This window comes from Adiantum capillus-veneris, chromosome 26 (assembly GCF_014529385.1).
Source record: "Adiantum capillus-veneris isolate H3 chromosome 26, ASM1452938v2, whole genome shotgun sequence".
Classification (NCBI taxonomy): Eukaryota; Viridiplantae; Streptophyta; class Polypodiopsida; order Polypodiales; family Pteridaceae; genus Adiantum; species Adiantum capillus-veneris.
Genome location: NC_140956.1, coordinates 4706116 through 4778204, shown reverse-complemented (window position 1 = coordinate 4778204; position 72089 = coordinate 4706116). Strand labels below are relative to the sequence as shown.

General features: G+C 42.7%; 1 protein-coding gene across 1 annotated transcript; it reads left to right on the top strand.

Moving 5' to 3' along the window:
- The first annotated feature begins 38846 nt into the window (after positions 1-38846).
- Positions 38847-67278, top strand: LOC147422919 (uncharacterized). Its single transcript, XM_086500973.1, has 10 exons — positions 38847-39138; positions 39245-41155; positions 41255-41372; positions 41451-41539; positions 41616-41854; positions 41946-42032; positions 42111-42210; positions 42290-42726; positions 42820-42913; positions 66640-67278. The coding sequence occupies exons 1-10, from the start codon at positions 39097-39099 to the stop codon at positions 67036-67038; spliced, it is 3516 nt and encodes a 1171-aa protein (XP_086357099.1). The 5' UTR covers positions 38847-39096; the 3' UTR covers positions 67039-67278.
- The last annotated feature ends 4811 nt before the right edge of the window (positions 67279-72089 follow it).

Sequence of the window (72089 nt, the reverse complement as noted above, 5' to 3'; positions counted from 1 at the left end):
AGTTTTGGGATAACTATCGATGCAGTTCTTCTTATCTTGATCTAGTACTGTTGTTTTTACCTTGTAATTGGGTGTTGATGATGAAGATAATCTGATGGCAGTCTCTTTTCCTCTTCCTTATGGTGTTCTTTGCTTATCTACTTTGCAGTATTGTGTATGAATACTCAGTTTACTATTCTTGATTGCTGTAAACTGCATGTTTCCTGCATTGAATACCTGTTAGGGTTGTGTGCCCCCAACATTTGGCAATCCTGCTTTCGGTTTGAATTTCGCCTGAACCATATGGGCCTAAGGAATGCAGAAGGGAACTGAACTGCTGGTTGCCATCGACCACTTGCGGGCATTTTCGAATTGGGAAACCCCGTGGGAAGCGTCTGACGAGACATAGGAGAAGAAACAATGCATGAGTGGATCAGGGCAAGGGTCCAATGTACCACAACATTCATATGGAACAAGGCTTAGATTAAGAAGGGAGTTCTATGCCAGAGGAAGACAAGGAGGAGAGTCAGGTAATGATGACCAAGAAGAACCAGTAGGGGAATTTGGTGCAGGGACAGAAATTGTTGGGGAGGGGACTGAACTGCATGATCCTGAAAACAGGCTGCAGGAAACCCCACCTGCAAACCAAGAAGGTCAACAAGCAACTCCTCCCACAGCAGACTCACTTTTGGGACAATTGGTCAATGCATTACTCACTCAAACAATCTTAAGGTCAAGAAGACAGTTGCAATTTGTACCGGCAGGGACAGGTACTTTACCTTTTAATCCACTCTCGGTAAGAGTACCTAGAACACTTCCAGTACCTCCAATGGCTGCACCAAATCCCAGAGTGGACGCGGCTAAGTTCAGCGGGAAAAAAACCCAAGATGCTGACAGCCACGTTGGTCAGTTTCAAACAAGGTGGTCTGCAAGTGGATATGAGGCACTACATCCGGATGCAGTTAAAAAAGAGCACTTTGCAGCAACACTGCAAGGCAAGGCCATGGATTGGTTCATTCAGTATGGCATGGGAGCTTTTTCTGATTATAATGAGTTGAAGTTGACATTTCTTTTAAGATTCAGGGAGGACAAGACACCTGAAGACATTTTGAAGAAATTGAGAAGACTGAAGCAAGAAGATTTGATGGTGGAAGATTATGCACAGAAGTTTAGGAATTTGAATAACAGGTTGGAAGCAGCCCAGCAACCTTCAATGGAGCAGTTGGGAGATTATTTTTGTAAGGGACTAAAAAAGCAGTTCAGGAGTGCAGTTGAAGGGAGACCCCCACTAGCAAATGCACAAGATTTCACTGAATTGGTGGAAGCAGCTGCCAGAGCTGAAAGAAGATATGGAGGAAAAGCAGAACTAAAAAATAAGAAAAAGAAAAATCCTGAAGATTCAGAGTCAGAAGCAGAAGAGTCAGGGTCAGATCCTGAAGATTCAGATCAGGATACTGACGAGGAAACTGATTCTGAAGACGACGATTGGGCAGAAAAGAAGAAAACAAAGAAGAAGAAGAAAGAAAAGAAAAAGCAAAAGAGGGAAAAGGATAAGCAAAAGACTGAAAAGAAGCAGGGAAAGGATGTAGTAACTGCAGATGCAGTTAACAAAATTGTTCAGGAGAAACTACAAACAATGGGAATGAATCAGTTTGCAATGTCAGAAAAACCTTACTGTCAAGTTTGTCAACGATTTGGTCATGAATATGATAATTGTTATTATAATCCAGATTTTAGGGGAAGAAGACCTGAGTATATTGCTCAGAAGATGAGGGAGGCAGCTGCTAATGTGGTAGCTCCACAAGCTGCTAACAGGAGATATCAGGGACCTGCACCTCCAAGAAGGTTTCAGAATCAGAATAATTGGGGATTTCAGAATAGAGGTCAAAATAACATGCAGCAGTTACAATGTAATTACTGTGGAGCAGCAGGACATAAACAAGGTCCTGATTGTGAATTGTGGTGTAAACACAGAAATGATAGAGGTATTCCTATCATTAGATACAATAATAACAATAACAATAACAATAACAATAACAATAACAATAACAACAGGCCTCAGAGGGAAAATCAACAACCTCCAACCCAGCAGCAACAGAGACCTCCAGGTGAGGCTAACTTGGTGGTATTGGAAGAATGGATTGATGACGAATGGGTTGAGGAAGTATGGATTCAGGACAGAGTGCCATTTTTTCAGGATGAGCAGAAACCTGTCGACAAAGTTCAGGAATGTCAGTATATTCAGGGAATGAGTAAGCATTGCAATTGTGATTGTGCAGTCTGTATCCAAATTGAGGATATCCTTGAAAGCAGGGAGTGCACTGATGTCATGGTAGTAACAAGATCAAAAGCAAAGCCAGTAATAGAAGTTGTTCAGGAAAAGGCAGACAAGGGCGCTGTTAACTGGAAGGAGCAGAAAGAAGTTTGAACTGAAGCACTTAAGAAAGTACAAGAATCTCAAGATGGGAATGTATTCACAGATGACTTGGAGTTTGCTGCAAACCCTTTGGGTAATCATGGGAAAGATAAATTGGCAAAAGAAAAGCCTGTCCTGAAAGAGCAAGGTAGCAGTGATGAATTCTATGAAGCTTTGTTATCAGCTCCAATAACATTTACTGTAAAGCAGATGTTGAGGTTGGTACCTACATTCTCCCAACAGTTGTTGAAAAGATTAATAAATGAAGTAAATGGTAATCAGGCAATAATCAGGGATACTGAAGAAAACATTGCTGGAGACGCATGTGAAGTCCTACCAATGGATGTGGATTACAAAGTACCAGTTGTTGGGGTATCTATTGGAAAAGTTTTTGTCCCAGGAGTTTTTTTGGATGGTGGGTCAGGAGTTAATATTCTACCAGAGTCTACATGCAAAAGATTAAATCTCAGGGAATGGGATCCAACACCTTTTCAAGTGAAGATGGCAGACCAAAGGAGGGTTCAGCCTTTGGGAATTCTCAGAAATTTGTTAATTTCAGTTGGAGGACTACAGTTTGTGGCTAACTTTGTAGTTCTCAGGTTGGAGGAGTCAAATTGTTCATACCCAATGATGTTGGGTAGACCCTGGTTGAGAGCAGCAAGGGTAAAGCAGTTATGGGGAGCAGATGCTATTGTAATTAAAAGAGGAAAGAAGAAACTAAAAATGCAAATGGATGCAAAGAAGGTGATACCACCCGGATTCAGGGCCTTACATGCAGAAGGACTGAATATGGTAGAAGAGATTGGAGAAGATGCAGAAGAGGAATTTCTTAGAAATAATTCATCAGTAGTACCTTTATTTGAGGTGGATGTGCAGAAGATAGCAAATAGGTATGTACTACAGTTAGAGGATATTGGAGAACAATCAGTACCTCAGGAATTATTGATTACTCAGGGAAGTAAACAATCAAGCAACAAGATGGGCAATGACTTGCTGAAGAACCTGAAGATTGAGAAGAGAGAAGAAGAGGAAGCTATTGAAGCAGTTAAGCAAGCAGAAAGAGCATTTGAACATCAAATGGCAAGAACTGCTAGAGTGACTCAGGATGACCTTGCAAGAACTGAACCTGAACACTCAGGAAGAACCACAAACAGTGAAAGTATCAGCAGATATTGATGAAGAATTTAAACTGAAACTGAAGGAGTTATTGTTAGAATTTAAAGGCATTTTTGCATGGAAATATACAGATATGAAGGGAGTTGATACTAGCTTTTGTCAACACAAAATTAACCTGAAAGCTGATGCAGTTCCTGTTGTACAACAAAGGTATAGGATGAATCCAAATTATGCCAAGCAGGTGAAAGAAGAGATTGATAAGCTTTTAGCTGTTGGTTTTATTTATCCTGTGGAAGAAGTTACTTGGTTGTCACCAATTGTTGTAGTTCCAAAGAAGAATGGAAAGATCAGGGTATGTGTAGACTACAGGAAACTCAATGCTGCTACAATGACTGATCCATTCCCTTTGCCTTTTTGTGTTACCCTGTTAGATGCAGTAGCTGGACATGAGATTTATACCTTCTTGGATGGATTCAGTGGGTATAACCAAATAGCAATGGCATTTGGAGACAGGGATAAAACTGCTTTTGTGACTGAATGGGGGGTATATGCTAGCAATGTGATGACATTTGGCCTGAAGAATGCTCCACCAACATTTCAGAAAGCGATACAACATGTATTTTCAGGGTTTTTGACAACATTCATGAGGGTTTTTCTAGATGATTTCAGTGTTTTTGGAAAGAAGCAGAAACACATTGGGCACCTGAGACCGTGTTTTCAAAAGTGCAGAGAGTTCAGGTTGTCATTGAATCCAGCAAAGTGTGCTTTTGCAGTTAAGAGAGGAGTCCTCTTAGGGCATGTTATCTATGAGGAAGGAGTCTCTATTGATCCTAGCAAAGTAGAAGCTATCAGGAAGGCACCAACACCCAAAACAGTTAAACAGTTGGCCAGGTTTTTGGGACAGGTTAAGTGGCACAACAGGTTTTTGAGATATTTATCTCATGTTTGTACACCCTTGACAAAGCTCACAAAGAGGGACAGTGTATTTGAATGGAAGGAGGAGCAAATCAAAGCATTTCAGATTTTGAAGAATATGCTGACTGTAGCACCTGTACTGATTGTTCCTGACTGGCAATTACCATTTCATATTTTTGTCGATGCATCTCATGTAGCAGTGGGAGCAGCATTAATGCAAGAGACTAGAAGAGGATGGTTCAGACCCATTTATTATGCAAGTCAGGTATTAACACCTGCAGAAAAGAACTATACAGTGACATAAAGGGAGTGCTTGGGAATGGTGTATGCTTTACAAAAGTTCAGGCATTATTTGTTGGCAAACAGGGTAATTTTTCATGTGGATCACCAGGCCTTGATTTACCTGGTAAATAAACCACACCTTTCAGGCAGGCTAGCCAGGTGGATACTGCTGTTGCAGGAGTTTGATTATGTTGTAATACATACTCCTGGAAGACTTTATGTGTTGGCTGATTACTTGAGCAGATTAGAGACAGGAGAGGATGAACCTGGAGGGGTACCTGACCAGCTGCCTGATGCAGAGCTTTTTCTTATTTAGGTGACTGATCAGTCAAGGTACTGGTATGAGGATATGTTACAGTTTCTGACTGAAGGGGCACTACCTGAAACAATGAGGTCAGATCATAGAAAGAGGTTGGCACTAAGAAGTAAACCCTTTACAGTCATTGCAGGGGTGCTGTACAAGAGAGGAATTGATCAGGTAATCAGGAGATGTGTTCCTGAATATGAACAAAGAGCAGTTCTTGCAAAAGCTCATGCAGGTAATGCAGGAGGTCATTTTTCAGGGGATGTTACAGCAAGGAAGATATTTCAAGCAGGACTTTGGTGGCCAACTATGATAAAGGATGCTCAGGAATTTTGTAAAAACTGCTTATTATGTCAAAGAGAGGGTAGGCCATTGAATGTGGACAAGATGCCTTTGCAACATGTACTTCCTTTGGAACCATTCCAAAAGTGGGGACTAGATTTTGTTGGTCCTATCAAGCCACCTGCCAAGTTTACACAGAACAGGTATATTCTAGTTGCAACTGATTATTGCACAAAGTGGGTTGAAGCAATAGCTTTGAGAGACAATGCAGCCAGGAGTGTGGCCAAATTTCTCTATAGGAACATTATGACCAGGTTTGGGTGTCCCATTGAGCTAGTTTCTGATCAGGGAGACCACTTCATTAATAAAGTAATCAGTAAACTGACTGAACTGCATATGATTTTACACAAGAAATCAAGTGTTTACTACCCTCAAGCAAATGGACAAGAAGAAAGCACCAATAAAATTTTCGTGAGGATAATCAGGAAGCTGGTAAATCAAAATAGGACAGACTGGGATGAAAAATTGGATTCTGCACTCTGGGCTTTTAGAACTGCATTCAAGGTAACAACATGCATGACACCGTTTAAGCTAGTTTATGGATTGGAGGCAGTGGTGCCTATGGAATTCTTGGTACCAAGTCTCAAGGTGGCAGTTCAACAAAAGTTGTCCCCTGAAGAGTCAGTCAACTGCAGGAAGGAGGCATTATTGAAACTGGAAGAGGACAGGATTCAAAGCATGTATACAGCAGAGATCATTCAGCAAAGAAGGCAGGCTTGGATTAACAGGAACATCAAATTTAAAATTTTTTCTGCAGGTGACTGGGTAATGGTCTACAACAGCAAACTGGGACACAGGCCTGGCAAGTTAAAACTCAGATATGTGGGGCCATTTCAGATCATTAGAGCAGTGGGGCCAAATACTTTCATTTTGGCTGATGAGTTAGGGAAAGTCATAGTCAAACCTATAAACGGTTTCAGACTAAAGCCATTTTTTGGACCAAATTTGGAAGCCCAAAAGGAGAATATAAGCCATGATGTAAATTTGATTTTGATTTATCACACATGCGAGCCAGTGACTAAAGCCATCATTTTAAAGAGAGCCGATTACGTGAGTGAGCAGCGTTTTCAGTCTTTGCGGTACTCTTTTGCATGCACTAGCATGGCGACTCCACGCGAAACTCCTGGCGCTGCTAAGTCAGACTCTCGTGGTGAAGATGATGAGACCTTTATGATGCAAAGACCTGTGCGCAGGACTCGGAGACAGAGGATGGTAATTGATGAGTGTAGTGAAGATGATGATTTGGAGATGTATACCCCTGTTCAAACTTCATCACCCTCCAAGGAAGACGGCAGCTCAAAGTATACCTTCATTGACTTCAGATATGAGTTACCCCTTAATGAGCAAAACACTCTCTGGTTAAAGAACATTGGGCTGTTGGACTTTGCAAGACTCCCATCGATTGCATGGAGACAGAGTCACATGGCAAAAGTTTACTTAAATCAATTGCAGGCTAATGATAGAGAGATTTTTGCTGACAATTACCTTATTGAGGAGCTTGTGTCACAAGTGTTTGATGTACTTACACAAGAGGACAATGAATGTGGAAAAGCCACAGAAAGGGAGATGACAAAGGCCTTTGGGCAGTCACAAAGAGACAGGCATTATTATCATCTGTCTGGCATGAAGAATCAGGCAAGGTTACAGCAGGTGAGATGGTTGCTTGAAAGAGTATTTTTGCTTGTCAAATCAAAATACATCAGCAGGGAGAATTATGGTATTTGAATGGTAGCTGAAAATGGCAGGCAGGTTGGATGGGCTAATATCATCTTTGACAGGATGAAATTTATACAAAGCAGAAGAGAAAGGACAAAACTACAAAAGTGGGTCCTTATTTGGCTGCTGTGTTTCAGTATGTGACAAATCAGAATATCCTTCAGGGCAAAATTTTGCTAGGAGAGGTGCAATTATCTGTAGATTCAGGCTCTGCACAGAGAAGAGAGAAAAGACAGAAGTTGCATGAGGACCAAAAGACCTTATACATGACAAAGGATGTTGAAGAACTGATGGTTGTTGGCTATTCTAGCAAGGAGTCTTTGGAGATAGTGAAAGTGAAGTTGGACAAAGAGTTTGGTGAACTATTTTCTGAAGGAGATTTGGAAATAGGTGTGAATCTACAACACCAATGTCACTGAAGACAGGGTTCAAGTTGAAGAAATTGAAGGGCAAAACATCAGCAGAGGTACCTGGTATGAACATTGGAGATTTTGTAGCTGAGGAACCAAGGGTGACTAAACCAAATTTTACTAATGTTTCTTTCAAAGAAGTGCAAAATGCTATTGGCATGGTTAAAGAGTATGTGGAGCAACAGGTGATGGACTCTACCTTAATTAAGAGGGAAAATAATAGAATGCATACAGAAATTGAGCAGCTAAAGGAAGCTGTAGAGCAAAGCAAGAAGAGCAGAACTGAGGAATTCTTGCTACAACAACAGGTTCAGCAGTTGATTGAGAGTCAGGAGGTGATGAAAACTGAGTTGGCTTCTTACAAGAAGATGCTGGCATCTAGGGACAAGACTTCAACTAGATTAGTTGAATGGAGGGATGAATGGTTTACTGTTTTGCAGGGTGAAATGACTGAGATGAATACATTGAATGCTACATTGGAGAGTAGCAATAGAGTTCTTTTGAACAGGGTGACAGCTTGTAAGAGAGTTGAAGAGAGAATAAGGTAAATGTCAGAAGAGGAATTAGATGTGGATGGGTGGTACTTGGCATCCGTAGATGTTGAGCAGATGCAGGTGGAAATGAGAGAATACATGAAGGGAGTATGGGAGCATATCAAGGTAAGGATGTATGATGTGGTGAGTAAACCATATCAGATGTTTGCAGAGGAGGAGATGAAGGAGGAAAACTTGTTTATGGAGATGTAGAATGCTGAACTGAAGCAGCAGTATACTGACTTGAAAGAGCAGTTTGAGGACCTGAAGATGCAGCTGCAGCGACAAGGAGGTCAACAATCTGAGCAGGTGTTTGTTAATGAAAATTCTGAAGTGTTCGCAGGAACTGATGTGGCAGAAGGAGTTCAGGAGCATATGACTGAATCAGCACGGAGAGGTGCAGCTACAAAACAGCCTAAAGATGTTGCAGAGGAGGAGACAGAAGCTGCAGGAAGAATTCAGAACTTAAGAGATCCAGTGCAAGTGATTGTGGATGAGGTACTCTGTCAGGACACTGAAAGTACTAAAGAGGCAGTTACAGTTCAGGTGGATGCAGAGGTTGAAGCACTTGACAAGGAAACTTTAACTGCAGCAGCAGTTTCCCAACAAACTGAATTCAAGGATCAGCTGGTGGATGAATTTTTTGATCAAGGGATGGGTTCTCACAATGTTTGAGAAACATTGCCCACCAGGTGTGCCAAGTGTTAGTGCCTTATCTGTCAGGGCATTCATGGTATTCAGGATATTATATTTTGAACTGTAACTAAAGACCTTTAACTTTTGAACCTTAGGGAGATGTGGACATTAGTACCTATATTTTGGGTAGTTCTGAATGTGCCTTATGGTATCTGATGGCGTGAGGCAGTTTTGGGATAACTATTGATGCAGTTCTTCTTCTCTTGATCTAGTACTGCTGTTTTTACTCTGTAATTGGGTGTTGATGATGAAGATAATCTGATGGCACTCTCTTTTCCTCTTCCTTATGGTGTTCTTTGCTTATCTACTTTGCAGTATTGTGTATGAATACTCAGTTTATTGTTCCTGATTGCTGTAAACTGCATATTTCCTGCATTGAATACCTGTTAGGGTTGTGTGCCCCCAACAAGTGGCATTCAAATCAGACTTAAATTCAACAATATGTCTCTCATTTGGTATAGTGATCAGCAAATCATCGACATAAAGAACCACAATGAGAACTACATCACCCTCACGCTTTACATACAATGTGCTTTCTGTTGGACTGGTACGAAAGCCTCGTTTAACCAAATGAGTGTCACCTTTCTCGTACCAAGCATGAGGAGATTGCTTTAACACATACAAAGCCTTCTTACATCTGCACACTTTGTCCTCTTGTCCTTTTATGACAAAACCGCGAGGCTGCGTTACATAAACTTCCTCAAATATGTCACCATTCAAGAAAGCAGTAACAATGTCTGATTGATGTACATCCCAACCAAAATGAGATGCCAATGCACATAGAAAACACACAGTAGTCATACGATAAGTGGGAGCAAAAGTCTCTTCATAGTCTATGCCTTTTTGCTGTGCATAACCCTTTGCAACAAGTCGAGCCTTATGGCGATCGATCTCACCATCTGGCTTGCGTTTCAACTTGTAAACCCACTTCGTACCAATGGCCTTTTTGCCAAGAGGCAAATCACATAAAGTCCATGTGTCATTTTCTATAAGTGCATCATATTCTGATTGCATGGCAGCCATCCAATTTTCTGAATTCTGTGCTTCATCAAAAGACAGAGGCTCCTCAACATCATGTAAGCTAGAAACAGCCAAAGCATAACAATCTAATGCATAAGATGCATGGCGAGAGCCTGAACAAGTACGAATAGACAAAGGTGCATCCAATTTACTATCACGCAAAGTGTGCGCCAGCCATTTTGGCATACCTCTAGCCTGTTCATTTTGTTACCATATACATGTGGTAGTGATGTGTGTGAACACACTAGGACCGCCAAGGCAATTTTTCCCTCTTTAGGAGGTTTTTTCCCCCGTGCATTGTATAGACGCCCATCACTCTAGGGCTATCTATCTTTCCATTGCACACTAAGTAACACACTCTCTATTGTGTGCCTTGAGCTTTCTTCGTCTTCTCCAAGCTGTGTGTGTTTCTCTGCAACCCTAATTCCAACAATTGGTATCAGAGCAGGTCACATCCTCCCGGGCTTAGTCTCCAGCTGCTCCAGCACACACCTGCTCACTTTCTCCGATTTGAGTAAGATTTGGCTCAGAATTTTGATTTGGGCTCATTTCGGCCTCCGTTTCCACTACAAGCAGTACTGCACAGGCTATTTCCTAATTATGTGCAGAATTTCTGTCAGTGCCGTTTTCTACATAACAGGTGCCTTACAATCTTCTACGATTTGTGCTTTATAGCACAGGTTGTTCCCGCTCCATTTCTCCTATTTTCGGGCAGTTTTCACATCAGGTGCAGCATTTACCATGGCTGACAACAACAACACAGATGTGTTCAAGATGTTTGCTGCTGAGAACAGGTTGGATGGGGACAACTACCCTATGTGGGCTTATATGATGCAACATGTTCTTGTGTCAAAGGGTGTTTGGAACATTGTGCAGGGCATTGATGTACGTCCTGGTTCTGAGGATGTAGGCGATGTTGAGGATGTTGCAGGTCTTGCTGCTGTTAGAGTTGTTTTGCCTACGGTAGAACAAGCTGGTTGGGATGTAAAGGATGCGCAGGATCATGCATTGATTGCGTTGTCTGTGAAGCGCACCATTGTTCCTCACATCCATTCAGCAAAATCTGCAAAACAGGCTTGGGATATTCTAGCAGGTCTTTATGCCGCAATGAGGCTAAAATTGCTTTGCTGCGTAAACAGCTGGAGTCGAAGATTATGCATGAGGAAGATGATATGGACACTTTCCTTGCTAGTGTCAAGGATATCAATGAGCAACTTATTTCTGTAGGTGAAGTCATTTCAGACAGTTCCCTTGTGCAGACTGTTCTTGATGCCTTACCAGATTCTTACCAGACTTTTGCTAGTACATGGAGACTTATGACCCAAGGAAATCTAGAAGTTGTCAAGTTTGATGCATTATGCACACTGCTGTTGCAAGAGTCACTTTCCAGAAAAAACAGGACTAGACAACGTGCAGTTGAACGGGCTTTTATTGCTTCTCAAAGAAAGGGTGGTAACAACAATGCAGCCACTTCTTATGGTTCTGCTGCGAGTGGCAAAAATTCTGTTCCTAATGCTTCTGCTGGCAGCAATTCGTCTGGAAATTCTGGTGATAAGGGCAAAAAGAAGATGCATTGCCATTATTGTAAAGCCAATGATCACTTGATCGACTCGTGTCCTAAGTTGAAGGCCAAAGAGGCTAAGAAGAAAGAGGGTGGTTCCACTGCAAATGCTGGTTCCACTACAAATGCAGCCATTGTTGAGTCTTCTGTGAAAGGAGACTATATTGCTGATGTTGATGCAGAATGGGCTTTTAGCGCAGAGTGCACTTACAATCCTGATGTCCATGATGCATGCTTGTCAGTTGCTGCAGATTCACATGTGTGGTATTTCAACAGTGGTGCTACAAATCACATTACCTCACATCGTAAATTGTTTACCTCTCTCGAGTCTGTCCCTCATGGGAATTCAGTCACTTGTGCCAACAACGCCTCTTATCCAGTTCAGGGAGATGGAAAGATTGTGCTCACTGCTGCTAATCGTAGTTCCTTCACACTTGTTGATGCACTTTATGTACCTGGGATCAAGAAGAATCTCTTGTTTGTATCCGCACTTGCTAGACTTGGACTTGTAGTCAAATTTGTGGATCAGAGATGTACAGTTCATGATCTCAGTTTTGGTGATGAAATTGTTGCATCTGGGCTTTTGTACTGTGGGTTGTATAAGCTCACTTTGTATGACAAGTGTGGAAAAAATTTTGCAAATGCTGTTGCAGATTCAAGGGCTATTTCAGATGCAAAACTTTGGCATGCACGTTTTGGTCATCTGAATTTTGCCAGTTTGCTGCGTTTGCAGAAATCTGATATGGTTGCTTCTTTGCCGCCTCTTGAAGCACCTGTCAAACATGTTTGTGAAGGCTGTATTTTCGGTAAGATGCAGCGTTCTAAATTTCCAAAGGATGGTTCAGTTCGGGCCACATGAAGGTTGCAGCTTGTGCATAGTGATGTTTGTGGGCCCATGCAAACTCCGTCCTTGGGCAATTACCTATACTTCGTAACTTTCATTGATGATTACTTTAGGCATGCATGGGTATTTCCGCGAAGTTTTTATGTGCTTCAAACAATTTCTGGCTATGGCTGAAAATGTCTCGAAATGTACTATGGGCACCCTCCGTTCCGATCGAGGGGGGGAGTATATGCCTCGTGAATTTAATGCATTTCTGGCTAGTCGTGGGATAAAACACCAATGTACAGTACCTTATACACCTCAACAAAATGGTGTTCCTAAGAGGAAAAACAGGTCACTGACGGAAATGGCACGATGTATGGTCAAAAGTCAAGCTTTGCCGCATTCTTTTTGGCTTGAGGCCATCATGTGTGCCACTTATGTACTAAACATGTGTCCTACGAAAGCTTTGCAGTCTATTACTCCATATGAAGCATGGCATGATAGAAAGCCTTCTATTGAGCACATGCGTCTTTTTGGCTGTTTGGCATATGCTTTCGTGCCACAAACACAACGCAAAAAATTTGATGATAAGGCTGTCAAATGCATTTTTGTTGATTATAGTGCTGAAAGCAAAGGTTACAGGTTGTATCATCCGCAAACAAAACGTATTCTGGTTTCTCGAGATGTAGTGTTTGTGGAAGATTCTGTTCAGCCCTTGCCGTCATGTACTAGAGACAATAATGTAAGCTCACAGGACATTTATGACACTTTGTTGCCTCTTTTCGGTGGTGGAAGTACGAATGTAAGTTCCAATGAGGCAAATGTACAGCCTATGGGGGTTTCTAAAAATGTTTTAGATCAGCCTATTACTGATGCAGATGTAGATGATGTACTTGATGAGGAAAGGGCTGAAAATGAGCAGGCTAGAGGTATGCCCAAATGGCTGGTGCACACTTTGCGTGACAGTAAATTGGATGCACCTTTGTCTAGTCATACTCGTTCAGGCTCTCGCCATGCATCTTATGCATCAGATTGTTATACTTTGGCTATGTCTAGCTTACATGATGTTGAGGAGCCTCTGTCTTTTGATAAAGCACAGAATTCAGAAAATTGGATGGCTGCCATGCAATCAGAATATGATGCCCTTATAGAAAATGACACATGGACTTTATGTGATTTGCCTCCTGGCAAAAAGGCCATTGGTACGAAGTGGGTTTACAAGTTGAAACGCAAGCTGGATGGTGAGATCGATCACCATAAGGCTCGACTTGTTGCAAAAGGTTATGCATAGTAAAAAGGCATAGATTATGAAGAGACTTTTGCTCCCACTTTGTCGTATGACTACTGTGTGTTTTCTATGTGCATTGGCAGCTCATTTTGGTTGGGATGTACATCAATCAGACATTGTTACTGCTTTGTTGAATGGTGACATATTTGAGGAAGTTTATGTGACGCAGCCTCGCGGTTTTGTCATAAAAGGACAAGAGGACAAAGTGTGCAGATGTAAGAAGGCTTTGTATGGGTTGAAGCAATCTCCTCGTGCTTGGTATGAGAAAGCTGACACTCATTTGGTTAAACGAGGCTTTCGTAACAGTCCAACAGAAAGCACATTGTATGTAAAGCGTGAGGGTGATGCACTTCTCATTGTGGTTCTTTATGTTGATGATTTGCTGATCACTGGACCAAATGAGAGACATATTGCTGAATTTAAGGCTGATTTGAAAGCTACTTTCAAGATGAAAGATTTGGGGCTGTTGCATCATTACTTGGGTATACAGTTTAAGCAGTGTGATGGTGGTATTGCCTTGTGTCAGAAAAGTTACATAGAGACATTGCTATGTAAATTTGGACTTGAGGATTGCAAACCTATTGCCACTCCCATGGAAACAGGTTTGAAGTTGAGTCTACATGATTCTGGCGATCCTGTTGATGTCACTCTTTACCAAACTGGTGTTGGCTGCCTCATTTATGTATGCAACACGAGGCCGGATATTCAGTTTGCAGTCTCACAGGTCAGCAGATTTATGCATAGCCCAGGGTCTAAGCATTGGCAGGCTGTCAAGAGGATTTTTCGCTACCTTAGTGGCACTTTACATCTTGGCTTGTTTTATCCCAAGGGGGGATCATTGCCGCGAGACTTACATGCTTTTTCGGACTCAGATTGGGCTGGTTGTTTTGACACGCTAGTGTCCACAAGTGGTTTTTGTTTCATGCTTGGCAGTTCATGTATATCATGGTTGAGCAAGAAGTAACCTACTGTGGCCACTTCGAGTTGTGAGGCTGAGTACAGGGCAGTCTTCACAGCTACGGTTGAGTGTGTATGGCTCACACGCCTTATGGCTGATTTGGGTGTTGGACAAGACACTGCCAACACTATCTACACTGACAGTCAGAGCGCATTGGGAGTTGCGAGGAACCCAGTTTTTCATGCTCGCACAAAGCACATTGAGGTGCATTACCACTATGTCAGGGAGAGGCTCTCAGCAATAGAGATCACCTTGGCTTATGTGCCAACACAGGACAACCTTGCAGATCTTTTCACAAAGGCATTGTCTCGTTAGAAGCTCCGCAAATCTTTGGGCTTACTTCCGTTTGTGGACTAATCCTGTCCTCAGGGCATGGCACTTCCCTTTACTTATGTGCCAGCTCTCGTTCACTATATCACTCCAGGGGGGATTTGTTACCATATACATGTAGTAGTGATGTGTGTGAACACACTAGGACCACCGGGGCATTTTTTCCCTCTTTAGGAGGTTTTTTCCCATGTGCATTGTATATACGCCCATGACTCTAGGGCTATCTATCTTTCCATTGCACACTAAGTAACACACTCTCTATTGTGTGCCTTGAGCTTCCTTCGTCTTCTCCAAGCTGTGTGTGTTTCTTTGCAACCCTAATTCCAACATCATTTTCAGCCCTTTCCTCATCAAGTACATCATGTAGATCTGCATCAGTAATAGGCTGATCTGTAACATTTTCAGAAACCCCCATAGGCTGTACATTTGCCTCATTGGAACTTACATTCATATTTCCACCACTAAAAAGAGGCAACAAAGTGTCATAAATGTCGTGTGAGCTTACATTACTGTCTCTAGTACGTGACAGCAAGGGCTGAACAAAATCTTCCACAAACACTACATCCTGTGAAACCAAAATACATTTTGTTTACGGATGAAACAACCTGTAACGTTCGCTTTCAGCACTATAACCAACAAAAATGCATTTGACAGCCTTATCATCCAATTTTTTGCGGTGTGTTTGTGGCACCAAAGCATATGCCAAACAGCCAAAAACACGCATGTACTCAATAGAAGGCTTTCTATCATGCCATGCTTCATATGGAGTAATAGATTGCAAAGTTTCGTAAGACACATGTTTAGTACATAAGTGGCACACATGATGGCCTCAAGCCAAAAAGAATGCGGCAAAGCTTGACTTTTGACCATACATCGTGCCATTTCCGTCAGTGACCTGTTCTTTCTCTCAGCAACACCATTTTGTTGAGGTGAATAAGGCACTGTACATTGGTGTTTTATCTCACGACTAGCCAGAAATGCATTAAATTCATGAGACATAAACTCCCTCCCTTGATCGGAACGGAGGGTGCCCATAGTACATTTTCGAGACATTTTCAGGCATATCCAGAAATTGTTTGAAGGGCATAAAAACTTCGAACTTCGCTTTAAGCGGAAATACCCATGCATGCCTGGAGTAATCATCAATGAATTAAAGGTAATTCGGAGTTTGCATGGGCCCACAAACATCACTATGCACAAGCTACAACTTGCATGTGGCCCGAACTGAACCATCCTTTGGAAACTTAGAACGCTGCATCTTATCCAGAATACAGCCTTCACAAACATGTTTGACAGGCGCTTCAAGAGGCGGCAAAGAAGCAACCATATCACATTTTTGCAAATGCAGCAAACTCGCAAAATTCAGATGACCAAAACGTGCATGCCAAAGTTTTGCATCTGAAATAGCCCTTGAATCTGCAACAACATTTGCAAAATTTTGTCCACACTTGTCATACAAAGTGAGCTTATACATCCCACAGCACAAAAGGCCTGATGCAACAATTTCATCACCAAAATTGAGATCATGAACTGTACATCTGTCATCCACAAATTTGACTACAAGTCCAAGTCTAGCAAGTGCGGATACAGACAAGAGATTCTTCTTGATTCCAGGTACATAAAGTGCATCAACAAGTGTGAAGGAACTGCCATTTGCAGGAGTAAGCACAATCTTTCCAACTCCCTGAGTCGGATAAGAGGCATTGTTGGCACAAGTGACTGAATTCCCACGAGGGACAGACTCGAGAGAGGTAAACAATTCACGATGTGAGGTAATGTGATTTGTAGCACCACTGTTGAAATACCACACATGTGAATCTGCAGCAACTGACAAGCATGCATCATGGACATCAGGATTGTAAGTGCACTCTGCGCTAAAAGCCCATTCTGCATCAACATCAACAACACAGTCTCCTTTCACAGAAGACTCAACAATGGCTGCATTTGTAGTGGAACCAGCATTTGCAGTGGAACCACCCTCTTTCTTCTTAGCCTCTTTGGCCTTCAACTTAGGACACGACTTGATCAAGTGATCATTGGCTTTACAATAATGGCAATGCATCTTCTTTTTGCCCTTATCACCTGAATTTCTAGACGAATTAGTGCCAGCAGAAGCATTAGGAACAACATTTTTGCCACTCGCAGCAGAACCATAAGAAGTGGCTGCATTGCTGTTACCACCCTTTCTTTGAGAAGCAATAAAAGCCCGTTCAACTACACGTTGTCTAGTCGTGTTTTTTCTGGAAAGTGACTCTTGCAACAGCAGTGTGCATAATGCATCAAACTTGACAACTTCTGGATTTCCTTGGGTCATAAGTCTCCATGTATTAGCAAAAGTCTGGTAAGAATCTGGTAAGGCATTAGGAACAGTCTGCACAAGGGAACTGTCTGAAATGACTTCACCTGTAGAAATAAGTTGCTCATTGATATCCTTGACACTAGCAAAGAAAGTGTCCATATCATCTTCCTCATGCATAATCTTCGACTCCAGCTGCTTACGCAGCAAAGCAATTTTAGCCTCATTGCGGCTTGCATAAAGACCTACTAGAATATCCCAAGCCTGTTTTGCAGATTTTGCTGAACGAATGTGAGGAACAATGGTGCACTTCACAGACAACACAACCAATGCATGAGCCTGTGCATCCTTAACATCCCAATGAGCTTGTTCTGCTGTAGGCAAAACAACTCTAACAGCAACAATCCTTGCAGTAAGACCTGCAACATCCTCAACATCGCCTACATCCTCAGAACCAGGACGTACATCAATGCCCTGCACAATGTTCCAGACGCCCTTTGACACAAGAACATGTTGCATCATATAAGCCCACATAGGGTAATTATCCCCATCCAAGCTGTCCTCAGCAACAAACATCTTGAACACATCTGTGTTGTTGTTGCCAGCCATGGTAAATGCTGCACCTGATGTGAAAACTACCCGAAAATAGGAGAAACGGAACAGGAACAACACGTGCTATATAGCACAAATCGTAGAAGATTGTAAGGCACCTGTTATGTAGAAAACGGCACTTACAGAAATTCTGCACAAAATGACGAAATTGCATATGCACACGTGCCTGTAGTGGAAAGGAAGGCCGAAATGAGCCTAAATCAAAAATCTGAGCAGACCAAGCCCTACGAGCTTACCCAAAATATTTGTCAACCTGTGAACGCTCGCCAAACCTCACTGTAATCAAAGAAAGTAAGCAGGCCTGTGCTGGAGCAGCTAGCGACTAAGCCCGGGAGGACGTAACCTGCTCTGATACCAATTGTTGGAATTAGGGTTGCAGAGAAACGCACACAGCTTGGAGAAGATGAAGAAAGCTCAAGGCACACAATAGAGAGTGTATTACTTAGTGTGCAATGGAAAGATAGATAGCCCTAGAGTGATGGGCGTATATACAATGCACAGGGGAAAAACCCTCGTAAAGAGGGAAAAAATGCCCCGGCGGTCCTAGTGTGTTCACACACATCACTACCACATGTATATGGTAACACACTTTACCAAACTGGTGTTGGCTGCCTCATTTATGTATGCAACACGAGGCCGGATATTCAGTTTGCAGTCTCACATGTCAGCAGATTTATGCATAGCCCATGGTCTAAGCATTGGCAGGTTGTCAAGAGGATTTTTCGCTACCTTAGTGGCACTTTACATCTTGGCTTGTTTTATCCCAAGGGGGGATCATTGCCACCAGACTTACATGCTTTTTCGGACTCAGATTGGGCTGGTTGTTTTGACACGCAAGTGTCCACAAGTGGTTTGTGTTTCATGCTTGGCAGTTCATGTATATCATGGTTGAGCAAGAAGCAACCTACTGTGGCCACTTCGAGTTGTGAGTCTGAGTACAGGGCAGTCTTCACAGCTACGGTTGAGTGTGTATGGCTCAGACGCCTTATGGCTGATTTGGGTGTTGGACAGGACACTGCCAGCACTATCTACACTGACAGTCAGAGCACATTGGCAGTTGCGAGGAACCCAATTTTTCATGCTCGCACAAAGCACATTGAGGTGCATTACCACTATGTCAGGGAGAGGCTCTCAACAGGAGAGATCAGCTTGGCTTATGTGCCAACACAAGACAACCTTGCAGATCTTTTCACAAAGGCATTGTCTCGTGAGAAGCTTGAAGCTTTCCGCAAAGCTTTGGGCTTACTCCCCTTTGTGGACTGATCATGTCCTCAGGGCATGGCACTTCCCTTTACTCATGTGCCAGCTCTTGTTCACCGCATCACTCCAGGGGGGGATTTGTTACCATATACATGTGGTAGTGATATGTGTGAACAGACCAGGACCGTCGAGGCATTTTTTCCCTCTTTAGGAGGTTTTTTTCCCCGAGCATTGTATATACGCCCATCACTCTAGGGCTATCTATCTTTCCAATGCATACTAAGAAACACACTCTCTATTGTGTGCCTTGAGCTTCCTTCGTCTTCTCCAAGCTGTGTGCGTTTCTCTGCAACCCTAATTCCAACATTAGCCTCAGCTCCAACCATGTGATTAGAATGAAGGGCAATCTATCTCATGCAATGTTCCCTCCACTGGTTGAAACATCCGACGTTGACTTCTAGCTCTATGCATAATGAACTCTCTTAACACTTTGTTAGAATACTCAAAATGTTGGCTTCCGGACTTGTGCATATCTTTGAAATGAGGGGCAAGTACTTGAAGCTTTCAACCCATCGCCACCCTTTTGCATGCTTTTGAAATGAAGGGCAAGAACTCAAAGCTTTCAACCCATCGTCACCCTTCCATCTATGTGCAAAAACATGAACAACAAGACTAACACAATTATTTCCTGCTTTAATTCAACCATCCAAAACTCTCACGTTTATGCGAGCAGCGTGTGAAGAAGTTGCCCCTACTCCATAGGGTCCTCTCTTTGGGTGAGTGCAGATGGACAACTCACGACAGGAACTGCTATATTAGCATTGTGTTTGGGGGGTTGACATTAGATAAGAAGAAGGGAAGGAGAGAGGCAACAAATTTGAAAGGCCTCTTTGCTCTACATTAAAGCGGCAAAGATGGAAGGTGGAGTACAACAGCCTTGTGGGGCAATAGAATACCACCGCATGAAAAGCTCATCGCCTTGCTTTCATGCCTTTGCAAACTAGCCCCTTCGTTTACCCCGTCCATAGTCAAGGCAGGCAATGAGATCATCATGCATTGAGCATGCTGCTTTTTTTTTTAAATCGTCACTGATCATTGATTTTTAGCATGAGACTCCTCCGTGCGATCGCATAAAAATTTGCTAGATTAACAAATACGCTTGTGATTTGAGACCATCCGATTTTGATTAAAGGCGATGGCCTAGATCGTGCCAAGTGGTCGCTTCCAGGATCAAGAACACAAAAATAGGACATTAGGCTCACCAAGTAAAAAATTTACGATCGAGATTCTATCATCAAATGTCAAATTTATGAAGATTAAGTACTCCCTTTCTAAGGTTAAATACTTTGCATGCTTTTTAGTAAATTATAGCATGGAGGGTAAGTTTGGTTAAGAAAAGATGAGAAGATGCTACTAAAAGAAGCCAAAAATATCTAAAAAGGGGAGGCAAGGGCGTTTCTTCATGCAAAGGACCCTTTAGAACATAAAAGAAGGTTGTCACACATGCAAAACAAGCCTTCACAAAAATGGCCATAACTTGAGCTGTGGTTGTCAGAATCATGCAACCCAGGACTCAAAAGAGATCTCTCTTCAAGGTTTGTGTCTATATGATGAGAAGATGCTACTAAAAGAAGCCAAAAATATCTAAAAAGGGGAGGCAAGGGCGTTTCTTCATGCAAAGGACTCTTTAGAACATAAAAGAAGGTTGTCACGCATGCAAAACAAGCCTTCACAAAAATGGCCATAACTTGAGCTGTGGTTGTCAGAATCATGCAACCCAGGACTCAAAAGAGATCTCTCTTCAAGGTTTGTGTCTATATGATATTTGTTTCATGTTTTAACCATGTTTAGTATTTTTTGCAACAACATATTTGTTTGCCAATTATTATCACCAGTTGTGAAGAAGGCGATAGAGAAGCTATTTGCCATGCATGAATCATGCATGGAACTTTGTAAGTAAAAATCTTCTAAGAAGAGGATGCACATGTTTTTAAGAGATTTGTACACTTTTATGATGCTTCTACAGGAGAAAAAAGAGATCAAAGAAGGAAGAAGGTGAGGCTTCTTCAAGGAGAATGACTCTGTGAGTTTATGTTTCAGATCAAATAAGCCCAAACTTGTTGGCTTGATCAAAGACGGCCATTACGTTGGGATAATAAATAGTCCATCTTCTTGGTAACATAATATACTATGAAGGTATCTAGTTTTGTTGTAAGCTTATGTAATAAAAAAGTTGTACTCTGACTCTCAATGTTGTGTCATCTCTCTCTCTCTTTGCTCTTTCTTTAAGTTTCTACTTATGGTTATGTGATTATGTTATGAATAACTTATTTTGATTATGTTCAAGTTCTGGTGGCAGTTTGTTGCTCCCAAATTTTGTTGCAAAAACCCTAAGTATATAATGTGAACATGGATTTTTGAGTTAGTAGAGCAGAGAGAACTTGGAGAAAGCTTTGGCTATGGAGTTCTTGTTCTTCTTGCAGTTTTTCCTCACTAGCCACTTTCCTATTAATTAGTGGTTTGATTGAATGTGTTGCTAGTGTAACCAAAGCATGAGCATGCTTGCTTGCCTGTACATTTTAGGTACTCATCTCCAAGCATGTGTGTGTGTGTAGAGTAGAGTAGATTGTGTGCATTGTTACCTATGAATTGCTTGCACCTCTTTTTCTAATCCATCGGTGTGTGCTTATATGTGTATGAAGAATAGCAAAATAGGACACACTGTGTGCATGTGGAGGGTGGTAGGTTGAGATGAAGGGGGAAACAAGTCCATGCCATGGCTTCTCTTCTCCTTTCTTTTTTGCTCGTGAGGTCCTCTTTCTTGTCTCCATGGATGATGCTCTCTTACTTGCGTGATCTACTTCAATGGCTTAGTCAAATTTATGTTATCATTGGATTGAAAAATTAAGGGTGTTATTGTTCTTGTGTGGCTCACTATGTAACATCACGGTGGGGATATGCATTAACTAAGCTTGAGGTGCTCACTTTGGAGCTTAAGAATATCCTAATGTTTTAATTTTCATCCTAATCTGTAAGATTAATTAGGTAGAATTAGTGAGAATAGAAAAAGATGGAAATTAATGAGAAATGGTGATTTTGTCCCCTTCATAGTTGAGCATTGCTTCCTTTTTCATAATTTTATCTTTTTTCTTAATTAGAAACTAATACATACTAATTTCACTCATTTTTGGTGTAAATTTGACCATCAACACACTATTTTTTACTAATTGCTTGCTAGTTTTTACTAACATTGAATATTTTTTAATGTGTTACACACCCATTACACATGCATATTGACATGTGTGTGCACTCAATATGTCATGTCTGTGCTATTGATGCATCATAGATTTCATGATTTTATCAATTGCAAATTCATTGGTGTGATCTGTCATTGAATTGCAGATGCATGCACTTGATTTTGGCATGTATGTGTGGATAAGCATTTCAATTGCTTGTGTTTGGTTCAAGTTGCAACGAAATTAGCTCAAATTGTCAATCACAAAATTTTAAGCTATTAAATCAATAAAATATTGTCAATTTAGCAAAGTTGGAATCATTCAGGTCTTTTGTTGTGAAATTTAGCTTCGATTGGGTGTAAAGTTCGACTAGCTCGTGCTTGGATTATGCATGAATTAGGCTATACCTCAAAAATTGGGCTTAATTGGGCAAAACAAGGCATACTATTCAAAATCAAAAGAGAGTAAGTGCATCCTATTTTTTACCCAACTTAGTGATCAAGGCTTAATTTTTTGATGATTATTTGGGTAGTTTAAAATTTTTATGGCTATTTTGTGACTTTTTCTGCTACTCAAAAAAAAATATTGGGGAAAAAGGTTACACTACACCACCCTTTCACCTCATGTATGCCTATCCATGTTTGTTTTGCTTCAATCACCACACGTCGTTCGTTTTTGTGCATTGTCGAAGGAACAAGCTCTTGCAGCAGAGAGTCTGACACAACCCACCCCTCGCACACAATCTAACAAACACACACATCTCAGTAACTCCTTTCTTACAACACAACTTCTCTCATTTAACCCCTTCTCTATCTCCTTAATGATTCCCTCCCTTCCCCTTGTCCCTTTCTTCTCATTAAGTCACCTACACATAGGCTAAACCCACCTCCCGTACCTTTTTCGTCTTTGGATTCTTCTATTTTTAATTTTTGACTTAGGTTTATTTTTTGTTTGAATTTTGATATTTTTTTCATCCCTTCACACACACACAAGCACTAGCTCTCTCACTTAACCTTTCGCCTTTTTTCCTCTTTTAGAGATTCTTTTAATTTTCTCCTATTTTTGTCTTTTAAGAATTTCTTTTCTTTGTATTTTTTTCTTTTTATTATAATGTAATTTTTCAACCATATCCCCCTCGATTCCCTCCTGCCCTTCTCTATTTGTTTCCTTCTCTCTCTCTCTCTCTCTCTCTCTCTCTCTCTCTCTCTCTCTCTCTCTCTCTCTCTCTCTCTCATTGCCTTGCCTCTGCATCGTCACCCTTCCATCAGTATCGGTTTGTCCACCCAAGCTCCACCTATGTCCATCATCCTCCCTTGCTTTGTGTCGAGAGATAGTTCCATCTTTATATAGTTTTACAAGTTGGTCTAACCAACAATCAACCTCTCTTTGTGAGTGCGCTCCTGCAATGACTAGAAGGTCCCCCATACATTGGCTAAGTTTGAGCCAGAGAGGGACGTTTATAAGGCAATTGTTCCAACAATGAGATTTACCATGAGCAGTAGCTCCTCCATGAGCACAATAGCACTTCAATGTGTGCTCTCACTAGCATCAAAAGTGAACATAGCTTGTGCGTGCACAATGGCCAAGCATCATGTACCTACACAATTATATTCAGATTGATTATAATTTGCAGTATCTTTATGGCATCTTTGGTAAAAAGATCATGCTATATAGATTTTGATGATAAGATTTACCTCAAGAGCAAGCGAGACCTAGAAATAGACACACTGATCATCCTTGTGGAAGTGCAGCTACTTGAAAATGACGGCCTTAACTTAAGGATAGGGCGAAGGTTGATATTGATAAAACCCTATATCAAGCCTATCCTAGATTGACCACCCAAATGTTGTCGACTGCAACATAATAACTAAGGTCTCATCTACATTGACAACCACAATAGATTTTATAGTAGAGAGTCTCGTGACCCAAATCCTAGTCAAGAGTTAATCTTGGCAATGGCTTGGAGTGCACCAACACACTTGAGGTACAAAGGAGTTGATGAAGCCATATATTCACTCACTTTCAACTTGATTAGCATTACCTCCACTTTGTTGGTACGAACTTGACCTAACAATGCACACAAGATGCCTTTGCCCCCCTCCACAAATAAGCCCCATGCTTCATAAGACCAATGAATAGAGAAATAGTGATGAGAACCATGACCCCTTGGCTGACAACCCTCTTGGAGCCCCCATAACCATGGATAATTACTTTGCAATGCCATACGCTTTTGAAGTTGACCTCGACTTAGACAAGGATAAAGTCATCGTGTCACACAAAATTGTGGAAATCCCACCAATTGAGCCACATCTAGAATCTACCAACGAAGTGGTAAAAATTGCACCATCCCTGGTGATTACTGCAAGCCCTCCAAGAGCACCAAATAACCTAGAAGGACCATTCTTTGGAGAAAGATCTCGTAAAAGTCTATTTGCAAAGAGATGATAATATTAAGAAGCTTGAGAATAATGCGGACATTAACACTAAGGTTTTATGAGCACAATCCACTTTTGTGGCTATAAGAAACTTTTGTGTAAATTCTTTTTCTCATGAATCACAAGGAACCTCGTCAAAATTACCCATCACCGTCCTCAACTCATCCTACAAAATTCTAGCAAAGGCTTTGAGCTTGAGGATTCATCAACTACTAGAGAGAATTATACATGGGACACATACAAGTTTTGTCAAGGAGCATAGTATCCTTGACAACATCTTCATTTTTTGGGAGGCGTCTGTCCTCGCACGTCTTTGAGGAGAGGATCTAGTGATCCTCCTTCTCGATTTTGAGAATGCCTATGACAGAGTTGACTGGGACTTCCTGGAGGGCACTCTACACAGGATGGGTTTTCAGATGCTTGGATCAAAGGCATGTCAACTCTTTACAAGTGTGTGCACAGTCAGGTGCTTTTGGCAGGGGGAAGAGGGGAACTCTTCTTGCTCACGCGTTTGGTCAGACAGGGTTGCCCTCTAGCCCCCTTCCTCTTTCTGTTCTATGTTGAGGCGATGAGCAGATTTTTGATTTCTTAGCAGGTTAGCTTGCGTGGTCTCGAGCTCCCTATTAAGACAAGTGAGCTTCTTGACGTTGAGTTTGTTGATGACTTGGCCTTGTACTTGGAGGGCCAGGAGGCCAATTTGCACATGTGTGAGCACGCTCTTGGGTGTTTTGTTGTGCATCAGGAGCACTGATCAATTGGAGGAAGACATCAACTTTTTGGGTTGGAAGTGCTCCTACTCCTAATTGGTCGCCAAGTGTCGTTTGTTACTTGGGTTGTCAGGTTGGCCTAGACTTTCCTCTGAGCAGCATACTGCTTCCCTCCTCCTTTCCATTAGGAGGAAGTTGCTGCATTGGAGTTCGGCATGGCTCTCTTTGGCAGGCAGAATTGTAGCGGTCAACGCTCTTTGTCTACTATGTGGTACATCACATCTTGTTGGATCTTCTCGAGCTCCTGTATCATACAACTAGAGAGGTTGATCAAGAACTTTCTTACGTCATGGCACGATACCCAGTTAGCCCAGGCCAAAGTAGCTTGGCAGGTCATCACCACACTATGTTCTCGGGGGGGGGGGGGGGGGGGGGGGGGCTGGGGATCATCGACCTAGCACAACAAAGCAGAGTCCTTCTTGGGAAGGTTGTTGTCAAAGGACTGCTTCCAGGGGAGGAGCCCTGGAAGGAGTTGTTGCTTCACCAACTTTGAGCTCGAGTCCCTCATGCAGGAGGCCCTTGGAGCCCTTCCATCAGGTGGACCTACCGCACAAGGTGAAAATTGCCTACAAGTGTTTGAAATAAGCGTGGAGTCTACAAAGGAATCTATGAGCAAAATCTACAACAATTTGAACTAGTGAGAATTGTGAAGTTAGAGCGAGTAGGGAGGATAGAATTTGTAAAATTGCATCTTTGGTGCATAGTCACACCAAAAATGCAATGTTACTAATTTTGTAGTAGGTAGATAATTTTTTGGCTAGCTAGTAGAGACCACAAATGTTATCTTGGGTTGAATTAGAGGGGTATCTTTAATACCAAAAAAAAAACTCAAATAGGCAACGCGATTGCAAACCTATTGCCACTCCCATGGAAACAGGTTTGAAGTTGAGTCTACATGATGCTGGCGATCCTGCTGATGTCACTCTTTATCAAACTGTTGTTGGCTGCCTCATTTATGTATGCAACACGATGCCGGATATTCAGTTTGCAGTCTCACAGGTTAGCAGATTTATGCATAGCCCAGGGTCTAAGCATTGGGAGGCTGTCAAGAGGATTTTTGCTACCTTAGTGGCACTTTACACCTTGGCTTGTTTTATCCCAAGGGGGGATCATTGCCGCGAGACTTACATGCTTTTTCGGACTCAGATTGGGCTGGTTGTTTTGACACGCTAGTGTCCACAAGTGGTTTTTGTTTCATGCTTGGCAGTTCATGTATATCATGGTTGAGCAAGAAGCAACCTACTGTGGCCACTTCGAGTTGTGAGGCTAAGTACAGGGCAGTCTTCACAGCTACGGTTGAGTGTGTATGGCTCAGACGCCTTATGGATGATTTGGGTGTTGGACAGGACACTGCCAACACTATCTACACTGACAGGCAGAGCGCATTGGGAGTTGCGAGAAACCCAGTTTTTCATGCTCACACAAAGCACATTGAGGTGCATTACCACTATGTCAGGGAGGGGCTCTCAACAGGAGAGATCAGCTTGGCTTATGTGCCAACACAGGACAACCTTGCAGATCTTTTCACAAAGGCATTGTCTCGTGAGAAGCTTGAAGCTTTCCACAAAGCTTTGGGCTTACTCCCCTTTGTGGACTGATCATGTCCTTAGGGCATGGCACTACCCTTTACTCATGTGCCAGCTCTCGTTCACCGCATCACTCCAAGGGGGATTTGTTACCATATACATGTGGTAGTGATGTGTGTGAACACACTAGGACCACTGGGGCATTTTTTCCCTCTTTAGGAGGTTTTTTCCCCTGTGCATTGTATATACGCCCATGACTCTAGGGCTATCTATCTTTCCATTGCACACTAAGTAATACACTCTCTATTGTGTGCCTTGAGCTTCCTTCGTCTTCTCCAAGCTGTGTGCATTTCTCTTCAACCCTAATTCCAACAAAGAGTAACATTAGCAAGATCGCCAGCATCATGTAGACTCAACTTCAAACCTGTTTCCATGGGAGTGGCAATAGGTTTGCAATCCTCAAGTCCACACTTACATAGCAGTGTCTCTATGTAACTTTTCTGACGCAAGGCAATACCACCATCACACTGCTTAAACTATATACCCAAGTAATGATGAAACAGCCCCAAATCTTTCATCTTGAAAGTAGCATTCAAATCAGCCTTAAATTCAGCAATATGTCTCTCATTTGGTCCAATGATCAACAAATCATCAACATAAAGAACCACAATGAGAAGTACATCACCCCCATGCTTTACATATAATGTGATTTCTGTTGGACTGTTACGAAAGCCTCGTTTGATCAAATGAGTGTCAGCTTTCTCATAGCAAGTACGAGGAGATTGCTTCAACCCATACAAAGCCTTCTTACATCTGCACACTTTGTCCTCTTGTCCTTTTATGACAAAACAACGAGGCTGCGTTACATAAACTTCCTCAAATATGTCACCATTCAAGAAAGCAATAACAATGTCTGATTGATGTACATCCCAACCAAAATGAGCTGCCAATGCACATAGAAACGCACAGTAGTCATACAACAAGTGGGAGCAAAAGTCTCTTCATAATCTATGCCTTTTTGATGTGCATAACCCTTTGCAACAAGTCGAGCCTTATGGCGATCGATCTCACCATCCGGCTTGCGTTTCAACTTGTAAACCCACTTCGTACCAATAGCCTTTTTGCCAGGAGGCAAATCACATAAAGTCCATGTGTCATTTTCTATAAGTGCATCATATTCTGATTGCATGGCAGCCATCCAATTTTTTGAATTTTGTGCTTCATCAAAAGACAAAGGCTCCTCAACATCATGTAAGCTAGACACAGCCAAAGCATAACAATCTGATGCATAAGATGCATGGCGAGAGCCTAAACAAGTTCGACTTAGACAAAGGTGCATCCAATTTACTGTCACACAAAGGGTGCGCCAACCATTTTGGCATACCTCTAGCATGCTCATTTTCAGCCCTTTCCTCATCAAGTACATCATGTACATCTGCATCAGTAATAGGCTGATCTGTAACATTTTCAGAAACCCCCATAGGCTGTACATTTGCCTCATTGGAACTTTCATTCGTATTTCCACCACTAAAAAGAGGCAAGAAAGTGTCATAAATGTCGTGTGAACTTACATTACTGTCTCTAGTACATGACAGCAAGGGCTGAACAGAATCTTCCATAAACACTACATCCTGTGAAACCAGAATACGTTTTGTTTGCGGATGAAACAACTTGTAACCTTTGCTTTTAGCACTATAATCAACAAAAATGCATTTGACAGCCTTATCATCAAATTTTTTGCGTTGTGTTTGTGGCACGAAAGCATATGCCAAACAGCCAAAAATACGCATGTGCTCAATAGAAGGCTTTCTATCATGCCATGCTTCATATGGAGTAATAGACTGCAAAGCTTTCGTAAGACACCTGTTTAGTACATAAGTGGCACACATGATGGCCTCAAGCCAAAAAGAATGCGGCAAAGCTTGACTTTTGACCATACATCGTGCCATTTCCGTCAGTGACCTGTTTTTTCTCTCAGGAACACCATTTTGCTGAGGTGTATAAGGCACTGTACATTGGTGTTTTATCCCACGACTAGCCAAAAATGCATTAAATTCAGGAGACATAAACTCCCCCCCTCGATCGGAACGGAGGGTGCCCATAGTACAATTTCGAGACATTTTCAGCCATAGCTAGAAATTGTTTAAAGCACATAAAAACTTCGAACTTTGCTTAAAGCGGAAATACCCATGCATGCCTGGAGTAATCATCAATGAAAGTCACGAAGTCAAGGTAATTGCCCAAGGACGGAGTTTGCATGGGCCCACAAACATCACTATGCACAAGCTGCAACCTGCATGTGGCCCGAACTGAACCATCCTTTGGAAACTTCGAACGCTGCATCTTACCCAAAATACAGCCTTCACAAACATGTTTGACAGGTGCTTCAAGAGGCGGCAAAGAAGCAACCATATCAGATTTTTGCAAACGCAGCAAACTGGCAAAATTCAGATGACCAAAACGTGCATGCCAAAGTTTTGCATCTAAAATAGCCCTTGAATCTGCAACAGCATTTGCAAAATTTTGTCCACACTTGTCATACAAAGTGAGCTTATACAGCCCACGGCACAAAAGGCCAGATGCAATAATTTCATCACCAAAATTGAGATCATGAACTGTACATCTGTCATCCACAAATTTGACTACAAGTCCAAGTCTAGCAAGTGCGGATACAGACAAGAGATTCTTCTTGATCCCAAGTACATAAAGTGCATCAACAAGTGGGAAGGAACTGCCATTTGCAGGAGTAAGCACAATCTTTCCAACTCCCTGAGCCGGATAAGAGGCATTGTTGGCACAAGTGACTGAATTCCCACGAGGGACAAACTCGAGAGAGGTAAACAATTCACGATGTGAGGTAATATGCTTTGTAGCACCACTGTCGAAATACCACACATGTGAATCTACAACAACCGACAAGCATGCATCATGGACAACAGGATTGTAAGTGCACTCTGCGCTAAAAGCCCATTCTGCATCAACATCAGCGACACAGTCTTCTTTCACAGAAAACTCAACAATGGCTGCATTTGTAGTGGAACCAGCATTTGCAGTGGAACCACCCTCTTTGGCCTTCAACTTAGGACACGACTTGATCAAGTGATCATTGGCTTTACAATAATGGCAACGCATCTTCTATTTGCCCTTATCACCAGAATTTCCAGACGAATTGCTGCCAACAGAAGCATTAGGAACAAAAGTCTTGCCACTCGTAGTAGAACCATAAGAAGTGGCCGCATTGTTGTTACCACCCTTTTTTTGAGAAGCAATAAAAGCCTGTTCAACTGCACGCTGCCTAGTTTTGTTTTTTCTGGAAAGTGACTCTTGCAATAGCAATGTGCATAATGCATCAAACTTGACAACTTCAGGATTTCCTTGGGTCATCAGTCTCCAAGTACTAGCAAAAGTCTAGTAGGAATCTGGTAAAGCATCAAGAACAGTCTGCACAAGGGAACTGTCTGAAATGACTTCACCTGCAGAAATAAGTTGCTCATTGATATCCTTGATACCAGCAAGGAAAGTGTCCATGTCATCTTCCTCATGCATAATCTTTGACTCTAGCTCTTTACGCAGCAAAGCAATTTTAGCCTCATTGCGGCTTGCATAAACACCTTTTAGAATATCCCAAGCCATTTTTGCTGATTTTGTTGAATGAATGCGAGGAACAATGGTGCGCTTCACAGTCAACGCAATCAATGCATGAGCCTGTGCATCCTTTACATCCCAACGACCTTGTTCTGTTGTAGGCAAAACAACTCTAAGAGCAACAATCCTTGCAGCAAGACCTGCAACATCCTCAACATCGCATACATCCTCAGAACCAGGACGTACATCAATGCCCTGCACAATGTTCCAGACGCCCTTTTACACAAGAACATGTTGTATCATATAAGCCCAGATAAGGTAGTTGTCCCCATCCAACCTCTCCTCAGCAGAAAACATCTTGAACACATCTGTGTTGTTGTCAGCCATGGTAAATGCTACACCCGATGTGAAAACTGCCCGAAAATAGGAAAAACGGAGCGGGAACAACACGTGCTATATAGCACAAACGGTAGAAGACTATGAGGCACCTCTTATGCAGATAACGACACTGACAAAATTTTTGCACAAACTGACGAAATAGCCTGTGCAGTACTGCCTGTAGTGGAAACGGAGGCCGAAATGAGCCCGAATCAAAAATCTGAGCAAACTAAGCTCTACGAGTTTTCCCGAAATTTTTGTCGACCTATGAATGCTTGCCAAAGCTCACTGAAATCAAAGAAAGTGAGCAGGCGTGTGCTGGAGCAGCTGCCGACTAAGCCCAGGAGGACGCAACCTGCTCTGGTACTAATTGTTGTTATTAGTGTTGCAGAGAAACGCACACAGCTTGGAGAAGACGAAGGAAGCTCAAGGCACACAATAGAGAGTGTGTTTCTTAGTATGCAATGGAAAGATAGATAGCCTAGAGTGATGTGCGTATATACAATGCTCGGGGGAAAAAACCTCGTAAATAGGGGAAAAATGCCCCGACGGTCCTAGTGTGTTCACACACATCACTACCACATGTATATGGTAACAGCTGATGAGAACGTTGCTAAAGAGAAACTTCTTGAGAAAAGCAACAATGTTGAAAGACCGCGATCATTGAAATCGCTACCACTATTTTGCCCATTTTGGTCAACCCGCCAACCTTTCTAGAAACTCATCTACGAATCCATTGCACCTTAGCATAGTTCATGCACCTTGGCAGGGATGAGGACGCGATGAGGTACATGAAGGGTGCGTTGGGCCGTTTGCCTATGACAGTGGAGAACCCGTTGGAGGATGCCAAGAGCAAGGATTTGTGAGCTTGATCTGAAGGGTCTTTAGGACCCATCAAAAGTGACACTCTTGCCCTACCTAGACCTCATAAGTCCTCCCAGCATACTAGGGGGAGATATTCTAGCTATGGGGATGAAGGATGTTCAGGTCATGCTCCAAGCATGGGAAGAACTAGGACCCGGGTATATGAACTCCTCATCGTGGGCGAAAAAGGAGCTGGTAAGAGCATGCGTTTGAGGATATTTGCATGCATTCTGTATGCTATACTACCCAAGAGCTCTCACCTTGTTATTTGGTAAGCCTAATATCCTTTTTCACTTCCTCCACACGAGAGCGAGCCACATGAAGGGGAAAGCTGTCAACATCCCTACCTTCAATTAATGAGCTTCATCGTATAGTGTTCTTTGGACTGAAGTAATCCGCACATCGCTTTTCAAGGATGTAATTAAATCACATGCGTACGGCTTTTTAAGGACTATTGGCCTCAAGACTTATCGCAAAAAATCACCTAGAAGTGCTTTTCACAATCTATTTTCAGGGTTATTGACCCCATCACAACATGCATTCGACAACCTATTACCTACTTGCTACATGCAAACTCCATCTACAAGCAGCACCGTACACATACACCTACAATCGAGGCCTACAATTTGTGACACGCATACAACCAAGGACCTGCGACATGTGATTACTTTCATAATTGATGTAATGCTCGTGCCAAGGATGTGCACAGAGACAACAATTTGAGGATAGACTAGAGATGTAGTGGGAGTATTCTGGCCACACAAAAATGACTTGTCAAAGTGCCGCAAGAGGCCTTCTTCCTCTTTGACTACTGCCTCAACGTCGTCGACCAGCTCACATCCAATTGGCCCTCCAACATCCACTGGTCAGAGATGCTCATTCGCCTGCGAAGGCAATGATGAATTCTGAAGAGACCGATTATCAACAAGAACTCAAGATTGTGTACGCTAACAATCCCCCTTTCGAAGCCTGCACAATAGCGCATGGCATGGATTTTGGGCTCAAGTGGTCGCTAAATGGGGTTGCTAATGTTGAGCTCAACCAATTGGATGCAAGTGATAGGTGATTACTTTCATAAATTGATGCAATGCTCCTGCCAAGGATGTGCACAGAAGCATCAATTTGAGAATAGGCTAGAGATGAAGTGGGAGTATTTTGGCCACACAAAAACGATTTGTCAAAGCTCATTTTGTAAAAAGGCCAATTGTTGATGCTGCTTTCACCATGAGAGCACAAAAACATTAGCCCATGTCTTTTAAAGGCTCTATATTCCAAACTAGTGCGGTTGTCATGGAGAAATTGGAGACACCTTTGCATATATCCAACATGGAGTCACCCCGCTTGAAAAGACTAAGCTTGTAGAATCCATTCTCATGACCACAATCAAAATTCGAACAAGCCATCCATCAATTGTTGTTGTAGATATTGATGTACCTAGAAGAGATAGTTCTCTGTATTTGTCTCTAGCTTAGAGAAGCATAGAGACTGCATATGGCACTTCATCAATGGTGGCCTCCATCCACGAGTTCATGCAAAAGCATGCATCCCTACTTGAGGAAGAGAAGGCAGTCGTTGATGGTCTTTGGAAAGAATAAACAATGCATAATTTGTTTTTTCACGTACTTATATTGAAGGTGAGGGATTTGGTTCCCTCCATTGTACTCGAGGGTTTCTTTTAGGGTTGGAAATATTAGTAGATGGAAGACTTGATCATGCAAGCCTTCAAACATTGGAGGCAACCATGGAAGCCCTTGCTCAGAAAGAGGTCTCTTACCATTGTCTTGATTCCTAGAGAAGCATTTGAACCCTCAACATGTACAAAGGTAAACAAGTTTTCCTTGAAAGAAGCTACCAGGACAACCAATTACAACCTCCTATTCTACAACTTGATGCTTCTTTCACCAAGATACTGCGCGAAATTCTATTTTGCAACACCGATGGTTGGCATACAATAAGGAAGTATGAAAAGTTTTCCACATTCATCACCACAAGAGAGCTACATGGAGGGGCAAGTTGAGGCTCACTATATTTACTTGGTTAGTCCAAAAGATTTTTCTGAAAGGACGGTAGAGTATGCTCAACATAGCATAATCCCAAAACGCCACTTTAGATTGCAACTGAGGACACACACGTGATGAAGGCAATGATAATTGTGTTTAACTCCTATTTTGTGTGTGACAGAAAGGACATATATTCACAACTGTAAATGATTCGATTGCACAACCAGGACTCTAGCTTGACAACACTGCAAGGTTCATTATCTGCATCCAATTCCCCATGCCTATGCATTCTCTTGGCGCAACACATAAATTGGGCAGGGCACACTGTGCTGAGTGTTGTGTAGCTATGGAGGGTGTAGGTAGAGAGGATCCATGGCGAGGTGCGTGCAGAAGTGTAGAGAGAGAGAGAGAGAGAGAGAGAGAGAGAGAGAGAGAGAGAGAGAGAGAGAGAGAGAGAGAGAGAGAGAGAGAGAGAGCAATATGAGTCGATGGATTTGAAAAGTACGCTATGTATATTATTCCTTTGTAAAACCTTACAATATATAGCAAAGGGTTGCCATGCAAACTTCTAAATGAAGTAGAGTTGATCTGCATGCCTTAGGACTTGTTTCCCACAGGGTAACTGAACCCGGGTTTGAATGCCCCACAATCCCCCCCCTCAAGCCCGAACTAGACAGACAACTCTCGTGATACCTCTAGTTTTTGGTGTACTTGACAACCGGGAGTTTTAGGTCCTCTCATAACCAAGGATTTTGGCATATCCATAACCCGGTGTTACGATAGTGAACCCCGCCTCGAACAGATAAGGTGTAGGTTGAAAATTTCGTTACCAATAAATGGAGTTTTTGGTTCACTACCAGACCTTGGGTTAAAGGTGTACCCAATAACCTCATGAGAAGAGCGGCAAAAATAGGATTTGAACAAAAACTGATAGTTTGGGAGGTCTTATCACTCGTGTGTGGTAGTGTCTATAGCTCGTACAATTAATTTTGACTAGGAAAAACATGAAAAGAGTTGATCTAAAAAACATCATTGTCAACAGGAAATATTTGAGATTCGGTGTCTCCATCAATCACATGAATCTGATTTTTACCCTTTTGAAAGCATTTATTTGAAGGATGATTTGTTTTACCACAGTGAACACAAAGATTCTACTTGAAATAGTCCTTTGTCTGGTGATTGTTGCACCCACAAATGGCACAAGATTTGGTACCAATGGATGGTCGAGATGATGCTGAGGTAGAAGCACGATTAGTGATTGCGTAGGCACTAGGAGGATCAAAAGAACTGATGGGGGATACTACGTGGGAGACTGTATATGCACTAGGAACCATGGGAGAATTAGTACGGGATACCCTTCTTTCTTCTTCCTGCAATGAATTGATGATACCATCCAAGGAGGGCAGTGGATCTTTTTCTTTTAAAACAATAACAATCTGATGGAATTTATAATGCAAATGTTTTAACAAAACAACCATGAGATCTTCTTATGGAACTGGGGCTTCAACATAAACAAGCTGAGTTTTAAAACTCTTGAGTAGGTTAACTAAAGATGTAATGTTTTCATCGGCACGCATAGCAAGAGAGTACAACTCCATCTTTAGACTCGCCATTGAATGCTTCGCTTTAGCACCAAAAACCTTCTCTAGCTGTATCCAGGTAGCATTGGTAGATTGCATATCATCCAAATAATGAATAAAATCATCTTCAAGAGATGTCAAAATAATACCTAATGCTTGCTCATCCTTGCATTGTTGCTCGAAAGATAATGCCTTGGTAACTGTAGCCGATGTACATGCTTCGTCGGTTGATAGCGGCTTCACGACACTCCATAAATTTTTTAGTCCTTTACTTTAATTCGCTAGATGTGGAAGCCAATTTATCTACTTTCGATGCCATATTTGAAGCTTTAAGAAGCTTGATAATGAGGTTGTGTTGTTGGTTATTGCACTGGCTTAACCTTTAGAGGGGTTGTCTTCGTCTCCAACTGCCTTTGCATGCACCTTAGAGAGCGTATTGAGATACTGCATAAATTTTATTTAGAAGCTAAAGGGTTTGGCAAGATTCAGCTTGTGGCAGAATTCAAAGCTAATCATCTTCCGAAGCAAGTAGTATGTTCCAAAAGCGAGTGTTGCTGCTTTAGAACTTGGTTAATACCATATCACTGCTGAGCTCAAGGGTGGTGTGAATAGGCTCTTGATGGAAGCTAAAAAGAGGTTAAAAACTTTAAAGAAATAAAAATAAAAGAGAATCGAGCTATGTAGCAGACGAAGACAGCGCTTCAATGGTGATTTTCTCTAGAGCGATCGACAGAAGCAACATTGCCCGACGCTCCAATGTCGAGAATTCAACAGCCTTCTAGGGCGAACCTGTTGAGGGGGGTGCTACTGACTTTTGAGCAGGTCCGCAATCTTCTTCTTTTCTACAGGTGGTTGCTCTCACGCAGAGCGTTTTTAGATGCCGTTAATGGCCAACAATGCACACAAACGTCTTGAGATGCTCTCCTGCCCGCAGTTGCCTGCGTCTTGAGATGCCCGTAGGCGCCTGTAGAAACTACCACCTGCGGTATAGACAGCGTCTTGAGAGGCTAACCCACAACACCGATGACATGGGCTCCGATACCAGTGTTGGGTGTTGTGTTATGGAGGGTGTAGACGGAGAGGATCCATGGCGAGGTTCGTGCAGAAGTGCAGAGAGAGAGAGAGAGAGAGAGAGAGAGAGAGAGAGAGAGAGAGAGAGAGAGAGAGAGAGAGAGAGAGAGCAGCAGCAACACGAGTCGATGGATTTGAAAAGTACGCTATGTATATTATTCCTCTGTAAAATCTTACACTATATAGCAAAGGGTTGCCATGAACTTGTAAATGAAGTAGAGTTGATCTAAATGCCTTAGGACTTGTTTCCCACAAGTAACTGAAAGCGGGCTTGAATGCCCCACACATTGCTCGTTTCTTATAATGCTTGGGGAGACCACAATGCCAATTCTCCACCATACTTTTGTATGGCACTTCTGTATGACGTGCACTAGATAGCTAGCATTTCCACTTTGCACCTGACTGCAATACACAATGTTTAACCATCACATTGATGTTATGTAGCTTGACTCAAACATTGACCTCCAGCTTGCACAATGGGACGACACCCGTACACAATTATGAGGTTGGTAGTTTTTATAGTCTGTTGTTGCTGCTTTTTGTATTTTTTGAATTTGTCAAAGCTTCCTTGAGTTTAGTGTAGCCACATGTTTTCCTCACCAGTGCATGTTAATCTCGATCGTCGTATCTATATATCAAATAGGCATGCACTTCTTTTCTTAGAGTTTGGAAATTCAAATTATGTATTGTAATACTCAATGCACTCTATACATGTTTATTACTTCATTCCTAGGTGATTGATGTGAATATACATATGTCCTTGTTTGCTTTGGAAATGCATCTTACATATTGCAGCCTAGCGTTTTCCTTTGCATAACCATTCTGTAGCACGAGGGCAACCCCTTATCCCATCATTTTCCTCCTAAGATATGTTTTGCACCAGGTTTTGTGATCGACAGCCAGTACTCCTTTCTCCCTCCGATTGTAACAACACATAACTCTCTCTCTCTCTCTCTCTCTCTCTCTCTCTCTCTCTCTCTCTCTCTCAAATAAAGGAAAATTGACTACAATTGATTGAGAATAGAGATGGGTCTCTCAAAGATGGGTACACGTTCTAGAGACTAAATGGTCAATATAACTAGGCTGAATGGCAATCTGCAAACAACTACCAAAGTAGGTTAAGCTGCAACCCTTTCGCTCAATTCAGTTACCCTCTTTAGTAGCCCTTTGTTGTATAGGGAGCGCTATGGGACACAACTTGCTTCTTCCCAATGCTCATCAAGTCCTAGGCTGCACTATTATTGGTGCCTATCAATTGGTTCTATACATCTGTTTGTGCTCCACAATAAAACCCGAGGCGACAACAATCTCAACAGCCTAACCAAGTAACCAACTGCACTCCAAAATCTACCAGATTATGTACGACAAAGGCCCACCAAGCAAGGCTAGTTTCTTTAAGAAAACATAAAAAAACACACTTGCTTTTTGAAAAGTTTTTTTTTGCTTTTACGAGAAAAATAACTTCTAAATTACGTTATAAACATAATTCTCGTTCACAAATCATAAAAAGCATAATTGGTGACAATTTGATTTGGCAATGTTTAGAGCAAAAGGCTTTCAGAGCCATAACTTACAAATTAGTTATCCAGGCTCATAATCAGACATTGTAAGTATAATTTGAAATTTGTAGAAAGCTTGTTCAACATCACAAGTGCTGCCTTGAAATATTACATTAAACATTTCTACTGGTACACACTTCAACAATCATTCGACAAGGTAGTTTGTCCACTTTGACTTTCAATCTAGCATTGTGATCCAAACTTGTGTACCGTGCTAAAATCACTACATGGCTTAGCCATCGAACAAAGATTCGCTTAGAGTCTCCCCGCCAACCACCACCACCAACATGTTGGTGAAAACCATTGAAAGGTGTAAGTTGAATTTATATCCATGAATAATGTGTGTAAAGAGTACTCTCACCATCTCATTGAGTGCACTCACCACGTCCTCATGTACCCCTTATCAAGAGTTGGACATTGACTTTCCAAAAGTGTCATGTCCTCGGTATATTCTTGAAACTCAACACATGTTATAGAAACATCACTCAATGTATTGGGTGTATACGGTGTTTTGAGGAGTGGCGTTAGTGTCAAGGCTTACCCATGCTTAGTTGGAGGCAAGGGTTCTTCCAGTGTGAGCCTATGCTAGTCAACAATCGCATGGGCTTAGCCATTGGCAAAACATTTGCTCTTACCAACACTTAATTTTCTGAGATTGTCTAGACAATTATTTGACTGTCCAATTTCTTGTCTTCTTGCTACTCATGCGATGCATTTATTTATGACTAGTACGGCCGGTCGCCTTCGGCGACCTCACTCTCTCTCTTTCTCTCTCCCTCTTTATCGTTCACAAAGGATTTTTGGGCTTTAGCCTTCATCTTGCAGTTTTCGACACGTGTAAAGTGCACTCTCTCGGCCATTATAGAATACATATACATATAGAAGGAGAGATTGTGAGTTCAAACTCCCCCCAACACTTTGTTGGGAGTGCCTATGACTCTATACGGGATCAATTGTCTGCTTGCCTCTCGTGTGACCAATGCTTGGCCTCCACGTAAGAAGTTGCTCCTGAAACTTTGGCTGCCGGTGTATGGAAATTGATCGTAACATCAAAGGATTACCATCTTTGGCCTAAGACCGGATTCGGAGAAGAAAAGGAGTTCTTTTCTGCGAAGAAGAAGCTTCTTCGTCGTACGTGCTGTCCCTGTGCCTGTGTCATCTTTGCCCCATCCTCCTTAAAAAAATTCACAGCAAAAGCATCGTCTGCGTTTCGCGGAAAAACGTCCAGCGTGCCATGATGGAGAAGAACATCATCGCCCAGGTCGTCAGGGAATGACTATTTCTCGAGGTTCGCCATGGAAAGGTCCAGAAAGCTGCTGGAGGGCGAAAGAGTGGAGGTATGGGCTGTTATCAAATGAGAGAGAGAGAGAGAGAGAGAGAGAGAGAGAGAGAGAGAGAGCGAGCTTGATCATTGTGGACTTGTTGCCTGATGTTAATGCACAGGTTCGACAGAAAGAAGTTGGTCTTCGGGGTTCTTGGCATCCAGGTGTAGTAGTGCAAGTGAAGGATGGTCGCAGAATAGTGGAATATGACGAGTTACTAACTCGAGATGGAAGAAAGAAATTACAGGAGATAATACCTCTGAACGAGAATAATTGTCAGAAGCCTTCAACTTCAGTTGATCCCACAAGAAGAGGATTTATTCGGCCATTGCCGCCTGCTTACTGTATATCTTCATTTAAGAGTCCAAAAAAAGGTCTTTTAGTTGATGCCTTTTATGAATATGCATGGTGGGAGGGCGTTCTTTTACACGACATAATTACCAGGGATAAAGATTTCAAGGTCAAGATTCTCTTTCCAGAAGAAGGAGACGAGCTCTTATGCTCCATCAAAGATGTAAGAGTGTCCCAGGAGTGGGATGAGATGTCTGGGCAATGGATGGTTCGCGGAAGCTGGTCTTTTTGTGGTAACAATGGGGAGCTTGATATTGATGTCTTGAGAAGTATATGCAGACAACGATCTAGTTCCCTGAAGAAACTGTGGCGGCAAAAGAATCATGTGATACATGTGGCACAAGAGAGTCGTTTGTCCAAGAAGACAGGTGTGGATACTGTTCGTCCAACTAGGCATGGCATAGCTTTGCCGTTGGTGAAGCAAGTTGACCAAGAAGTATCTTCTAGAAGCGGCAGTACACAAGGTTGCGCAAAGGGCCAAAGAGGCATCACCGCAAGAAGTTCAGTATCACTGAAAGGGGATTCAATTGATGGTAGTTTCCTCGAATTCTCTGCAAATGCTGGATTTCCAATGAAACAATATCGATCTGCTGCAAAACAATTCCTTATAGATGCGGGTTGGAAAATTGCTTTTCGAATACGTACACAGGGCATGTCAAAGGGTATGAAGGAAGCTGTTTACACTGCACCTGATGGATTTAAGTATTATTCATTAGCTTCTGCATGCAGAGGCTGGAAAAGGGATAAGAACATGCCAAGCACGTTGGAGGAGGGTATTAGCCAAAAATTAAAGTTGCTAGACGCTTACAACCTGGCTGAGCAGTTAATGTCTTCTGGAAGACGACAGAAGAAGGCCAAGGCAGGGCAACTGCAGGAGACCCGTGTATGCAAGGTTTGGAAAGGAAAAGTGAAAGGTTTTAACGGTACTTTTGTCAGTGCCAAAATTAGAAAGCCTGCAAAGGGTTCTTGTGCTCAACCTACGGACACAAAGAACAAACCAAGTTCTGGTGCTGAGAAATCGAAGAAGAGGAAGTCCCTTGAAGAGACACCAGAACTGAAGAGCAGGTCAACTTTTTGCACAGACATATGTAAGAAAAGAAAATGTGGTGAGGAGGTCTCGGAGCAGAAATTTAGAAAAGGCAGGTCTTCACTAAAGCACGAGGTTTCTCTATTTGAGAGTAAGGCTTCTGTTAGAGGAGGTTGCAGAATGCAGGTGTTACTCTCATCTCCAGGACAGCATAAAAACTCTGCAGGCGGGCAAAACAGAACAGAAGCAACCCATTTCAAGAAATCAACTGTATTGTCCTGGCTAATAGACAAAGGCATAATCAAAGACAGTGAGCCTGTACGCTATCTTAATAGAAAAGATGGTCATGAAATGAAAAGGGGTGAAGTGACTAGAGAGGGTGTTCTTTGCAAATGCTGTAAGTTATTGTTCACCCTCTCAAATTTTGAAGCCCATGCTGGAAGCAAGCTTCACCGACCCAGTGCGAACATCTTTTTGGATGATGGGAGATCTATCACAGACTGTCAACTGCAAGCTTGTGCATTACAAGATGCCAAAGAGGACAGTCTTGCCGATGTTAGTGATGATACTTGTGGAGTGTGTGCAGATGGTGGGGAATTAATACTGTGTGACTACTGTCCGTCCACATTTCATCCTAACTGCATTGGATTGGAGGTTAGCTCTCCTGTTTGCAGTTTAACAGTCCATAGGAAGTTTGCAGTAACAGTCCACAGTAAGTATGTAATATGTAACTTGGACGTTTCCTAAGTGTAGGTTATTCCTGATGGAGATTGGTACTGCCCAAGATGTGCATGTGGTGGTTGTGGTCAAATAAAGCTGGATGGTAATCAAGCCAATACCTTGTATCGATGCGATCAGTGCGAGCTTGGATGTAAGTCGAGAGGCAGTCTGAGCTCGAGCTTACTTTTGTATTTGAAATTTCTTTGAGATTAATATTGTGTTTTTGCAGACCATTCTGCCTGTGTACCTGAATCCGTTTTGCTTAAGCCAGTGGGTCTGGCAAAAGGGGCCTGGTTTTGTGGGCATGACTGTGAGCAGGTAGCAAGGGTATAGTTTATGGTAAGCCTTGGAAAATTGTAGATTTATGTCTTATGGTATTGACAGTGAATTGCAGATATTTACAGACTTGAGGAGCCTTATTGGAAAAATAAATCTTTTGGATGATGGGTACTCGTGGATGCTTCTGAGATCAATGAAACATGATGTTGGGCTTTTGCCTTCGAGTGTTGAAATGATGGCAGAGCATAATGTCAAGCTTGGAGTGGCGCACGATGTGATGCAAGAATGTTTCATTCCAATGATCGATCCTCGGACCAAAATTGATCTTATTTCTCAAGCGCTATATAATAGAAAGTGAGTATGTCTCATGAACTATCAAAGCAGGTTTTGTTTCATGTAATTTGAATCTAATAATAGTTACTGATGTGTCCTATTTATCTTGTAGGTCGAAAGTTTTCAGACTTGATTACAGTGGATTTTACACTGTTATCTTAGAAAATGGAGATGAAATGATATCTGTGGCAACAATCAGGTCTTTTATCTTCTTATTATCTTCAGTGTAATGAAATATGTGCGTTCTGTGATTGATTGGCTCTTTTGTGGTGTTAAGAGTGCATGGGGGCAGGCTTGCAGAAATGCCTCTTGTTGGTACAAGGTATCAATACCGTCGGCAAGGAATGTGTCGGCGCCTAATGCGAGCTCTTGAACAGGTTCTTATTGCTAGATTTTATGCATTATGAATAGCTGCCCAATCTTCAATGACTAGATACTATTTGATTTCTTGTTCAGATGCTGGGAGGCATAGGGGTGAACAAGTTAGTGCTGCCTGCTGTTCCGGAGCTTTTGGAAACATGGACTGCAGCTTTTAATTTCCAGCACATGACTGCAATAGAGACACAGGAACTTAGTAGGTTAAACTTAATGACATTTCCTGGGACAACTTTACTGCAGAAACAACTGAGGAAGGACCTTATCATGGCGGCATCTCAGAATCTTGACAAGATTGAGAGGGATGTCTCAGTTTTTGCAGACCATCCATTTGATACAGGTGTCTTGAGTACGTTCCCCTTAACAAATTCGGGACGCAGTGATTCTTGTATGCTGGAAGAAATGATCTCTTTAAGTCACAAAGCAATTCACCATAAGGTCTCCCCCATGAGTTTCCAGGGCTATCAATCGATTACCTACACAAAATTTGAGGGCCAATGCCAACATGACCCACATAGGTTTGGATGCTCCTCAACTGATTTGAAATTCTAAAGATAATATTTAATGTGCATTGTTTGGATATGAAACTGACATAAGCTCTTGCAATGCAGCTTATTTGGGTTTTTAGATGATGGGAAAGCAAAAACGGAGGATGATGTTCAATATGCAAGAGTAGTGAGGGCTACGACCCGCTCTAAGCGACTTGTATGTTCTTATGTGCAATCTCAGCCCTGCACGACTATCTTGTTTTTTCCCCCGAATTGCAGTACACTTTATTTTGTGCTTCATCAGCTGTAGTTTTTTCAAGGGTGCTCATTGTTGCTTCTATTCAGCAGCTGCTTTGTGTTTCTGTTGATTCATTTCAATATTTTAATTGTAGGAATTGGCTATACAAGCATGGGTGATTCTAACAAAAGATTAGATTGCATGCTTGTACTGAATTAGTTATATTTTTGGCTTGTTAAAACAAGCCTCTATGGAAAAACCTCAAAAGGTTGTGCATCCGAAAATGGCTTTTTTTAGTTCTTTTCTTGTGTATTTGCGTTTTTCTCCTTTGGTTTTGGTGCTCATGTTCCTTTTTTGTCTCTTTTTTTTCCGTTTGTTGTCTGGCTGCCATGGTGTGTGTGCCTACAGTATCTATGATTAGTCTAAAAAGACATAAGCATAGCTTCCCTTTCCAATTGTGTCAATTTGTTATGGCGAGTGGATGTCTCCCCTTATGCACCGCACTGTACTAGACTCAACTGCTGAATGCTTGAGAGCTCTACATAGAGAGGCTTCTCATATTCAAAGATTCCAAGACAAGGTCTTTCTTGACCGAGGACTATCTACCAAGTCGCCCTCCTCCAATCTAAACTTCCAAGGACTCCAGCTCCTATCAGTAGAAGTCTATAAGACTCCTCTATGAATTTTTTCTAAAAGTTCTTGCAACATAGCTCTTTTTCAAGAGAAGCTCACTATGCAACTTGCATCTATTGCACACATCAACAAATATAGGTGGATCTGTACCTTTTTCAAAAGTCTTTTCCAATGTAACTTAGAGATTCTGCCGATAAGTTCCCGCAGCATTGCAATTTTTCAACAGATTCTACCTATCCCTTTTTTTACATCTTCTGAGACACTGTAACCATTCGGTCTTCGCTCTTTGCTTTCTATCCTCTGCTTCTTGTCTTTCCCCTTGTTAGATACTTTGTAGACTCTCAAAAGCATATCGCCCACTGCTTATTCGTCATTCGTTGACTCTCCCATGCCGAGTCTTGAGCGGCTTTCCCCTCAGGGTCCTCTTGCAGTTCGTTAGATGCTGCAACTTTGTCAAGAAGCGTCTTGAAGAGTTCCCACCAACTTATGGGACGCCATCCGATGGGGCCCAAGTGACCTAAAGAGATTAAATAAAGTGGGCGCGTGCACGCACACACACATTTGCGTGGAGCATTATGACGTAGCAACTGTACGGACGCCCGCATTTTGTGTTGCATTGCCACGTGGCAGACTCTACGGACTTCCGCGATTTGTGCTGCTGACGTGGCAGCTGTAGGGATTTTTGTGAAACGCGCTGGCAGCTTTTGGGCATCAGCTTTTGGGACCAAGTGCTTTTAGAACTTGAAGCTTTTCATGGCCAAGGGCCTTTAAATATGAGCCAAGGGCTCATTCTCTGGCACTCTTCTGGGGTGCATAGCGCGAGTACCGGCATTGTACTGAGTCAAGCAATATAAAGAAATACCGAAAAGGGCGCCAAGGTTTGGGGCCAGTGCTCTCTTTGGGTGGAACTCTGCCACTCCGTGTCTCGTGTGTGTCGTGCATCTCTTTCAGTTCAGTTGTTATTTGAAGTGCTTAAAGTTGTTTAGTCTGATCTTTTCTATTGGAGGTTGCCACGAGATGGTCGGGCCAATCGGCAGTGAATCCGAGTACTAAAAGGGTGGCTAGGCTCAATTCAAAGTCCTTTAGGCCCCACGTGACACTTTATAAGTCGGTGGGTACTAGGAAATTAACTCAATAGGACATAAGGGACACATGGCGGCTCTAGAATGATTTGCAAGACACCTCAGTTGGAAGAGGGCTCCCCAAATCGATTTGGGCTGCCTCCTTCTTCATTGTGACTACAGTGTGTGTGTGTGTGAGTAGTGGGTGCAGATGATCACAACTTTAATGAAATGCTTGCCTTCTCTTTTGTCTCATGTAGCACGATGATTTGCTCTTGCGCATTTCTCTCTCCCCTTTGCACATATGGTAATGCCCCACTAGTTGGGCGTTTGAGATGATTGTGTACAGTTCTAGGGGTTTTATGCGCGTTTGCCAAGGCAAGAGCCTTTTGTACAGGAACTGGATTAGCTAATTGCTCACAGGTACGCGCGAAGGATTGCGAAAACGGAGAGTTTTCTCGCGTGAAAACTCATCCGATTCGAAGGGGAACTGTCCCATTGTATCGGGAGCACCAAAGAAACGCGTAGACGTGTTCGCTCTGCTTAAAACGATTCAAAACAGAAAATTACAGCTTGTTGTGTTTTTCTACAGGTTTAGGGTTTCGTGTCACAAAGTGATGACATGGCATGGAGTAAAGGGGTCAGAGCTGTATTGAGAGATGCAGAGAAGTGCTACCAACTCGCAGAGCCTAGCCGAGAGGTTAAAAATAAAGACCAAGGATTTTATGAGTTGTTCCAACTTATGGACTCCTGTGTGATAGGGCCTAAGGGGACACTAGAGATTAAAATAAATCCAAGAACCCAAATCGCGTGGAGATGCGGATGTGGCAGAGCTTTACGGACGTTTCGCAATTTGCACTTGTTGTTGACGTTGTATGGATTTACGCTGGCTGCCCTAGCGCCAACTTTTGGGACTCAGATGCTTTTCGACGTGAAGCTTTTCATGTACACTACTTTTGGAAGGCCGAGGGCCCATAAATAAAGTGCTAGGGCCTCTCAAGCAGATACGCTAGGGAGCACTGTTGAGACGGGACCCTCGGACATTGTACTTTGTGAAGTAATTATAATAAAGAAATACCGAAAGGGGTGCGAGTCTTTGGAGCCAATCTCTCTGGGTGTAGATGTCACGAGGACGTGGCAGTTATTAACCATGTCACAGAGATGTGGCAACTGCTAACCTTGGTTGTTGGTTTCTTTCCAATGGGGTTTATTTTATTTGTTTTGAGACCCTCTTCATGAAGTAGCAAACGGTCGGACATTGTATGGCCAATGTGAACGGTAGATTCACCCGCAGATGGGAAGTGGTCGGCACTGGAATTCGTATGGTAAGAGGATGTCTAGGCTCAGAGCAAGATCATATAGGTCCCCCCGTCGCACTTAGCAAGTTGGTGGATGCTAGGAAGTGAACTCAATTAAGGCGTAAAGTCAAGGTGGGACTTCCAACAAAAAGTATGCGACAGTTGGGCCACATTGCATTTTTGGATGCGGTCCCAATGAGGATAGATGGTCAGAAGACCAGTGGGAGCCCAACGGAAGCATCTCCTAAAATTTAGGGAACTGCTATTTTGGGCCGTGAAATGTGTTCGCGTCATTACCTTCGGTATGACTAGGGGAACACTTTATAACTCTGCCGCGAAGTCAACTGACGCGTCGGTTGGGATATTTTTAAGCGGCGAACCCGAAACGGGAAAATGCTTGAAAATGCGCCAAGTGTCACATTTTTAGGGACTTGCCTCTTCCAGAAAAATGGGCGCTGATTTTTAAGCTGGGAGAAGCCTCATTTGCAGTCTGTCACAGGTTAAGAGCTATGGAGTGCTTTCTTTCCCTCTCATGTACAGTGTGGTGCTAGGAGTGATGCCCTGCACACTACACACTGCTCTCTCTCTCCCCTACGTGCAGTTATGTGATGCCCCACAAGAGGGCTACTCATTTGACTGATGTACAGTTGTGTGGGTTCATGCTTTTGTGCTGAGGCAAGAGCCTCCTTGAGCAGGAACAGGGGTAGCTAACTGCTGCTCCAAAGCAGGCACTGGTGAGGGTCATAACCTCACCGTACAGGTGCAAAATCAGCGCTGTGTATGCGCTGTAAATTCACTGTTTTTCAGCCATACGGACGCCAGGATCATTGGGAATCGTGTCCCACTGGCAAAGGACAGTTAGGGGACTGTTTGGGGCTGAAAACAGGGCAAAAACCAGTAAATACAGCGTGCTGAATTTACTGTTTTTGGACAGGAATCAGAGGGTATACGTCAGTGCAAGCGAGTTCCAGCAGGGGAATGGGTTTCGCGCAAGTTTTGGGGCTGTTATGCTGCCGAAATTTGGCCAAATCAAATGGTATCTAGGTGGATACACGTGAAGGATTCCCAGGACCTTACCTTGTAATTTACCCTCCTAAAGAATAAAGAAATACCGAAAGGGGCGCCAATTTTGGGGCCTACAGGTTGTCGGCGTTTGCTCGGAGCATTCTAGCTTCCGAGCTGTGTGTGTGATTAAGTGTTAATTCCCATTACAGGTTCTCTTTGCAAAGTGCTTTGTGTGTGTGTATAAAGATTAAAGAATTTCGGGTGAAAGCCAACGCCTACCGCCCTACGGGCCGGTTACAATAGAACTATGCCTTGCCGTGTTGTCTCTCCTCAGTTTTGTTTAGTTCTTTAAGTTTGCTCTTGTGTGATGTTGTAGATTCTCGACTTGGACTGTCCAAGTCTGTAACAGTGGTATCAGAGCTCAGTCAATTCTTCTTCTACGAAGGATCCGATCCCTTTACTCACAACACACATGGATTTAGCCGCCAGGAGGAAACTGTGACAACCGACCACTCTGGTTCGAGAGAAAATATTGAAGATTTCGACAGACAACGTCCATCTTTGGAAGATTTGGGACAGTACGAGGACTCTCCACCTACTGAGTACGAAAGGATGGAGATGCAGTGGCAACAACAGGTTGACGCTTGTGCCCAACATATGCTTCAGTACTCCAAGGATCCTCAGCATGCAAATTTTTTGGCCAAGCACCTGCTTGACGAGATGCATTCTAAATGGTGCTCCTCCATGAGGTCACCTTTGAAGTCAGCATTGAAGAAGCCGACTACACTAGGACTCCCGCTTAGAAGGTGTACTCAGAGAATGAAGTCAAGGAAGTAGTAGAACAGCGAGTCAAGAGACTCATGAAGACCAAGAAGTCGCAAGGAAAGCAGAGTCGAGCAGCAGACTATCAGGCTACTTGGGTCGGAGATCGACCTTTGAAAATGCTAGGAAGGCAAAGAAACGAGTGAGATTCGAGGATGTTCCTAGTTTGTCCTCATCTTCTTCTGATGGCTCTGACAGTTCTTTGACCTCCGAGTCGAGTGACGAGGGGAGAAAGAGCAGGAAGAGGAGAAAGATTCAGAGACACAGCATAGGCAAGAAGAGTCCATCCCATAGAAGATCTCGGAAGTATTTTGACAGTTCAGATGAGGATTTTCTTCCTCTGACAGTTCAGAGTTTGACCAGCAGATGCTTACAAAGCAAAAGGAAGGGAAAGCAACAGAAGAAGAGTTCTTCAGGCCCTCGACTGTCAGCAGAGCAATGAGCCGAATACTTCAAGGAGGGTAAATGTTACAGTTGTGGGGAACACGGGCATGTGTAAGCTAGGTGGCCGAACAAGACACCAAAAGAACAGCTAGAGGACCCGCTAGAGAGTTCTAGAGCAGCGGAGGAGTGAGCAAAGAAGGGAAAGACAAAAGCATGAGCGGTAGCAGATTTCGTGGGGACCAACTCCTAAAAAATGGATGAAAGTACAGAGCTTTGTAGAGTGTGGGGCAAAGTACGAGATCAAGAAGCCCTTATCTTCTTTGACGGAGGAGCCAAGGCCAATTTCATTGGCGGCTTGACTTGGAATTACGCCCGATGAAATGGGACCACCGGCTGAGGTAGCTCTAGCGCCACCCGAACGGGATGTTGCCATTACACCTGTCATATGCAAACTTTGGTTGCATTGCCAGGGGTATTTAGGGCTCGAGGATTTCTATATCATGCCTTTGGAGGGGTTTGATGTCCTTTTGGGAATCCCTTGGTTCCACAAGAACAGCGTGGTGGTCAACTACAGGGCAAGAAAAGCAACTTTGAAGAATGAAAAGGGTAGAGAAGTAGTACTTGATGTAAAATTGAAGGGTGAGTCTGTCCCACTTGTATCGGCTTCAGCCATCTCCAGGTTTATGAAATCCAGTCTATTTGTTTAGTCTATTTGTTTACTTGAACCTCTTTAATGAAGTAATTGAAAAGAAAATGTTGAATTTGTCCGACCTTGAGAAGGAACAAGAATTTTTGCAAGTTCAGGTTGATTGTTTCTCAGAAGGCTCATTAGGACAATTACCTCCTCAACGTCCTGAAGATCACACTATTGATTTGATTCTAGGTAGTACTCCATCAAACTGGCCACCATACAGAGGAAGCAAAGCCCAAAACGAAGATTATGAACCAAGTGAAAGAACTATCGGAAGAAGGACTGATTCAACCCAATACATCACATCACCTTATTGTTTGCCAGTGTTGTTGGTTCTAAAGAAAGATGGATCTTGGAGAATGTATACAAAGTGGCTATCATCAGATCAGGATCGCTGTTGGAGATGTATATAAGACCGTGTTCAGGATGTTCTTTATACGAGTATTTGGTGATGCGTTTTGGTCTTTTTGCTCCTCCAATGTTCAATAGGATGATAGACAGGATGTTTCGAGAGTATAAGTCATTTGCAGGCACCTTTTTCGACGATATCATCCTATTCTCCAAGAATGAGGCAGAGCATCGACACCACTTGTTACAGGTTTTCGAGGAACAGAGGCAACATCAGTTGGTGGTGAATGGGAAGCACCATAGATCCACTTTTTGGGACACATTGTCTCTACGGAGGGTATCAAAATGGATTCAGCCCAGGTTTAGACCATCTGAGATTGGCCAGATTTAAAGAATGTTTGAGCTTCGAAGCTTTTTGGGTTTATGCTCTTACTATCGGCAGTTCATTTGAGAGTTTGCGGAGATTGCTTCTCCTCTGCATGCTTTGACACAGAAAGGGGTTCCTTTCACATGGGGACCATTTAAGATTGTAGCCTTCAAGACTCTCAAGGAGAAGTTGATGATTGGCCCAGTATTGGTTTTGCCAGACTTGCAAAAGCCTTTTGAGGTATACTGTGATGCCTGTGGCCGCAGTTTGGGAGCGGTCTTGATGTAGGAAGTGCATGTTGTAGCCTATGAGAGCAGAATGTTTTCAAGACGAGAACATAGTGACATGAAAATGCGTTTCGGCCCTCCGAAACCTCGAAATGGTGAAGTAGCCAAAACGTTTCGGCGAAATTGGTTGATTTATTTTTTTGGGCCCCCTTTTGACCAGTTGACCTCAAACCACCCGTTTGGGGATTTTTTAAGCCATGTACAAAGGCCGCCTCGTGACTCAAGTTCACTCGTGATTCAAGTCTCACATCTAGATTTTGGTATTTCTCATGTTTTGGTAGGTGAATTTGGATGTATATCAATGTATAATTATAGGTATGTACATGTAAAATGAAACCTGTGTTTCGCTTTCTTTGAGCTCCGAAACGAAACGTTCAAAAATCTCGAAACCCCGAAACGCATGAAACCCTGAAACGTTTCATGTCACACTAGGTCACCTAAACGGGTTGCACAGATTTATCAGGAGCTGTTAGCGGTTATCCATGCTCTTATAAGTGGTGACACTTTCTACTCGGAGCCAATTTTACAGTGTTCACGGATCATCGGAGTTTAAGCTATTTCTTGTCTCAGTAGATGCGGTGGGCAAACATTTTTTCACAATTTCACTTTCAGATTGTGCATGTCCAAGGACAAAAGAATGTGGTGGCGGCTACACTGCCTCGTAAGCCTTTGGTTTTGGCTATTTTGACGGTTCATCACCACAGCTTCGACGATATGGTAGGTCGGTACGCCACAGATCCAGATTTTGCAGACACATCTTTGACTAGGGGGAAAGTGGTTAGGGGAAAGATTTTGCAGGGGGAAAGTGGTTAGGGGAAAGTGGTTACGGGCTATTCGCTCAAGGAAGGCTATTTGATGTGGAAAAACTTGTGTTACACAAGTGTTGAGAAATAAGGCTTTGACAGAGTGCCATTGTCCCCTTTTTTAGGCCACCGCGGCATAGACGCCACCTTGAAAGGAGTGGAACGGTTCTTCTACTAGCCAAGGCTCAAAAAGGATGTGGATGAGTTTGTTCGCAATTGTTTGATATGCCAGAAGGTGGAGTTCGACAGGCATAAGGCACCAGGTCTTTTGCAACTTTACCTATACCTAGCTGACCTTGGGAAAGTATAGCGATGGATTTTATTTTTGATCTTCTGGGCACAATGGCATTCGGGCAGTCATCGACAGATTTAGCAAGCGGGCTCATTTTTTCGGAATGGATTGTGTGCACACCTACAAACTGGTTCGAGTCGGATAATCATTGTTTCTTGGAATTTTTGATGAGATGGTTGTTTAATTAAATGTTTTTCTTCTAATGAGCGGGTGTGCATGTAAAATTGAATGTGCTTTTTGCTAATTTTTGATAAAAAAACAGCAAATTAACAGGCGGACGTGTTAAAGATTGCAAGTTTTTTGGGTAAATTCTACTGGTTTTTAACGAAAATCGAAGGATTACTCGTGAAATTGCAGATTTTAGACTAAATTTCAGTATACAGTAACTTTAATGATCCCTCTCTGATCTCCTTCTCTATGCAAAGCAAAAAAAGGAGAAAGAAAGAAAGAGAGAGAGAGAGTTACCTCTCTCTGTCTACTGCGTGGGGAGCAGTGCAATAAGAGGGAAATTTTGTGTTCAATGCTCAGAGGGGGAGCGAGGGCAAAAAGAGCATTGGCTGCTGGCATGGAAAAGGTCCTGCAGCGCTGGCTCCTAATTGGTGCCCCTTTCGCGTGCTGGCCACAGGTAACCACACACCCGATTAATTTCTTTCGAGATCTCAATGCCGCAACTTCAACGCACGAATTCTTTTCCCACGCTACAGGCTCTAGGTTGATTTCTTTTTCAGGGGTACCCATTATCTTAAAGCTGGGCAGGCTCTTTAAATGTCGACATTTTGAGTTTTTTTTTAAAAGTCTGAAACTTGCAGATTATAAAAAACGACTTATAGAGAGTGAGTTTTTGCAGAAAACCCCAGTTTTTAGCCCTCTGCTTCTCTTCTGTTGCTCCTTTCTCTCACACGCTCGCACTCCCGCGTTTCCCGCCATCGCCTGCTCGCCTCCAGGTGCTCACGCCGAGGCGTAGAGCCCTTCATAGTACAACTTTTCGTGATCGAAAAGTACAGAAAAGGACCCAGTTTTGCGTGAAACTTCTAGTTTTTCACGCATTTCGCCATGGATTCCTCTAGCTCGGATGCGCAACGTGACGATTGTAAGGTTTGGTTGGGTGAATTGATACAATGATCTCAGGTGGTTTGAAGCTTGGAAAAACCATGGCTATACACAGTAGAGAGAGAGAGAGAGAAAAGAGAGACTCACACTCAATAGACCATAGTGTACATAGAATATATTTATAGCATATATTATGATTCATATACAAAAGGAAGTGTTTATGTACAAAAGTTCTCACAGCCAGTATCCGGCAGCTCATATCTCCAGGTGCCTTTTCAAAAGGCTACACACATATATGTAATATGTGTCACATCAAAAATTGAACTAGGTGTCGAAGGAGTTCCCATACCCACCTTTCAACCCTCCCCTTGGGCACGTCATACATAATGAAGACCCAACTATCCACACAGGATGACAAGATCCATCTACACAGGATGACACTATCCCCAAAGGATGACGATAATACCTCCCCTTGAACTAGAGAAAGTATAAACCGATCTTCAAAGTACATCTGTAACAAAAGAAACTTCCCCTTCGTCCTCAGCTTCTTCTTCTTCGACTATATGAGCTGCTCCTCTTGCTGGCTTTTTGGCTTTGTTGTTACTGTTGCTGCTGCTACCTTGATCTTTTGAATAGCACTTAGAAGAAGGATGTCCCTTCTTTCCGAAATTGCTACAAAATTTATTAATATAGTAGTCCTTAGCTATATGTCCCATTTCACCACACTCGTAGCACTTTCGAACGTTGGAAGATGATATAAAATCTATGGATGATTCGCCTTCTCTTGCTATAAAAGCCCCATTTGTCGATGTGCTGGAGTTGGCTCCTTTTCTTCAAGAATAGTGACTATGTGGTCGTAGTTGGAAGGAAGTGCACTAAGGAGGACTGCAACTTTGTCGTCTTCTTCTGCTTTGCATTGGATGTAGGTCAATTGTGTAATCACGCTTTTAAGCCTATTGACCAAACTGGCTATGTCTTCCCCCTCCATCATAGTGAGTTTGTAAAGTTGCTTTTTCAAGCTAACTTTACTTCGTTTTGCTTTAGCTCCAAAATTCTCCTCTAGAACTTGTCAGGCCTCGTATGCATGTGTGCGCTCATCTATAAAATGTATATAATTATCATGGAGTGCAGTAATTATGATGCCAAGTGCCTGTTCATCTTTTTCTTGATTAAGTGCAGTAGAAGCCCTGGTTTGTGTGCCTTCGTGATCACTGAGAGCTGTTTTTATACAGCCCATAATGTTTTCTTCATTAAATATCCCCTTAGTTTAGTCTGCCAGGTATGGAAACCCTCCCCATTAAATTTTATGATTCCTTTCTCTTCCATGGTGCAAATGCTCGTGAAAGATGTCAGGGACTTGGTCTTACCAACAGAGAGACTCTCTCTATGGCAGTGTCTTGTCCATTTTACAAAATAGTGCAGTTTCGAGCTTAACAATTTTGATTCGTGAAGTCATTCTTCTTTCCTGAGAAGTACCTCTTCACTAAATCCTTGAGAAGTAAAAAAGGACGCCCGATTTGCACACCGATAAGAATGGTTGCTTATGTGGAGATCGGATCTCGAGCCAATGATGACTTTTGATGTGTGAAGCACCACTGTTGAGCTTGCTACTGAGTTGGGGGTGTCGAAGGATCGGAGGAGGTTTGTCGAGGCTCAGCAATGGGAACATGGGCTTGCACACACAAAGTGTGTGAACCATTTTTAAGAAAAATTGATTTATTGCACTCTGCTTGTCTGATGAGCATAGAACTGGCGACTGCGTGGATTGTCGGGAATCCGAGGGCAGCCAGGATTGTGAGTGTGTGTGTGTGTGTCTTTCGCCAGCGCTGGTTCTGCAGCTCACTACACACACAATGTGTGCGTGTGTTATATGCGCACACCAATCTCTTGCCCTGCAGCTTCAAGTCCTGTAGCACTGTCCGCTTGAATGTGTGAGCTTGCCTGCTGCCCAATTGCGGCCTCTAAGCCCCTTCTCAACTCTCTGCCCGATGGTCTGTTGTCGGCTCTCAAGCCTCCTTGGTCCCAACTTGCTCAATGCTCACTCCATTGCCCGACTCCGGCTCTTCAAATTGCTGCCGATTTTCAGCTCGTGCTACTACCCCATTCCAATTGTGATGATGTGATGCTTTGTTGCCCGACTCGGCTAATGCTCTCAATTCTAAGCTGGTCAAATTTCCCGTGCCTTTGCTCACTCAACAGAGTTGCTTGGCCAACACATACCTTGCCTCGCCGATTTACTTTGCAAGCTCCTTAATCCTCGATTCTTTTCTGCATTGTCGAGATCTACCAAATGTCTCTATTTTTTATTTGATCTTGCTTGACGAGATGCTCGGTTTCTCTTGCAACTTCATATTCAAAAGCTTCAAAGGTTCAAGGAGGGCTGCACGTGCGGAAAGCCGACCGAGCTCTGATACCAGTTGTAAGGCTTGGGTTGATGAATTGATACAATGATCTCAAGGTCGTTTGAAGCTTGGAAAAACCATGGCTATACATAGTAGAGAGAGAGAGAGAGACTCACACTCAATAGGCCATAGTGTACATACAATATATTTACAACATATATTATGATTCATATACAAAAGGAAGTGTTTATGTACAAAAGTTCTCACAGCCAGTATCCGGCAGCTCATATCTCTAGGTGCCTTTTCGAAAGGCTACACACATATATGTAATATGTGTCACATCAAAAATTGAACTAGGTGTTGAAGGAGTTCCCATGCCCACCTTTCAACGACGTGCCAGGTAACATTCAAATTCCGTTTACGCACGCTTTATACACATGGATTACAGGCACTTTCCAGAGCTTCAACCAGCGTGTTACTTCTCTGGAAAACGTTAATGTTCAGACGAACATTCGCTTGACCTCTCTCGAAGGGGCCGTGCAAGGGTTTAACGCCTCGCTTACCGCTCTGGAAAATACGGCTCAGTCGACAACTACGGAGGGCGAAACTCATCTCCAATAACTGCCGACGCAGATTGCTGCTTTTGGGCGTTCACAAGGTGGTCCGACTGCCACGATTCCGTACAAAACTACAAATTTCTCAAGGGAGAAGAAGGAATGTACGGAAATGGCCGTAAATACTAGTAGACCACATATTTCGAACTCCATGGGTAGCATGATGAACGGAGGATTTAGACGATTCGTCTTTATTTGCGCAGCAAGGCGCTTACCTGGTGGCGTCATATGACAGAGAAGCCTACGACGTGGGCTGACTTTTGTGTGAAATTCAAGAAGGATTTCGCTAAAATGGATTCTTTGAAAGCTTACGCCAAACTACAGAGTCTTTCGATGAAAGCTCTGTATATTGATAAGTTCACGACAATTTTCAAAGAAGCGCTCACCTTTTGCAAGGTGAATTTCACACACGTTGTGCACATGTACCTGCTGGGATTACATGAAGATTATCGTTGGGTCTTAATTAAGGACAAATCCCCGACTGACGTCGAGTATGCAGTGGCAAAGGCAAGGACATGAGAAGAAAAGAATTTCAGACCATCAATCCGGCAAGGGTGCTTCGAGGAAGCGACCTCGATTCAAGCAAAGGTCAAAATCACGTCGAGACCTTCTCAGGAGAAGAAGAAAGCCAAAAACACTTCAATTGCTGATGTAGTGAAGAAGGGGGCCTGCTTTGGATGTGGCCAGATAGGTCACCAAATCAAGGATTGTCCCAAGAAGAAGACAAAGAAACCGCAAGGTCGTCCTTTGGTTCAGATTCACGAGATCTCAGGTAACTCTGATGCCATTCAAGTTGAAATCCATCATTTAGCGCACAGTTCATGCACTAACTGTACCTTCAGCACCATAAAGTGTTTGATAAGCATGATCTTCTCAGTTTCCCCGGGAAGATCAATGGTCACGACGTGAGCGTACTCCTTGATAATGGAAGCTCACACAATTTTGTGGATGCTAAATTGGTGCAAAAACTGAGCCTGCGGACGCGCGACAGTGACCATGAGTATCGCGTGAAGATGGCTCGTGGCGAGGATACGGATGTATGGAATCAAATGGTTCCAGATTTGTTGCTCGAGCTAGCTGATTACAAAGAGAACCTGGATTTCCACATCGTGCGCCTAGATAGAGCAGATGTTATTTTAGGAATTCAATGGTTTTATTATAAACAAGACTCATTGTATATAGACTATGTACATCACTCTCTTGTTTTTGTTAAACAGGACATGCCTCATGAATGTGTTTCGCTTTGTAATCAAATTTTTGTAAATAATGGTTTTGCAATACCCGTTGTTATTACTTTGGAAATGTATAAAGATACAAAGTCTTTTGATGTTGACTTTTATCAATGTATACCATCTGCTTGGTTTGATTCATTAGTGCTTGGTACTTTTGTCACCAAGTTTCGTAAAAATGTTTCATGTTCTTCTGTTGAACTTGAGGATTCCGACGAATCCAACCTTATCCAAGAAATCATGACTGATTTCAAGGATGTTTTTCCTAATGATCAACCTCCTGGCTTGCCTCCCTCGAGAGGAGTAGATCATGGCATTGAGTTGGTGGTTGGTAGTCAGCCCTTCTCAAAGCAACCCTATCAGTTTAGTAAAATCGAGGAGGACGAGATTCAACGTCAGTTGAAAGATTATCTCGACAGAGGTTTTGTTTGGCCAAGTAAATCCATGTGGGGAGCGGCAGTGTTACTTTCTCGAAAGAAGGATAACACTATGCGCTTCTGCGTGGATTACAAGGGGTTGAATAAGCTCACTGTCAAGAATAAGTACCCGCTCTCGCGCATGGACTATTTGATAGATCGGCTCCATGGAGCACTGTATTTTACAAAGATAGACCCGCGATCAGGCTACCACCAGATATGGATGAAACTGGAAGATATTCCTAAGACAGGTTTCCATACGCGTTATGGTCACTATGAGTTTTTGGTCTTGCCTTTTGGTTTGACCAATGCTCCAGCTACGTTTCAGCAGATGATGACTGATCTACTGAGACCATGTTTAGGCAACTTTGTTGTTGTATTTCTTGATGACACCTTGATCTATAGCCGAAGTTTGTCTGAGCATTTAGCACATATACGCGCCGTTCTTTAAGTACTGAGAACTGAGAAGCTTTATGCTAAAGCTTCGAAGTGTGAATTTTTCAAGAAAGAGGTTCTATACTTGGGTCACAATATTACTAGCGATGGAATTCGCGTCGACCCTGAAAAGTTGGATGAAGTGCGGAATTGGCCCATTTTGAAGAATGTGCGCCAAGTAAAGTCCTTTTTAGGCTTTACAGGATTCTTTTGCAAATTTATCAAGGGCTACTCCAAAGTTGCTGTTCTGCTCATGCAACTTCTAAAAGGAGGGGTGAAGGGACCGAAGACTTCGGGTCCTCACTGTAAAGGTAATCCTCTTGTTGTCTGGATTGAGCGTTTCGACGAGAGCTTTCGGACATTAAAGCACTTGGTGACTAATGCGTCAATATTGCATATTGTGGATCCTAGCAAACCATTTGTGGTTGAAACGGATGCTAGTGATTATGCTATTGGCGTTATACAAGGATGGACGAAAACTACCTGACGCTGAGATGCGTTATCCAACGTATAAGAAGGAGCTTTATGCCGTAGTCCACGCCTTGAGGAAATGGCAACACTATTTGTATGGCTCTACGTTTGTTACATGGACAGATCATCACTCCTTGCGCTATGTCTGTGATTAGGGTGATCTCAGAGGCCGGAAGGCTAGATGGGTTGAACTTATGCAAGAGTTTGACTTTGAGATCCGTTAAAGAAAAGGAACCAGCAATCGAGTTGCCAATGCACTCAACAGGATTCCTTAGGTTAATGCCTTGTCTATGGCTGAGATCTCCACGGACTTCTATCTCTCTCTCCGGAGGCTATGTCGTTCCTAAAGCTATTTTGACAAGATATGGAACGAGGTCGAAGCGGGGCATGACTCGTATCTTGGTGGTCCGGAGACCCAAGTGAGTCGTGCTGGAGAGATGAGACAACGACAATATTCCATTAGTGGTGGACTATTGTTCATAAATGGAAAAGCCTGCGTGCCAGAAAGCGATGAGGTTGGGCAAAGGATTTTGTTTGAATGCCATGATGTTCCTAGCGTTCGGCACCCAGGTATCTAAAGAACTTTGGCTTTGGTCAAGCGATACTTCTATTGGCCAAGGATGCGCTCTTACATAGAGAGCTATGTGAAGAGATGCGCTCAGTGTCAAGTCAATAAGGAAGAGCACCTTAAGAAAGCTGGCCTGCTACACCCATTGGAAATCCCAGGTGCCAAGTGGCAAAGTATTTCCATGGACGTCATCGTTGGTTTGCCAAATACTAGTCGAGGCAATGACGCCATTTGGGTTATGGTCGATAGACTTACGAAAATGGCGAAATTTATACCAACGAAGTCGACAGTAGAAAGCCATGAGTTGGTAGGTTTTATTTATCGATCAACTTTACAAGCTGTATGGTCTGCCATAGGATATCGTCAGCGATCGAGATACTAAGTTCACTGGCAGATTTTGGCGAGATGTGTTTGCTCATCTTCAGACAAGTTGAGTATGTCATCTTCTGACCATCCCGAGTCCGACGGACAAACTGGGAGGATGAATCAGACGTTAGAGGACATGTTGAGAGCTTATGTCTCTCACAGGCAGTCTGATTGATCTTCCACAATTAGAGTTCGCCTACAATAGTAGCAAGCTTTGCTATTGGATTTAGCCCGTTCATGTTGATGTATGGATTTGAGCCTAAATCCCCGATTGCTATTGACTTAGAGAAAGTCGAGGAACGCCAAGCTCGTGATTTCCTATATGATATGCAAGAAATGCTCAAATTGGCTAAGGATAGTATAAGAACGGCTCGAGATCGAGTCACTACTTATGCTAATCAAAAGAGATCTCCCAGAATTCTAGAGGTCTATTTGAAGATACCCAAAGATTCCAAGACCATGCGAACTGGAAAGCATTATAAGCTTTTAGCTAGATATTCTGGTCCATTCTTGGTCACAAAGAAAATTGGGCGAAGCTGACGTTGTGCCTATCGAGGAAAATGTATGGCAAGATATGCAAACTGAGTATACTCCTCCAGAACGAGAGGTAGTTTTAGATCATCGTACCTGTCATCCGCGCCAAAAGGCTTATGACAAGTACTTAATTAAATGGAAGGGTCAATCTGAAAGGTTCGCCACTTGGGAATCAATTAGAGCTTTGAAAGCTCAGTATCCCCACTTCATTGATGAGGACATCAATGGTTCTTAAGGGGGGAAGTATGTTATGTCCCGCTCATAGGAGAGGGGATCTAGCCTAGACACCGTCGAGATGAGCATCCAGTGTCCGGGCAGACGTAGTGTGAACTCGGCCAGTGTGGCCGGCCATTATTATAAAAGGGAGGCCAAGGCCTCTTTTTTAGTTATCGACCCCCATTGGGAGAGTGTTGCCAGTGGTTAGCCCATGAGGCTAGGAGTGCGTGAGGTCACCTTGAGGAGGTGAAGCTGGGTGGTATGGGACGTTCGGTCTTACAGGTGCACGCCTACGTCCTCGGACGTTGGCCCGAGCATGGGGGAGTTGCCGGATGGTGGCTATGGTCGGCCGGCCCCGGACACAGTCCGATGTCACTCATTGCCTACCGAGCCCCGTCGGCCACCCCCGAGCGCGTCGAGCCCCGCAAGACCCGAAAACGTCCCGAAAGTAGCCAAGCCCGTTGACGGAAGGTAGCCTTGGCACTCGCCGAGGGGGGGATTGTTGGGTTAAAGGCCTAAATAACCCCTTTTTGTACATTTTTATACTTTGTCCATGAATCTGGACACATTTTTTAAAGGTCACTTATAATAAAAGTGGGAAAACCCAAAACTCACTTATTGAGTTTTCCCCAAAAACGTGAGCCCTCTCTCTTCTGCTAGCGCTTCCTCTCCTGCTGGCCTTCGCCTCCCCTCTCTGTACACACACTGCACTTCCTCGCCTGCTCTTTCACTTGCACACACCGTCGCGCGCTCATCAACTGGTATCAGAGTCCGATTAGGGTTTGCCCCCAAACTTGCAAACGCTGAATTTCAGCCAAGAAGGTCAACTTTCTCGCGAGATTTTGCAATTTCGTCGCCATAGGACTTGTCCCTGGACACTAGAGAGCTCCCGGCAACCAAAATTGACCTAAAACAGGCTGAAATTAGGTCAAAAACAGGAAATTACAGGTTATGACAGCAAAATACAGGTTTTGCAAATGATGTATTATGGTGTGGGAATACTTTTGCTAAGTCCCCGCTACCCGAAAACCCTGAAATTGCCGAAAAACAAGCTCTAAAACAGGTGTTTTAAGCAAATTTCAGATTTACGCAGGTTTTTGCAAGTGTTTTTATGGTGCGATTACATTGGGGAAAGTGCAAATAGATGTAATCCACGCACATTTGACAAATTTTGTCGATGTATGACCATCTGTGGCTCAATTTCATGCAATTTTGATGCTACAAATTGGGGCTTTTGCGCTTACATGCTTCTAAAGGCTGTGTATTAGCCTTATGTATGTCTTCTGAGGTTAAAAACAACAAAATTTGTTGTTTTCGAGCACAAATTCGCTCGCTGAAATTTCCTGCGCATAAATTTCAGAATTTGAATTTTGTGCCCAAATCGTCCTATTTTGCCCCAAATTGCTCCTGTGACCATTTGGAGCTGTAGTGCTCATCTCAGTGAGGCTAGACTCCGATTTTTGCGCATTTTGCCCAAAAATTCAGTATATTATCCCTCTTATTTGGTGCAACTATGGCCTCATCTTCTTCAGATGTGAAGAACCTCTTCGAGATTAGGAGGTTCGATGGAACAGGTTTTGATCCTTGGAAAGACAGGATTCAGGGAATCCTATTTCTTAAGGATTACGAAGGGGCACTTGAACAGGTGAAGCCACAGAATATGATAGATGAAGCATGGGTTAGCATGAGCAGGAAAGCCTTTACATACATTAAAATTGCCATGACAGATGAGACCGTCATTGATGTGAAAGGTCTCACGACTGCTTTTGATGTGTGGGAGAAGTTGAAGGGAATGTATGAAAATACAACGCCTGTCAACCAGGTGTACTTGATGCAAAAACTTGTTGGCATGCAACTAGATGAGTCCAAGAGTGCGGCAGAGCACTTGTCATTATTCGCAGGTACTTTGTCGCAGTTACAGGATTCTGGCTTGCCCCCTTTTGATGATAAGCTGAAAGCTATCTTCTTGCTTATGACCTTACCTGAGTCATGGGAAACTTTGGTGGTTTCTTTGTCCAATAACCCCAATTTGACCTTTGATGGTGTTAGGGGTTCTATCTTGAATGAAGAAATCAGGAGGAAAGCAAGTGGAGAGGGAGGCAGCTCTGCCAACATGGTTAGAGGCAGGGCAGAAAAGAAGAATGCTTATGCACAAAGGAGTAAGAGTAAGAGTAAAGAAAGGGGAAATGCAAGCAAAGGCAAAGGTGATGTGACTTGCTATCAATGTGGCAGGAAAGGTCACAAGAAACCCGATTGCAGGTACTATAAAGCTGAGTTAGAAAGAAAAAAGAATGGCGGAGACAAAAAGAAAGAGAAGAAGGAAGTCAAGGCAGATGCACAGAATAGCTCAAAGGACAAAGAGAAGGCCAATGTGGCTTCTAGTGTCGTGATTGAGGAGCTGTCAGATGTAGAGGACATCTTGTGTGCCACTTTGTCAGATGATGATGCCTTGCATTGGCTGAAATTAACTCTCACATGGAGTTGTGGCACAAGAGGCTTGGCCATATGAGCCAAAAGGGCCTTTCTAAGCTTTGTACTTTAAACAAGCTTGATGCTAAAGGCACAAAGCTTGACTTTTGTAATGAATGTCAATATGGCAAGCAAGTAAAGCGTTCTTATTACTCTGGTGTCTCTCGTAAATCTTGTGTGCTTGATCTTGTACATTCTGATGTATGTAGCATGCCTACTAAGTCTACGGGTGGTGCATGTTATTTTGTCTCCTTTGTTGATGATCATTTTAGGAAAATTTGGGTTTATTTGCTTAAGTCTAAGGATGAAGCCTTTGCTGCGTTTAAGAGATTTCATGCATTTGTGACCACCCAAACTGGTAGAAAGCTAAAATGCTTGCGTACAGACAATGGGGGGGAGTACACAAGTGCTGAATTTAACAAGTTTTGTGAAAATTTGGGCATTAAGAGGAAGCTTACTGTGCCATACAGCCCCTCTTCTAATGGTGTGGCTGAAAGATTCAATAGGACACTTTGTGAGAGGGTGAGATGCATGCTGTCCACAGCTAATCTCTCTCATGGATTTCGGGGAGAAGCTTTGAAAACTGCAGTGCATATATGCAATCGATCCACTCACGTCTTTGAAAGGTGACATCCCTGAAGAGGTTTGGTCTGGCAAGGCTGCTTCATATGATCACTTCCGCATTTTTGGTTGCGAAGCTTTTGTGCATGTAAGACCGGAGTTGAGGAGTAAACTAGATGCGAAGTCCATTAAAGGCCTCTTCATGGGATATGGTGAAGAAGGCGAAATGGGTTACAGGATTTGGTTACCTCAGCTCAAAAGGGTTGTACGCAGCCGGGATGTTGTTTTTAATGAGGCAAGGCTGCTTCAAAACAATTGTGCCTCAAAGCATGACCATAAAAGGGTGAAATTTCAGCATGACCAACCACCTGTTAGGCCTATTTTTGACCCTCAGGATGCACCACAAATGGCTGAAAATGTAGATGATCCAGTGGTGTTTGAGCCAGATGATGTTGGACAGCAAATTGAGGCTCCTGAAGGGCATTTGCAGCCAGGAAACAATGCTGAAAATGGTGCTGAAAATGATGTACAACAGCCCATTGTTCAGGATTTTGTCGTGCCACCTGATGTAAACCCATTGCCGGATAATGTGGATCATTAGGTGAGGCGGGTCTACTCGTCAAAGACGGCCTGTGAGTCGATATGACCCCTCTTTGAATTACATTACGTTGATAGATGAGGGAGAGCCTCTTACGTATAGGGAGGCAAAGACATGTGAGCACAGCGACAAGTGGGAGCTTGCTATGCAGGAAGAGATTAAAGCTTTGCATGCTAATCATACTTGGGATTTGGTTGAATTGCCCAAAGGAAGGAAGGCTATTCCTAACAAATGGGTGTATAAAATCAAAACTGTCGATGCAAAACCCAAGTATAAGGCAAGGCTTGTGGCAAAGGGATATGTTCAAACCAAGGGCATAGACTTTCAGGAAGTGTTCTCTCCTGTTGTGAAGATGACCACTTTGCGTGTATTGTTTGCCATTGTGGCTGCTCTTGATTTGGAAATGGACCAAATGGATGTACATACCGCTTTCTTGCATGGTGATGTGGAAGAAGAGCTTTACATGAAGCAACCCGAGGGTTTTGTCATCCCTGGCAAGGAACATTTGGTATGTATGCTCAATAGAAGCTTGTATGGGCTGAAACAATCATGTAGACAGTGGTACAAGAAGTTTGATTGCTTCATGCTTAAACATGGTTACAAAAGAAGCCATGCAGACCATTATTTGTATACCAAACGTGATGAGGATGGCAGCCCGATCATTCTTGTGCTCCATGTAGACGATATGTTGATAGCTGCAAAGAAAAGAAGCATTGTTGATGCTCTTAAAGGGCAGCTGAAATCTGCGTTTTCAATGAAAGACCTTGGGGCAGCTGAACATATACTTGGAGTCGGTGTTACACGGCAAAGAGACAAGCGCCTATTGTATTTGTCGCAAGAAAAGTACATTGAAAAGGTGCTGGACAGATTTAACATGGCTGAAGCAAAGCCTCTTGGTGTGCCATTACAGCCATATGTCAAAATCTCCAAGGATGATTGTCCCAAGTCAAAGGAAGAAGCCAATGACATGCAAAGTGTGCCTTATGCTTTAGCTTGTGGTTCACTTATGTATGCTATGGTTGCTACTAGGCCTGACATAGCCCATGCAGTGGGAGTTGTGAGCCGGTTTATGGCTAATCCAGGCAGGTTGCATTGGGATGCAGTGAAGTCCATTATGAGGTACTTGAAAGGGATTAAAAACAAATGCCTCTGCTATGGTAAAGGACCAATGGAGTTGAAGGGATTTTGTGACTCTCACATGGCTGGTGATGTGGATACACGGAAATCCACAAGTGGCTATGTATTTACTCTTGCGGGAGGTGCTGTTTCATGGTGTTCTAGATTGCAAAAGATTGTTGCATTGTCTACTACAGAGGCTGAATATATTTCAGCCACTGAGGCTTCCAAAGAAGCTATTTGGTTAGCACGCCTATGCAGTGAGTTTGGCTTGCCTGCCAAGGCACCTATGTTTGGTTGTGATAGCCAGAGTGCTATATGTCTGGCAAAGAACGCCATGTTTCATGCACGCACAAAGCATATTGATGTGCGGTATCACTTCATACGAGAAGTGCTTGAGGATGGCCTTATTACATTGGTTAAGGTCCATGCATCACAAAATCCAGCCGATGCTCTCACTAAGTGCTTACCCAAAGCACAACATCATCTATGCATAGAGATGGTGGGAGTCACGTAGCTTAAAGGCGCCATTGGCATTTATGCCTTTAAGTGGGAGGTTGTTGGGTTAAAGGCCTAAATAACCCCTTTTTGTACATTTTTATACTTTGTCCAGTTTCATATTGAACCTGGACACATTTTTTAAAGGTCACTTATAATAAAAGTGGGAAAACCCAAAACTCACTTATTGAGTTTTCCCCAAAAACGTGAGCCCTCTCTCTTCTGCTAGCGCTTCCTCTCCTACTGGCCTTCGCCTCCCCTCTCTGCACACACTGCACTTCCTCGCGTGCTCTTTCACTTGCACACACCGTCGCGCGCTCATCAGGGATTGCATCACAATGTCACAAGAGGGGTGCGGGGAACTCGTCGCGTCACCTCACCCGTCCCTCGCTCCGCGGTGCGCCCCGTTCCCGTCTCAACCGAGCACCACTACCCTTTGTTATGGGTGTGCCCGGGACACTCAAGGTGACACCTTCACCAAGAGACCGAGGGTCCGCAACATAGAGCACGCGGGTTGGGAGGCTCGCGTCTAGCTGACTTGTCCCCTTTGGCGGCTCATTAATGGGCTCGTCCAGAAAACGGCCTGAGATCATGTATAGCTCGATGCGCGCAGGAGCCGTCTCGGCACCGCGCATTCATGAAGTTTGAGTTGAGTGCGGAAGCGTCTTTGGATCATGTTGAGCGAACAAGGCTATTCAAGCCTTGAGCGTATGTCTAAGAAGTCCCCCTGGAACTTTCTCAGGCCACCTTGGGCTAACTTGAAAAATTACCGAAAATGCCCCGGACCCGGGCTGGGTGGTTCGTCCGACGCGTGTCTGTAGGCGGTTCGTGTCACGGAGATCCACTCCTCATGTTCGTTTCACGTATCCTCTGAGACACGAATTGTATTGACCAGAGATTTTCCTATGTCCTTAGGAGAAGAAGAAGTCCCCCTGGAACTTTCTCAGGCCACTTTGGGCTAACTTGAAAAATCACAGAAAATGCCTCGGACCCGGGCCGGGTGGTTCGTGTCGACGGAGATCCACTCGTGTTCGTTTCACGTATCCACCGAGACACGAATTGTATTGACCAGAGATTTTCCTATGTCCTTAGGAGAAGCAGGTTGTTTGGAGCTTGATGATGTTTCTGTGCGTTAGAATTTCTTCTCAACACATACCATCTATGGTCACCACCACAAATTATACATAATCCATCCTTCTTTGAAGTTGAAGTATTTGAAGAAGAGCCTTGCTCAGTATTGAAATGCTGATCTTGAGAAAAATCATGTCTTTTACCATGATCAAGCGGAACATTTGAAGGAGATCTGCTTTGAGATTGTCGATCATGAGAGTAGGACTAGGTCACAACTATTGGTCAAAGGATGTAACTCTTAGTCTAGAGTCATGTCTCTTTGAAAACAGACATGCTTCTTGATATGTGTCTCTTCATCTCCTATATAAAGGAGGCTATGCATACAATTCGATTAATCAAATCAATTCAACAAGTGCTCTCGTCTCTTGAGTCTCAATTTAATCTCAAGTATGAAGTTTTAGTTTTAATTCTAGAACTATCACCACTAATCCTCACATCTGCCGCTTGCCCACGGGACTTGCCCCGCTTCCTGTGGATGCCTGCAACTGCCCAACCCTCAAATAGGATTGTCAGAACCTACCCAAAATTGGCCGACATCGCTCGGGGCAGCACAATTAATTTGAAATTTGACCATGGACCTGCTTGGAGCTTGCCGAGACTGCTTGCCTTTGCCCCGGGTAGGCTCAGTTTTACCTCCCTTGCCATCAATGACCTCATCCTTTGTAGAAGCAACTGCTTGGAGGGACTCCCCAGATCCGCTCATGCCAGGCCCCAGTGAACGCTTCAAGGGTTGGAGCCCTACATTAAGATGTGGTTGGTGGTTGTCCTGGTGATGCAAACACTCTTACAGCTGTTCAAACATTTGCTACCTATGCTGGCCTTGTGGCTATCTGGTTTTGGTCGTGGTGGGCTTGCTTTTCTCCTTGTATGTTCTCATGCTTTCTTGTTTCTTGCTTTTCTTATACTTGGTTTATTTTTGTTTGTTTTTCCTTGCTTTACTGTGTGCATGTGTGTGTGTGTGTGTGTGTGTTGAGGCAAGGTTTTGTTTGCTTTATGTGTTTGGTGACTTGCTTTCGGCTGCGTGCATGCCCGTGTGTCTGCTTTAGTAATGCGTAGCCTGTTTGATTATAACATTTTTGTAATTTTCTATTTATATGCAGGTAAAATCACCTCAATGGATTGCAGATGGGTTGAGAGAGCTTGCTAAGGACATGGGAGTGTCAAGTTGTAGTTTAGGCACCACAGGAAACATACAGGAGTCAATCTTGGATGAATTGAACTCGTCAATTGGGGTGTTATCACACCTTGATCCGGCCGGATCCAACATGGCCAATCAGACCCCAGTTTTTAATGTGGATAATTCACTTGTCTCAGCTCTGCCCAGCTATATTTCTTTTGAGCCCACAGACAATCCACTCAGCAGTTTTTTGGCAGAAACAGGGTTTGTTTTCAGTCCTCTGCATTATGTTAGGCGGAAGAGGACAAAGCAACAGGACGAAGAGAATGATCTGCCTTGGATTGACTGTGGCGTAGTAGCATCCCCCATTGATGTTCAATAGATAGCAGCAGCTCAAAGGCATGACTTTGGCGATTGCATTTTGGTCAAGTCTGTGGAAAAAGGATTTGCTTTGCCTGCAACTCTGCTGGTTGTAGCGCTTCATGTCAGGAAGAGAATTAAGCAAGAGTCATGCAACTATTTCTTGTCATCCACCACCTGTTACAGTCTATCCTCAATACTGTAAAATTCTCATGTTTTAAAGGTGGGTTTAAGAATCCTGACCATGTTCTGTTATCCACAAGGTGCAGATCGTATTGGACAGAGCCTTGTGATCATGGCCGAGTTTTGCTTCTGTCATCTGCTATGATGCCTGAGACTCCTCTACAGGAGGGAGGCTATCATGTTCTTTTGGTAAAGGTGCATTTTGAAGATTCAGTGCTTGGTAAGATGGAGGCATCATGGCCTGCGGTGGTCAATGCAAGGTGTCTATGAAGTTTTGTCAGTTTGTTTCAAATGCCTGCATTGTACATGCTTGGCCCTGTAAATACATTTCTATTCAACCTAACTATTGTTATCAATCCCATTAAGATGCATTTATTTGCAATTCAGTGTACAAATTGAGGAGCTAAAGCAGTTTGGAACTGCCTTTTTGTCCAGTCAACAGAAGAAAGTTAAAAAAGACCATGAAGCGTGGGGTACTTGAGTTGTTTTTTTCTTTTCTTAAAGTTTCCTTGTTGGATATTTTTGTCGATGTCTATTTTACTGTGTATCTTTTACACTTGCATGCAATTGATGAAGAAGTGCATTGCATTCACAGATCTCTCTCTCTCTCTCTCTCTCTCTCTCTCTCTCTCTCTCTCTCTCTCTCTCAGCCTCCACATTACATGTACCTATTCTAAACGCATAGCTTGAGGGGATGACTAGGTAGCTCAGGGTCTCCTTACACCCCCTTACAGATTGAGGTGGTTCGAGAGAGGCCAGGATATGCAGGTTATGCAAAGAGGATGTAGAGTTAGAGACCAAGGCTAGCTTTGCAGCGGGCCTCATACACTTTTCTGGTCACACCGTGGGAATTAATTTCGCCCAAAGCATCGATTAGAGATCACCTATCGCTAAAATGTGCCGACGTGCAGTTCTGGTGCATGCGAGCCAAAGCTACCCCTCTTTGTGTGGTGGAACACGGCTTTCTTTCGAGTTACTGATGATTATCACTTAGTAAAACCGGTTAAGATATCTGAGCTGCTTGCTGGAGATGTATCAGCATCGAGCATATGCTGTAGACACAGGAGTAGGCTCTCGCAGTTCTCTTGGAATGTGCAAATAACATCTCATCAGGGATTCAAAGCATAGCAGGGTGTCACCCGGCATAGGAGGGTGATCTGATGGTTGACCTTGACCATGCAGAGATTATATGACTCCAAGTGGGCTCTTCTATTACACCCACCCATAGCCACAACTCAAGGGATACTTTCTTTTCAACAAATGACGTACCTATTAGCTCAAATTGACTCCAGCAAATCAATGAAGTAGAAATCAATTATAATTATTTAAATAACACTTTTTATAATTACTTAATTAATTATAACTAATTAAATTAAATAATTTATCAAATGAAAAGTTAAGTATTATTAATCAATACTAATAATTATTGTATTGTTATTGATCAAGAATAATTGTTTTTATTACTATTTCAAAATCAATAATAAACAATGATTATAAATATTAAAGTACTTATTAGTTATTATATAAAAGTAATGAATAGTTATTACTTACGATTAATTCATTACTAATAGTCTATTCATAATTATTATTAGTAAGTTTACACAATTTTTTAAAAAATGAAAATCCTCTTCAATAGCCTAAACAAGGCAAATCAATTGTGAATTTGAAGGTTAGAGCGTGAAGGGTAGGAAAAGCCAAGATTTTGTGTGCTACTTGGAAAGAAGAGACCCATTCCTTATAAAAGGATGGATCACATGCATATGCTCCATTCTTTCTTTTCTTGTTGAGTCTTAGTTCCTCTTTTATGCGTTCTTTGTTCTTTGCATTTTAACACTATCAAAGTGTAGGCATTATTTTCTCCAAGTGAAGATATAAACACCTAACATGCTCCTATTTACGTTGGAATCACTTGTCATAGGCATGGAGAGATGAAGATGTGCCAAAGCTATACACATTGACTTCCTAGAATTGCACGGAAGGCAAGTAACAAAGTTTAAAAGACTCATAGAAGCATAATATTGAACTATGCAAGACATCAATAACTTGGTTGAAAGATGAAATGCCACACACCTACTTTAGGACGTCACCCCTACAATGAATGAGGCTTTTCTATAATGCCAATGTTTCGGAAAAACCAAGAGGCTTGCGCTCTATGGATTGCACCACCTACATTGACCCCATCACAAAAGCATGCTCTTCTCTGAGAAAGGAGACCCATACCCACCAATATGTACTTGAGCCGATCCCCTTATTTGCAATGTGCACCATAGTAGTATCTAGCTTAGTGTCCACTCGTGTTGAGGTACGAAGAGTATGCACACTATACGCCCTGCAAGTTAAAAGAGTCCGAGATACTAAAGTGCCTACCTTTTGGTCACATTCGAGCTTGCTTTCCCCCCAGTGTCAATCCGGACCACTCCCTATATTCTTTCTTTCTCATCCACCTCATGGGCTCTCCATTGCCACCCTCATATCCACAATCTTCAAGCTTTGAGACATTGATCAACTCAACATAAAGCACACGACATGTTTCATTTGGGCCCATAAATCATGTTTGATTGTCGAGCGACAATAATATAATCTCTGCATGTGTGTGTATGTGTGTGCACACGCACTAAACAACTTGCTACAAAGATTGTTAACTTATTATACATATATCATATTATACATATGCATGTGTATGCGCATGTGCGTGCACTCTCTTATATGGACACATACTATTTGTGCAAAATGGCACTGATAGAAGGTTTTGATCAAATAGACTCCCTTGTGCACTATTTGGCACAAAAGAGAGGGTGGGTGATGAAACAATGTGCATGTGCACACACATACATGGGTATAAGCGGTGATCTAAGAATGGACCTAGTTTAGACCATAGGAGCGAGTTCAGATTACAAGAGGGAGAACCCAAAAAAGATATGGTAGGCTATGAATGCAAAGAAAAAGCTCCACTAACACCCCAATAGTTGACCAACACACTCTTAGCACACTAAACAGATTGGGCATTGTTACATGCCACCATCAACAGTGGTTGGTATATTAATGTGACCCACAAGGTGTGATTGATGCCTTGTACAACTACAACTCTGAATGAAGAACTCGACAAAAATGTGTCTAGAAAGAGATATAAATTGAATGTAAGCAAATAGGGCCATTTTGAAGAATGCTATCGAAACTGTTTACTTGCTCCAAATACATTGCAAATGATTAGCAATAATTCATTGCATTGAGTTGAAATGATCATTCCTTCAATGCAAAAAACCACCTTGCCTGTGTGCTTATAAGCCGCCAAATTCCATTTAGTTGATTTACCAAACTAGTCCATCTCAGCACTTGCATCCTGACCCTCACACTCCCCCGTAAATAACCATCAAGGTCCGGGCCATGAGCTGTTCAACGACTCCCTCATCACTCCTCCCACATGATTGTCTTGACAAGTCACTAGTCATAATTGAACTTCCCAACACCATAGCCAGATAATAGTGATCATGAGAAACAAAACAGTGTACAATAATTGTCCATTGGAACCCCTCACCTCAGATCCATATTGTGAACCTGTATCAAGTGTTTCTTTAAACGAGTCAGCCAGATTAAATCCACGCAAACACAGCTAACTATGTATAAGTGGGTTCTGTTTAGCCACACATGGCTCTCATCTCCTCTTGTCTTTAAATAACTTGCTTCGGAGGGATTCCGTGACCATACTGTCTGGAACAGGCCACTCAAGAGAGTTCCAATCTGACTTTAGTAAACACTTGGGAAAATTACCAAAATACCCCTCTAATTTGTGGAAATTCCCAAAATACCCTTGTATATAATTTGGTTGAATTGTTCGAGGTTTTTTCAGTCTATATTCCCTTTTGACAATTGAGATCCGTTTCTGAGTGCTTAGCACGTAATTTGTCACAAATTATCTCATAAAAAAGGCAATTATGTCAAAGTAATGAAGCAATTCGTAACCAAACTCAAATTCTAGTTTTAGCATATTGTATTGATAGACAAGCAATCTCCATATGAAAAGCTACAAAAAAAAATTACCTTTGGAGAAATTTAATCTCACAACGAAGGGTATTGGAATTTCGAAAAATTTGAAGAGCATTTTGGGAATTTGTGACAAAATATTGGGGGTAATTTAGGACTTTTTGAACTTTTAAGGGGTATTTCGGGAATTTCCACAAACTAGAGGGGTATTTTGGTAATTTTCCCTCTTTGTGTGGCTATCGTGTAGTGCATAAAACAAGGTTCCCTTTTCTACAAGAGACTTGTTCCTTTCCTCATATTGCAAAGCCCCAGTATAAGCATAGATAGTTGGCATTAACCAAACCCTGCATCCAACAAGCTATGACTCTTCATGTGAGGAAGGATACACATTTTGCACACGAATTGATTGAAGGGAGGACTTTAGAAAGCTAGTGTGTCAAATAATTGTGAGCATCACTCTTACACCATTGAACAATAGAAATGCTTAAAGAAGAAGTGCCCTCAGATTAATCAAGACCGAGGGTTTTTCATAGAGGAGACATCTCTACCATGATGAATTGCTAGCATCATTATAAGTCGAGACTTATAATGCTCCTTACTTGACCAAAAACTTACTACCGGTTGTAACACATTGTATATTCCTTCCAAGAACAATGATCCACCCTAGAGCATCATCTAAAGAAAATTCATGCCAAAGCGCTGTTTTTTTTCAAATAAACAATTTAAACAACAGGTTGTCAAGTCAAATCGAGCTACGTAGATTAATGCATCCATAAGTGAACTCCTTTCCAATGTCTCAGATCTTAATATTCTAGTCTGGGCTACATTCCTCAAAATAATCAATCTTCTAATGCCTCCTGATCCCAAGTCAAAGGCCATTAAAGAGGCATTCAGATTAATAGGGTATGT

What these genes read in the sequence shown, in the direction of transcription:
- LOC147422919 (XM_086500973.1), top strand. Translation starts at nt 39,097, where the DNA reads ATGGAAAGGTCCAGAAAGCTGCTGGAGGGCGAAAGAGTGGAG. An exon ending in GTGGGCATGACTGTGAGCAG is followed by an intron (nt 41,540 to 41,615) that starts GTAGCAAGGGTA and finishes AGTGAATTGCAG; the next exon opens with ATATTTACAGACTTGAGGAG. An exon ending in CGACCCGCTCTAAGCGACTT is followed by an intron (nt 42,914 to 66,639) that starts GTATGTTCTTAT and finishes ATTTATATGCAG; the next exon opens with GTAAAATCACCTCAATGGAT.